Below are 72089 nucleotides of genomic sequence, written 5' to 3' on the forward strand. Positions count from 1 at the left end.
TACAATAACTTCTTATGTTCAATTTATGATCATTACATGAAAATGTGAAAGTGTAATTATATTTATCACATCCTCAATAGTTTGTTCATAAATATTAAAGACAGCTAAGTTTTTTTCTAAAATAATATTCAGTGGTTTGAAAAAGTGCATATAGCATGATTAGGATGTATCAGTCTTCTTCGAGATTTTAGATTTACAATACTAATTCTGCTTCTGATGCAGAATTTGCAAGCTGTATGAATGCTGTTTTATATGTAGAACAATCAGTTTTTTTGCTTTATCATTTTTTTGCAATAAAATCCGAGACATAATAAATTATGCAATCAAGTAAAAATTATGCAATTTATATCATTCTTTGTATGTCATTTTGCAGTGCACGACCAATACGACATCTGTAGTCACATGATTGAACTTCCTCATTCCGAGGACATTTTCTAGTGAAATATGGCCGAGTGGATACATTTTATATTCTTACACTGTGACATATAAAACTATGGACTACCGATGGCGATAGTAGGGATCAAAACACGAATAGAATGAGAGACAGATAAATGGATAAACGTTCTTTCTTTGTTTACAGTCTGATTGATTGTTGTTGATCCAGCAGTACTGATACAACCAATCAGATTTAGTAAACAGAGAAAGAACGTTCATTCATTTATCTGCCTCTCATTCTACTCGTGTTTCTACCTCTACTACCTCCATCGGTCCATTGCTGAATTCAGATTCTCACTCGAATGTCAACGAGGTATCACACCATCCTTGTTGTTTATCATACGTTACATTGGATGACATTGGACCCGAGGAGCACTCAGGTGGGAATATGAACACGCCTTTATGGATGCATTCGTTTACGCAGTGGCTAGCACATCCACTGCTTTCTCGCTGCTTTCTGGTAGTCATATATCTTAAATTTCGAACGATAGAAAACCGAAGCTGAGAACTGTTTATAAGTATTCGTGCTCTCTCTTCTATCCATTATGGTCCTATACTTATCATAGTATTCGCGCTCTCTCTTCTTCCGTTATATTATCTTCCACGTTCTTTTTTCTTCTTGCTCACAATTTTATTAAATAAATATAGTATTTGTTTTACGATTTTTTAATGATAAGACTTAGCAATGACTTTAATTTAACAACTAATTATAATAATATTTTTAGTAATGTAATACAAATAGCTGAGCGTTTCTAATTATCAGACCACTATAAACTATTATTGAGTAGCTACCCAGCAAACGAGAATGAATTGAAATGAATTAAAATGGATTCAGAAATATTGATATGGATTTTCAAAAATATTGATTCACGAATGTTAAAATGAATGCTTTTTAATTCTGAATGCATTTTTATTCATTTATAGAAATTGCATGCAGCATATCTCTATGCTTTTCAATCTAAAAATAATATTAGCTTTTTCTGTGCATTATGAATACTGTTCAATTCAAAATTTTGAATAGGAAATGCAGTTTTTCAATCCAATTGCATCCAATTGAATTTAATTGAATCCAATTGAATCCAAAAAAAGTATTCGCTATTTATATATAAAATACGCATTCGGGTAGAAAAAAATTTCAATTCATTCTCGTTTGCTGGGTATCGAACACTTACTGTACTACATCGTACTGAGTAGCTATTATATTAGGTGTTGGAATTAATTCGTAGCGTTTTACAAGTGATGGGAAGTACTTTCATTAATGTATTTTTTAATGCTCATGTGAAATAAATAACATTCTTTCATTAAAAAACGCTACGAATTAATTCCAACAACTAATATTATTAATTAATACTAATTATAGAGAAAGAAGATTTATTTTCACTCGCAGTAAGGAGAAACAGGAATGTGCAGGTTTCAAAGTTACGTAACAAGCAGATAATGTCATAGAAAGTCGAAAAAAATATTTTAAAATTGTGAAAGAAACTCAGAAAGAAATAGAGATTAGAATTATAATTTCTTATTATTCAATTTTTATTTTAATAATTTAATTAACTTATTTGAGGAAAAATTACGAGCCTTCTTATCATATATAAGTCTAAACTGCTGAATAGAGGCAGGAAAAAAGGAGACTGAAAATAATTTTAAAAATTCAGTAATATATTTCAGTATTATATTATACATTTTTAAAATAAAATATTGGGTCATCTAAAAAGTATCCGCGGTTTTTGTCACTAGATGGTGTTGATGGTCAACCTATCTAGTGACAAAAAATCGCGGATACTTTTTAGATGACCCAATATTAATTTATTTCATACTTTATATATTGGGTCATCTAAAAAGTATCCTTTATATATTGGGTCATCTAAAAAGTATACTTTGTCACTAGATATATGACCATCAACACACATTTAGTGACAAAAAACTGCGGATACTTTTTAGATGACCCAATATAATGCAGTGTATACAATCGTTTCATCTGAAACGCACATTACTAATTCACATTCCATGATTGAAGTTTCATTATAAACTTTACGCAGTCTTTTAATATATCACATTTATTATTAATACAATTTTGACATATAGTAGTCACAAATTATTGAAATATATTCTCTCATACGCGATTTATTAAAAAACATGATATTTATTTTACGACTTTTATGATACGATTTTACAATAGAATGATACGAGTACAATTTTAGTAATATTATTATTTTAATAATATAAGTCGAACAATGGAGAGCGCTTTCTTATTAAATAATTTAATATCACGAAGATATGAAGAAGGAATGATGAAGAGATTATGGAAAAGATAAATTTTCAATATATTTGTTAATATAAATTTATTTATATAATATTTAATACAAGCATGTACAATATAATTTAAACCATAGACTACTAGTTTACATTCTATAATAGAATTTTTATCATAAATTTTATGCAAAGTGTTTGCATCGCATTTATTAGTACGCATGTTCGACACATTGCTCGAGTTCAAATAAGAAGAGTATGTTGGTTTCATGTACAATATGTACACTGCCCGTCAATGATTCGCAGGGTCATGCAGTAGCTTTTATCGGCTTGATTTACTCACAGGGTAACGATTTAGCCATTATTTTTATCATTAATAAATGATTGATTAAATAGATTCAATAGATTAGATATTCTTTAAAAACATTTTGTATTTTATATCTTAGGCTGCATTTCGATAATCTCTGTCATATCGAAAATTTTAATTTTCAATATTAAAAGTAAATTTTGAAATATTGACTTTAAATAATGACATTAATGTTTAACAATTATATAAAACAATATTTTATCTAAATTTATATAAATGAGTACTAAAAAATAAAGATATTAGATAATATAAGGAATTAGAAAAATTATTAGATAAATTGAATATTGTTCTTACGTCTTTGCCATGCCGATAAGGTTGTAAACAATTGACGACAATAGAGAAAAATATTAGGGCGCTCCTCATCTCGATCCTAGGCCTGTTCTCTCCTCCGAATTGGTAGACTTTCGCTCTGCCACTGAGCTCTGACGCTGTTGGTATCTCTGTTGTGTGTATATCTAGTGAATTTCTTACACCGCCGCTCGCGAAGTACTGAAGGTCGTGCCGCGGTAACGAGCTGCTTTGTTATTTAACAAGATCGGCAAATTTGGATGTGAACCATCATTGTGCTCGGACGTGTCTCTCGATCCGCTGATTCTATCATCGTCCGTGTGCTTTGAGCTTATGTGTGACTGTATTCTATGTCTATTTCAAATAAACTTTTTTCCCTTTTTCTATTATATCAGTATCATTCAGCAACAGCTGCGAGAGGAGCAACGAAACGCGCGGGCCGAATATGCAGAATCTTCACAACAACGCTGAGATACGACAGAGGAAAATCAGCGCACACTGACCGACTACATGGAGTCCGGCCATTTTAGCAAGAGGTTGCGTCCAGGAAAAGGGCTGCAAAAGTATACTGGTCCTATTGGGATTTCTTAGAGATCAAAGATGGTGTACTCTACAAAATGTGGAAGGCTCTTTAAGAAGCACCGTGGCTCAATTAGTTGTCCCTAAGAAGCGAATTCAGGAAATATTAAAGAAAATTCATGATTCTTCATCGAGAGGACACTTCGGAGTTAATAAAACTCTTATAGGAAAAGGACATACTGTGTTTACGAATTCTTATTTAGTTCGTGCGTTTCCGATTTTGACGATATGTACTAGAGTACCAGCGCGCCTGCGCAAGGTAGAGGAAAGCGAGAACAAAAGGACAGCGAGGCACGTGCGAGGCACGACGAAGAGTTGAGGTGAAAAACAAAGAGTCTCTCTCTGCTAAATCGTCGGCCAGCGATACTGGCTCACCGAACATTCCATTCTCTGGATGTCTGATATCCTACACTCTAGAGAAAATTTTAAGAGATTTTATTGGGCTTCTTGTAAACAAGATATGGAAGATTGATACAGAACGTGCAAAATCTACGTTGCTCGAAAAGACCCGATGGGAAAAGGAAAATCTCCGCTTCAAATTTACAATGTTGGAACTCTGTTTGAGAAAGTTCAAATGGTCCACTTCTGATAACCCTTTCAGGGAATAAGTATTTATTAGTTGTTGTCAATTGCTTCACTAAGTGGATGGAAGCCTTTTGCTTAAAGAATATCAGAACAAAAACCATTGCAGAGATCTTGAGTCAGATTATCTCGAGACACGGAGTTCCGTTGGAAGTCCACACGGATCAAGGGAGAAATTTCGAATCTAAGATTTTTCGGGAATTATCGCAATTGCTCGGAATTAAGAAGACGAGAACATCCGCTCTGCACTCCTAGTCAGATGGTCAAGTGGAACATCAACATCAGACGATTCTAAACTATTTGGCGAAGTTCATTGATAAAAATCAAAAAGATTGGGATCATTGGATTCCGATGTATCTGTTGGCATATAGGTCTTTCAAATATGAGGCCTCTGGTGTAATTCCGGCGGAGTTGTATTTCGCTCAAAATCTTAAACTTCCTGTACCTACTTTGAGGAAACCCCCTAAGTATGAAGTAGGGAATTCAACGAACGATTATTTAAATAAAATAAAGAAAAAGTTAGAAAAAATTCACGATCAAATTAGAAAACGGGTCGGTATTAAGTCTTCTCGAACTAAGAAGGCCAGGCAGATTCATTTTGAAACGAATCAAAAAGTTTAGTTGTACAATCCTCGAAGGTGAGAGGGAAAGCACCTAAATTGCAGAGTAGCTGAGAAGGTCCTTATTGTGTGAAAAGGAAGTTTAATGTTTGTTTACTGCATTCGCAAGTCGAATAGGTATAAAAATAAAATTGTATATACAGACAGATTAGCACCGTCTTGAAAGGTCCGTGGAATAGATTAAATAAACGAGTATCAATTCAATAAAGCAGAGCCTCGTTATAATATCACTTAGTTTATTAATGTGGATTTATTTTGCAGCGCAAGCCGTGTGATAATATGGGAGATTCTTAATATCTCATTAGCGCAACGAGTGTAGAAAGCTTAAGGATTTTGTAGCGAGTTGCCTAGCAGCGTCTAAAAAAATGAAAATTAATAACAAAGATCGATTAAGGCGTTCATCCTGTACGGTCATATTAATTTGTGCTCGTGTAATAAAAATTATTAATTATCAGTTACAAGAGAAGTCTCGATCATTATTTCTTATATCACATCACACGACAAGCGTGGGCTTGTCTAGAGAATCTGACTTATCAATTGAGTCACATATTCCCACAATAACTCCTTTTAGTTACAGAAATGCCGAATATTTATTTGGACTTCCTTTGGCAATACTGTAATCTTCGTGAGCTCGTCACTCGACGTGAGAAAGAGTAGTACTACTTCTGGCGTGCTGTAACATCAACAGCGGCGAAGAGTCCAGCTGAAGAAGCGGTGTTTAGAGGAGTCCATCGGATGGAGCAACGGCGAGGAACTCGTTGGTGACAGGTTTTTTTTTTTTTTTTTTTTAAGAAGACCTCGCCGACGGTTTTTGAGCCGTGATTTTTCCGCGGGACGGAGGATAGATGCCGAGGCGAGGATTGGAGGCAGAGGTACGATACATCATTTTTTTTGTTCTCCTCCTCCTTTCCGAAAAGAGAAGAATCAAGAGCGCAAAGGTCTCAAGAAAAGAGGCAAGAAGATTCTGACGTTCCCTTCATGAAGACGGCGGGACATCCGAGCGGGTTTCGTCCTACGGGCGAGTAGCTACCCTCCGAGAAGAAACTGAAGAGGAGTCCTATCCGGAAGGGAAGAAGGCCTCAAGAATAAACCTCGAGAAGAAAATCGGATCTCCAAGAGACCAAGGCTCAAGAAAACTGTTGCAGCAGCACAATAGAGAGCAGGAAATTGGTCAGGAGGAAGCTTCAAATTCCTTTGAAAGGCCAATGTTCTTAGAGGAACCATAATTGTCGGGACGATAATTTAAGAGAAGGAGTTACGCAGTGTTACGCCCTTGCTATATCGATACCATGGATCGCCACTCGCGAAGTACCGAAGGTCGTGTCGCCCGGCAACGAGCCGCTTTGTTATTTAACAAGATTGGTAAATTTGAATGTGAGTCGTCGCTGCGCTCGGACGTGTCTCTTGATCCGCTGATTCTATCATCGTGTGCTTTGAGTTTACGTGTGACTGTGTTCTGTGTCTATTTAAAATAAACTCTTTTCCTTCTTTCTATTAGATGTACAAATAAGTTTCCGCCGTTTGACAAAAGACGGCGCCACTAGCAAGCTATGGTTAAAATTGTCTGATGTAAAACATTATATCGTAAGGTTGGACATTTGTCAACAACATAACCTTGAAATACTAGCGATTTTGTATCAGCATCATATATTTTTTTTTGTTTGAAAATGCCGAGTTTTGAGTCGAATAAGCATCATTTGCGGGAACTTTTGATTTACTTCTTTAATTTGAAGAAATCTGCAGCTGAGGCTCATCGATTGCTTATAGAAGCATATGGTGAGGCTGCCTTAAGTGAGAGAAGTTGTCGTGAATAGTTTCAAAAATTTAAGAACGGTGAATTTGACGTCGAAGACAAAGAACGTAGCGGAAGGCCGAAAGTGTACGAAGACGCGGAATTGGAAGCATTATTGAATGAAGATTCGTGCCAAACGCAAAAAGAACTTGCACTTACATTAGGAGCGACTCAACAAGCAATTTCACATCAATAAATGCTTAATTTTTGATAAAAAACGGCGGAAACTTATTTGTACACCTAATATTATATCAGTATTATTCATTTCTGCGAGCGGGAGTGCGTGAATGCGTTCGCGAGAACGTCTCCGCGAGCCGGACGCCTGGGCGTAATAATATAAATAAAATATGAAAAGAAAGAGCATAAAGAACCACAGCACAAGATGTAGTTAGTGATATTTAATTATTCTTGCATTACGAATTACAATAAAAACATTAAACGTTTCGGCCACAATCTGGCCATCTTCAGTAAAATTAATAATATTCTTAAGACGCAGAGTTACATCAAGTTGGAATAAAATTCAACCGTCGTGTGTTATAGTTGTAAAAATCGTGTTTGCATCAATGCGACGCTGCTTCATATAATAATGTTAGAACGTCAGAAGTCATATAGTGAAAAGTGTAGAACGAGAATTTCCAGATTCTAATTTACAATAATTTATTTTATTATTAATATCTTTTAAAACGGAATATAAAACAAAAGAAACATTACCTGTTTTACAGCAAAATAAATCGATGAATTACAAGTATAATCATTGCACAGATAGAAATTTGTCGTGACACTATGTGTTGTTATTGGTCGTATCACATATTTTTCCGCTATTTATATCCACGAGTCAAATAGTTTAGAAAGTTTTAGAATTATTTATTAAGTGCGAGAGAAATCTTTCTTTAGAAGAGGAAGATAAACATCAGGTAAACCTTCAGTATTACTTTGTTTATTGATCCCACTTATTTGATTTTTAATGTGTATCATTTCTGAAATTTTTCGTTTTGTCAATGATTGTTCTATATTTAAAATTTTAATGTTATTCCAATCAAACTCATGCATTTCATTCACACGGTGACGTGAAACAACTGATATCTCAGAAGTAGATTTCTTAATATCAGTCTTGTGTTCTTTAATACGAGTTTTTAATTTTCTCTTAGTTTGGCCAACATATGACGATTCGCAATTCAAACAATTAATTTTATAAACTAGCCCACAATGGTCATCCTTAAGCAAAGGATCTTTTCCTGTTTTTATAATTGTATTTAATTTATTCATCGGTTTATAAGCTATATTAAAACCATGAATATTTGCAAGTTTTTTGAATTTTTCAGAAACCTTGCTTAAATATGGTATCGCGAAAAATTTTTTCTTGTTGGAATCATATTCATTATTATTTACTTCGCGATTTTTTTCTGGATTAGTTCTATTTTCCAAAGTTTTTATTCTATTATTAATCGTCGAAAATACAAATTTGAGAGGATAGCCATTATTGAGAAGAGTGTGAATTAAATCCGAAATGTTCTTTTTATGAAATTTGAGATGGGACAACATTAAAATTCTATCAAGCTGCCCAATGATTACTCCCTTTTTATGTGCTAATGGATGATTCGAAAAATAATTTAAATATCTCCCCGAATTGGTAGGTTTTTTATACATATCAAAGATGATGCTTCCTTCTTGAATCATTATTTTAACGTCCAAAAAATTAATACCGTTTTCATCGCCAAAATCAACTGTAAATCTAAGTCGTGGTATGAATTAAATAAATCTAGAACCTCTTCAACCTTTTCCTCATGTACAGCTAACACAATGTCATCGACATATCAGCAAATAAAACGGAGAGGTGATATTATTTGTAATGAAAATTTTTTGTTTTAAGTCTTGTAAGACTATATTCGCTATATAGGCGATAGAGGAGAGCCATTGGCATGCCAAAAATCTGCTTAAATGTTTTTTTATCAAATCTGAAAAACGTGGAGTTAATTATGATCATAACTGCTTTAACAAACTCATGCAAAGGAATCGAAGTCTTATTTTCAATTTATTTTATTAGTAGGATCTTTATCTACACGTGAGTTCATTAAACACGTCGAACATAATTTGTTTAAAACTGACGAGGAAATTTGTAAATCGGTCAGAAATGAGACATTCCACATCCTCAAGTCAATTAATAATTGTGATACGGAATCGGCTGAAAACAAAATTATACAAGAAGGTGTAAGAGAGATTAAACAATTCATCTCAGAGAATCCTGAGATTTTAATCACGAAAGCAGACAAAGGAAACACGGTAATCATGAATCGTGAAAATTATTGGGAGAAAATATATGAAATTCTTAATTATGACCACACGACATATAAGGTAATACAATAAGGTAATACGACAAATAATAGATAAAGATCCTACTAATAAAATAAATTTAGAAATTAGGAACTTATTAAATAATTGGAAAAACAAAGGGTATATTGACCCAAGCATATACAAAAAATTATATATATCTGATAGCGAACTTCCGAGATCTTACGGACTGCCAAAAATTCATAAAGAAGGTCATCCATTAAGATTAATTGTTAGTTGCATTAACAGCGCCTTTTATCCACTGGCGACCTTCTTAAAAGAAATTATCAATAATAGTAATAATAATAATTTTAGTTATGTAAAAAATAGTTATGATTTGGTTGACAAACTGAATGGAAAGGTTATCGAAAGAAATTTTAATATCATATCATTTGACGTGGTTTCCATGTACACTAACACTCCTACGGATTTAGTATTAAAAAGCATTGAATGTAGATGGAACTGGATTGAAAATAAGACTTCGATTCCTTTGCATGAGTTTGTTAAAGCAGTTATGATCATAATTAACTCCACGTTTTCAGATTTCCTCGGGTTCCCACTGGTAGGCCGCTTTCCTACACATTGGTCGGCAGCGAGGCATCGATGCGTCGCACGCGCGCGACATGGCGTCCTCGAGCCAATCGACCTCCTCCTCCTCCGTGATGTCTGGGTTACATTCCGGCCAGGTGGAGGAAAGGAGACTTATCTCGAGGTCGCCGGGGTCCAACTTTTTGAGGGCCCATCGACGCTCTTCTTTTTCACGGTGGCGTCTCCGCTACACCTCCGCGGGCCAGCTCTATCTTGATGATCCGGTGATCAGACTGTTCACCGAGGGAGTCAGCGTCCATGTGCCATCCGGTGACTCTGAGAGCCGCTGCGAGAGTCGCCTACATCAGATGGACTCTCCCCGTGGCCCCATAAAGGTGCTGACCCGGCCTCTGTTTAAAAGGACGAAGCCAAGTCCCGCCGCCCACTGCAGGGTGCTGTCCCCCCTGGAGTCGGTGGTCGGGGAACTCCATTCTACCAAATGGGCGTTGAAGTTCCCTCTCAAAACCGGCTTGGGGGAGCGTCTGCAAATATGCTCCCCCAGAGACTCCAGGGCATCCTCAAACTCCTGCCTAGACAAAGAGGGAAGTAGCACCCTGCAACATCGATGGGCCCCCATTCCATTACAGTGAACTCCTCCCCCGTGATATGGGGGATCATTAACGGGGTGTCGCTCGCGTGCGGGCAGACCACCGCCACTTAATCCAGAGAATTCCCTGCCCAATTGGGGTGACTCTCCGGGATGTAGGGGTCAGCGGCGATGGTCAGCCCCCCCACTCGGCGAGGTATTACATGAGTATACCAGGTGTATGGATAAGTTTTTTCCGGTTTTTTGGTAAAAAAAAAACACGTAATTTTCAAGGGAAATTAATTTTTTTTTATTCAAAATATTGGCCATCGGCTTCTACACATTTCGCCCATCTATCAAGTAATTTATGAATACCATGCCAGAAAAACTGCTTGTCTTTTGCGGCAAACCATTCGTCGAGTCATTTTCCAACTTCCTCGAAATTGCTGAAGTGCTGCTCTGCGAGCGCGTGCTCCATTGATGCGAAGAGGTGATAGTCAGATGGCGCCAGGTCTGGGGAATATGGTGGGTGCGGAAGGATGTCCCATCCAAGCGATTTCAAAGTGTCTTTCACTGGTTTTGCTGTGTGAGACGGCGCATTGTCGTGTAACAAAATCACTTTGCCATGTCTTCTGGCCCATTCCGGTCGTCTTTCGATTAATGCGTGGTTTAAATTAATCATTTGTTGGCGATAGCGTTGTGTATTAACGGTTTCGCCGGGCTTCAAGAGTTCATAATACACAATACCGCTCTGGTCTCACCAGACACAGAGCATGATCTTCTTGCCGAAGCGATTTGGCCTTGGTGTTGATGGACCGGCTTCACCATGTGAAAGCCACGATTTTTTCCGCTTCGGGTTTTCAAAATAAATCCATTTTTCGTCACCCGTCACAATTCGATGCAAAAATGATTTCCTTTCGTAGCGTTGAAGCAGCATTTCACAAGTGCGATTTTCCATTTGACGTTCATTCAAATTATGAGGGACCCATTTACCAAGTTTATTGATCTTTCCTATTGCTCGTAAACGTCTGCTGATTGTTTCTTGTGATACACAAGTGTGTGTTTCTTGTAATGCTTCTGCTAATTGCCGTTGAGTTTGAATTGGGTCTTCATCCAATAACTCCTGCAATTGCTCGTCTTCGCATTTTTGTGGTCTACCAGAGCGCTCACTGTCTTTCACATTGAAATCACCATTTTTAAATTGTCGAAACCATGTCTCATATGTTCTAATCGATGGAGCGTGTTCACTATATGTTTCTACCAGCAAACGATGACTTTCAACAGTTTTTTTCTTTTGATTAAATAAAAAAAGCAATGCGTGCCGCAAATGTTCTTTTTCAGGCACAAAACTCGACATGATCACTGAACGATAAAACAAAGACGCTAGTTTTTGGCGGACTCAACTTGTGTGTGTTTGTAGTTAAATGTCAGACGAACAAAATGGAGTATGTGTCAAATTAATACGCTGCGTACTTTTCGCTGGCGCCATCTCTTAGTTAAACCGGAAAAAACTTATGCATACACCTGGTACTTTGTGGCCTGGCCGAGTGGTTGAGGTTGGTCTGGGCGAGGACGCAGGACATTATTCGGTCCCTTGTCCCTCACCCATCCCAACGTTCATACTTTCGGTATGATCATCAGCGGCCGCGATCGCGCCTTTACTCAGTACCGGAGACGAGAGTGTCCCCGGCACGGCGGCCATTTCGATATCGGCAATGGTGGGCGGCGCCGCCGCCGCGGGAGTCTGCCGCGCCCTGGGCCCCCCTTCTTCCTTTTGATCTTTGCGGCGGTACATCCGCCGCCGCCTCGATGTCCCGAGTGGCGACCGAGGCCCCAGCAATCGGTCTTTGCGCGACGATCTCGTGTCGCATGGCCGATGCCCTCGCACCGGTAGCAGCATCCCGATCGGTCAATGGTGCTGCACGTGTTCGGCTTCCAGGCATCTGTAGCACTGCAGGCCTCGGGCCGGCAGCAGGACCATCCAGCAATTGGATCACCCACCTTGACACGGGGGGCGGCCAGCAGCTTTTTGCCGTTTCCATTGGGCACCTCACTCAACATGACCCTAGCCTGTTGGGGGTCTCTCCTGATGTCCCCCACTTTAAATTCCAGTGGGAGACGTCCACAGGTCCCCGCGAGCTCCTCGACCATCTCCGTGGGGGGTGGCCGAGTCATCGATGCCAGAGATACGTATCTCGGCCGTCCTCGACGAACGGGACATCCTCACATCGTCCCACTCCGCAAAGATCACCGACAGCCTCTCAGCCAACTTGTCAGCCTTTGTCCGGCTCTCTCAACTCTCAGATGAGGGCTCCGGTGATGGCCCTCCTGGGACACAGATCCTCGATCCCCAGGTTTTTCAGTGAGATCGAGGATCTCGCCCTACCCATTACTTCTGAGTAGTTTGTCGGGTCGGCGCACGTCAGAGTGATTGCCACTGAGGAGGAGACGGTCTGAGTTTAGGAAGGGGGAGGGGCCTCTTGTTGTGGAGGTTTTGAGGCCTGATGAAGGAGGGATTGCACCCTCTTTCTTCATCTCCCTGCCCTTTTGCGCGCCGCTCCCGATCTTAGTGGGAACGGCCTCGGATTTTCTATGAACAGGCGGCCCGGGCGGCGCCGCTTAGGCTCGAAGGACCAAAACAGAAAATGTGCGGGAATGCACCGCGCGGAAAGATTCGAGTGAGAGAACGGCACACGGTTTATATGATACACGACAGTAAAGAGAACTCCGTTTCTTTGTAGTTTAATATAAGAATTTTCTTTAATATGCACAGTTACAAATTCAGAAAATATAATTAATTAAATATTAGATTAACAGAATATTAAATGCGGTCACCCTTTCCAAATTGTATTTGGAATCGCGGTGATAGAAAATCTCGGCGATTTTCTCGGCACTTCTCGAAAAGATCTTTCTTATAGCGGTTTTCACTAAGCGGTTATCACGGCGGTTTTTACGAAATAGAAGCAAGACAATGACTCTAAGAACTCCGAGAACCTTTTTGACTCTAAAAAAAAAAGACGGCGAGATCGAAGCATTTATTGCTTTCGGCCTGGGCTTTCTTCTTGGGAAAAATCCAATAAAATTTTGCCACAATCGTAATTATTACGTGGCATTAGTTGTACAAACTTTATTGGCGCTTTGGATTCTTTTCTAACGACGTTCAACGTAACAGTCATGCGCGACAGAAAATCTGTACGTGGGATTGGTGACAGCGCGTGACGTATTCGTCGGACCGCGGCGCTCGCGTGCGCGAATTGAATTGTTCTAGAACTTTCGATTGTCCGTTGCCGGAGCTTATTTGCGTGGACCGAATTGGTTTAAAAGGAACAAAGAATGCCAAATCGATGATTTTAACGAGGATTAAGATCATGCTCGAGATGAAATCATGAGCTCACTTTATGCGTGCGTTCAATGACAATTACTGTCGGTCGACTGAAAGAATTCTTGCTTTTCCCGAATTAACGATCTCAAACATTCCCGCCCGCCTCGTCATCTCCGTGACGATATATGTATAGAAGTTACCTCGGGCGATGCTTGTTCGATCGAAAGTGATTACTAGCTGCAAATTTTTTTTAAGAGGGCGAACATTTGATTTACGTGGTAAATAATTTCGTTGTACTTGCTGTTTCGGACTTTCAACCTGAGGACACGTGTATGACACAACACGTCGGAGCACACGTACTTGCGTAGGTACTTGCGATGCGATGAACGCATTGAGATTATAATAAAAAAACAGTAAACGCGTACATAAGACAAGCGATACAATACAATGATTCCGTGGAAGAGCTTGAACTGTAAACGAGAGTTATATGACAAATAACATTGAAGCAATGATTTACGAAAGTACACGCGATCAATTCAAGCTCTCCTTTACATTTGATGCATTAGCGTGCGAGATAAACGCGTTAGCATCCTCTGGCAATAAAACTAATTTGACCAAAGGACGAATTAATTCGGATGAGGCTGTTTTGACTGTGACCACTCGTACTACGCCGTCGTCTCCAGGATGTAGCTGCGTGATCCGCGCCAGAGGCCACTTATTTGGTGGTGAGAGCTCGGAGCGAATGATGCATAGCGATCCAAGGCGTGGTGGCAAAGCGTCCTTGGTCCATTTTGGTCTGGTAGCCAGAGTGTGTAAGTACTCGCGTGACCATCTCTGCCAGAAGTGGTCTCGCATTCGCTGAATAAGTTGCCACCTTTTTTTTTTTTTTTTTTTTGATAACGGAGGGGAAATGCCTGACGCATACCCCGAGCCTCGGGGGAGAGCCCGGGGTTATGTGGGGCTTGCACCCACTAAAACCCCTCCGAGTGTCCTTACCTGGCCTTGCATGAGGGACTCCCAGGAACGCGTGCAGCATACTTCTGGGAGTCCCTCAGGCCAGTCGGCTTATTGCCGACTTCTATTCCCGCCCGGGGATTTTTATGGCGTCGTCTGAGAGACGACGTGACCCTGGGCGGTGCTTGGCACCTTCGACTTTATTCGCGCGCTGGGGGGACACCACCCCCTGCGCCCGCCGCCCCGGTTGGTGTTGGGGGACGGGAGTTGGGGATCACGGCCCCCGCCGCGATCCCCAGCCCCCCGAGGGGCGCCAATCAGAAGTTTGGCGCCCCTCATGCTTCGGCGCCGCGAGAGGAAGTCTCGCGGCGCACCCCCCGCGCGCGGCGGCGCAGGGCTCCCCGCCCGGTCGCGCATTCGACGCGGCCGGAGGATGATGAGCCACTGCACCCCGCGCACGCGGAGGGTCATCCTGTTTCCGGTGACCCTAGGGTCGGCGATCCGCCGCCGCTTCACTGCGCCCCGCGTCCGAGACGCGGGGCCGTCACTGATGATAGTGGCGGCGGAGGTGAAGGGTTCACTGACCCCGACACTCCCGCACACCACCCCACCGTCCTCCTCTTCACTCCTCTCATCTATGGGGGAAGGAGGTCGCCGTCGTTCTCGCCCCGTGGAGCGGTCCCGGCGGCGGGTACGCGCGAGGGGTGACCCGGGGCGCGAGCGATCCGGTTGGAGCCGGCGCCCGCGTTGACTCCCAACGCCACCACCCCTCGCATCTCCTTCCCCCCGTCAGCCCCGCCACCCGGAGGCGGCGGGGGCGGGAGAAGGCCCCGACCTCCCGGTGCCCTCTCCCTCTGCCTCTCAGCCTCCTCCTTCTGCGACATCACCCGATCGCAGAAGGAGGAGGAGGCCCTCCAAGCACTCTCCCTGCCGACTATTTCCTTCACGACAGCCGGCAGGGAGAGATTCTCCCCTATCTCACGGACCAGGACACCGCGCTCGCCCGCCCAAGCCGGGCAGGTCTCCAGCGTATGCTGCGCGGTGTCCCGGTCCCCGTCGCAGTGGTGACAACAAGTGGTCGGCTCCTTACCTATGCGACACAGGTACTCCCCGAAACATCCGTGTCCGGTGAGCACCTGCGTCGCGTGGAACGATAGTCCGCCCCATCCCCTGCCTACCCATTCCTCGAGGCAGGGGAGGATGGCCTCCACGGTCCGAGCGCTCGTTGTCGGCGGGTCGTTTTCGAGAGTGGAGCGCCACTCTTCGAAGACCCGCCGACGGGCGTTCCTTCTCAGTCGGTCAGTGGTCCTCGGGGTAACGATCCCCCCCCGAAGCCGAATGGCCTTCACCCCGGCGAAGGTTTCCGCCAGGGCGTCGGCCACGTACTCGGCAGGGGGGATCCCCGCGAGGACCATGGCGGCGGCGTACGACACCGTCCTGTAGGCCTTACAGATGCGCAAGGCCAGCCGCCGTTGCACGCTGTGCAACTTCTGCTTTATTCGGCGGCTGGCCAGGGCCTTCCCACTCCATACCGGGGCCCCGTAAAGGGCCCCGGACAGGACGGCGTGCATGTAAGCCTGCCTGACCGACCCGTTCGGACCGTGGAGGTTGGGCATGAGGCCGAGCAGAGCGTCTGCTCGGCGGCCCAACCGCGGGGCTAGCTCGTCGAAGTGTTCGACGAAGCCCCAGCGACTATCCACGGTGAGGCCCAGATATTTGATCGTTGGCCTCACCGGGACGCGGACATCGTCCACCACCCCGCTCTTTCCATCGTGGAAGAAAAGAGCTTCCGATTTAGCGGGGGCCACCCTCAGGCCCAACTCCTTAATGGAGCCGACCACGCACGCCACTGCGACGTTTGCCGTACCGACGGCTCTCCCCCAGGTCGTGGCCCCGACTACCACCAACGTGTCGTCCGCGTAACAAACGACGTGGCAGCCGGGGGGTAGGGCCGCGCGGAGAACGTAGTCGTATGCGACGTTCCAGAGTAGGGATCCCAACACGGACCCCTGTGGAACGTGCCGCACGACACGTCCCTCCGCTGCTGAAGTCCCGTTTTGTTATGGAACTCCAGCTGCCTGTCCCGGAAATAGTCCTCTATAATAGCGACCAGGTAGGGGGGCAAGAGGTGATGTCCTCTCATCGCCCCCACCGGCCCCATGGGATGCTATTAAAGGCGTTGGCGATGTCAAGGGATACCGCCAACGCCACCTCCCCTCCCGCGGTCATCTGCTCCGTGAGGGCCCTGACTTGCCTGACGGCGTCGATAGTCGATAGACTCTCCCGGAAGCCATACTGACCGTGGGATAGATTGAGACCATCCCGGGACAGGTGCCGGACGATGCGGGCAGCGATGATTCGCTCCAGCAATTTCCCCGCATCGTCCAACAGGCATAACGGCCTATAAGCGGAGGGACTCTCCGCTGGCTTGCCCTCTTTACGGAGGAGGACAAGCCTGGCCCTTTTCCACGGCCTGGGAAATATGCCGTCTCTGAGGCAGCTCGTGAAGAGCCGCCTCAGACGGCTGCCCACTATGGGAGCCCGGCGAGCCAGATCCTTTCGTGTACACCAGAGGGTCCGGGCGCCCGCGGCCTCCCCTTGAGGCGAGCGAAGGCCATCACCATCTCCTCCCGGGTGACGCCCAGCTCCTCCGTCCATTCGGACGGGGGGCCGACCCTCTCCGGTATTTCCCTTTCCCTATTGGGAAAGAGGGCGGCCACCACATCCTCCAGGAACTGAGCGTCCAGGGTTTCCGTTATCGGGGGGGCCCACGGACGAAATTACTTCGTCACAATTTTATAGGGCCTCCCCCACGGATCCCTGTCAAGGGAGGAGACGAGGTCGCGCCAAGCGTCGGCCTTCGCCCTCCTAATGGCCGCTCTAAGGGCGCTCCGAGCTTCACGGAGCGCCTCGGCGGCCACTTCCACCTCCTCGTCGGTGCCCCGTCGTCTGCGGCGGGTGAACCTCCGTCGGGCAGCTACGGCGGCCCGTCGTAGTTCAGCTATCTCCTGGGACCACCAGTAGACTGCCCTCCTCGCCACAGGATGGCAGAGGGGCATCGACGCGTCGCACGCGCGCGACATGGCGTCCCCGAGCCATTCGGCCTCCTCCTCCACCGAGCGGGCCTGGTTGGGTTCCGGCCACGTGGAGGAGAGGAGGCTCACCTCGAGGGCGCCGGGGTCCAACTTGCGCAGGGCCCATCGACGTTCCTTCTCATGTAGGCGGCGTCTTATCGACACCTCCGTGGGGGTGGACACCAGCTCCATGCGGATCAGACGATGATCCGACAATTCTCCTAAGGAGCTGGCGTCCACGTGCCAACCACGTATCCTGGCGACAGCCGCGGGGGTCGCCCACGTCAGATCGACAATGGACTCCCCCCGGGCCCCCACGAAGGTACTGGCACGGCCTCTATTCAACAAGACTAGGCCGTGCCTCGCCGCCCACAGCAGGGTGCTGTCGCCCCTGGAGTCGGTGGATGGGGAACCCCACTCTAATGGGCGTTGAAGTCCCCACCCACCAGTACTGGCCTGGGGGAGCGTCGTCTGATGTGCTCCCCCAGAGACTCCAGGGCGTCCTCATATTCCCTCCTCGTTAGTCGAGGAGGGAAGTAGCACCCCGCTACATCGATGGGCCCCCACTCTACCAAAGCGAACCCCTCCGCCGCCGATATTAGAATTATCGGCGGGGTGTCGCGCGCGTGCCGGCTGACCACCGCCACCCGTCCCAGGGAGTCCCCCGCCCAGTTGGGGTGACTCTCCGGGATATGGTATGGGTCTGCGGTGATGGCCAGTCCACCCCCCCACTCGGCGAGGCACTGCATTAGCATGCTTTGCGCCCCGGCCGAGTGGTTGAGGTTAACCTGAGCGAGGACGAGGGACATTAATTGTTGTTACCTCGTTCCTCGCCCCACCGACGTTGGATTTGTCGGCCACGTCTGCGACCGCCGTGGGGGGTGACTCCTCCACGACGGCCATCTCAATGTCGGCCACTGTTACGGCCGACGTTGTCTCTGCGGTGGTCGCTGCCGCCGCGGGGGGCTGTCCCGCAACGGCAGTGAGGGGGCCACTGGGCTTCTGCCCCCCCTTCTTGCCCTTCGCTTTAGCGGCGGCGCATCCGACGCCGCCGATGCGGTGCCCCGAGGGGCGGCCGAGCTCGCGGCACGCGGGGCAATCGACCTTAGCGCGGCACTCTCTCGCCGCGTGGTCGATGCCCCCACACCGGTAGCAGCACCCGGAGCGATCCACGGTGCTTGTGCATTTGGCCTGGACATGGCCAGCTTCCAAGCACCGGAAGCATTGGAGGCTCCGGGCCGACAGCAGGGCCACCCTGCAGCTCGACCACCCCACCTTGACTCGTGAGGCGGCCACTAATTGTTTGGCCGCCTCTACGGGGCACCGCACCCAGCAGGTGCCCAGCCCGTTGGGGGCCCTGCTGACTTCTCCCACCTTAAATTCCGGTGGGAGTCGCTTGCAGGCCCTCGCCAGATCCTGTGCCACCTCGGTGGGAGTGGCCGAATCATCGAGTCTGGTGACCCGGATCTCGGCCGTCTTCGATGGGCGGGACACCCTCACGTCGTCCCTGTTTGCGAAGACGGCCGTCAGCCTCTCGGCCAGCGCGTTCGCCTTGACTCGACTCTCCGGGCCCCGGACCTCCCAAATAAGGGCCCCTGTGATGGCCCTCCTGGGACGGAGATCCTCGATCACTACGTCCTTGTGAGAGATCGAGGATCTTGCCTTCCCTATCACCTCTTGGTAGGAGGTAGGGTCGGCGCAGGTCACCACTATGGCCGCTGAACTTGGCGGCCTCAATTTCGGGAGGGGAGCCTTCTTGCCGGAGGCTGGAGGCCTCGCGGCAGTGCTCCCCTTCATCGCCGTCCCGCCCTTTTTCCCACCGCTCCCCTTTTTATTGGGAGCGGGGGCCACGGGCGCCCCGGCGCTCTTCGCGCTCTTGGGGAGGGGCCGGGGCGGCTCCGCTTTCGCCTTCTTCGCCTTGGCGGCCGCTCTCTTTGCCCGCCTCGAAACGACCTGCGCCCAGGTCGCCTCGTTCGCGTCCGTCTCCGTCCCCCCGTCCACAAATGTTTTGGGGACAGCCGGGGCGGTTAGATTCGCCTTAGCGCGGGGGGAGGCGCGTTGGCTGCGCTCTATCCCGTCTTAGGAGCGGCCTTGGCGGCCCTCTTCGCCGGTGTGGCAGCGGCGCTCCGCGGCTTTGTTGACGGCGGCCGTCATCGGGCGACCCCCATCTCCCGCAGGAGACGGGGCAGGAGCCGCACGATGAGCCGCTCGATGCGGCCCTCCTCATCATCGACCCTGTCGACATTCTCCCTCCTTTTATTTTTCGAAGGGGGTGTCTTGCCGACAGGGGCGGTCCTGTCCGCGACGGCCGCCAGGGGGTTCAGCTGCTTGCTAACCCCCTGCAGAGGAGGCCTGAAATATGGGGATCTCAGGTCCTCCTCCGTGACCGTCATGCGCGGCCTCTCCCCCTCCGCGGGAGCAGTCCTTCCTCTAGTCCTAATTGGACTGCGGTCTCCAGCCAGGCTATCGGGACCCGACCACTCTATGATCGAGTCCCATTCCATCCCCGGCACCCTATCCCTGTCGGACGTGCGGCGGGAGGTGGACCTCCCCCGGCCGTGTTCCAGTACCGCGACCCTGGAGCGGAGGAACACCAACTCTTCATTCAGCCGGCGTCTCTCCTTCGCCCAGGCGGGTCTGGAGCATTCCTCCCTCTGGTCTACGTTTGCGGCGAGGCTGCTATCACCCGCCCTCGTAAAGACTGACGTGAGGGCTGCGGACAGCTTGGTGTATGCTGTCCACATATCCCTCACTATGTCGCCCCTGATGTTCTTTGATCGTTCAACCGACTTGGCAATGGTCGCCAGTTCGCGTGTCGCGACCGCGGCGACTGCGCAAATCGGTTGTTCGTCGAACTCGAGGGCGAGTTCGACAGCCTTCTCTTTGGCCTTCCTGGCCGATGTGGAGGACGGCTCAACTTCCGGATCTAAAATCGTCCGGTGGTCCTTTCTTAGCTGCCGGGCTTTAGCCTTTTCGGCCTTCTTTGCCATTGCCTCGGCAGTATATTTCCCGACATGTTCGGGATTTAGAGCTGGCCTCCCCCTGGACCTTTTTGTTGACTCCCACTCGGAATCCGAGGAGGAGACAACACATTCGGCCGGCCGTTTTCGGCTCTCTCCTCCAAGGGAGCTCAGCGAGACCGTAGAACCGGCCCTCGACAGCGCTCCCTCGTAGGCGACCGCCTCGGCGCGCGCCCCGGCCTTGCTGCTCGCAGAGCCGGGACGTTGTTTGCGCGAACTGTCGCTCATAGTTGAGCGAGCGTCCGCCTCTACACTCTGAAGCGAGCGTTCTCCCTCCACATTATGTTGAGAATTTATATTGTCCATTAGATTGATGCCCACGGCCCGCAGCGGCTCCGCCAGCCAGGATGTACCCTCACCCCTCCCCTGACGAATCAGGAGAGGGGGCCCCGAGTTCCCCCGGAGGGCTAGCATATGGCTCGGGTCCCCGGAATGTATCATCGGAGACTCTGGCCTCCGGCCCCTTACTCCCCGTGAGCGGATGTGGTGCGAGCCCACTCACGAGTTTCAGGGATCCCTCGTCTCCGATGTCGAGGGCACCGCTGCGGGTAGCGCCACCTGAGGCGGCCCCACGGACGGTTCAGGTCACGGAAAGCGAGATGTGAATCGACGGAGAGCAGCCAGAAAGGCGTCGGTGGTGTATGCTAAAACAGCCTCAAGGTGAACGGCCTTGGAGCTAAAACAAATAAAGACTACGATGAACGCTTTGTGAGCGCTGTGCCCACGCCCTTTGCTCGTTCTGATGAAGATAGGCCCGGCGTAGTCGATGCCCACGTGGTCGTGCAGGAGTCACTCTTCCTGGAGGAAGATTTCCCATTTTCGGTATGGCAGCCCTCCACCGAGTGCATGTCACGCACTGATGCAGCCATCGCTTGACCACTGCTCGGCCTTGTGGAATCCAGAACCGGAGGCGAAGCATTCCCAGGGTCATCTGAACTCCTCCGTGAAGAGTACGGCGATGGTAGGCTTCCATCAGCAGGCGAGTGAGCCATGACCTTGGAGGCACGATGAGAGGATGTCGCTCGTCGAAAGACAGCGCTGCGTGCTTGAGGTGTCCTCCGACTCGCAGGACTCCGTGTTCGTCCATGTACGGGCTGAGGGTTCGCAGATGGCTGGATCTTGCAAGACAGCGTTTGTTTCCGATAGCAGTCATCTCCTCCTGATAATGCCGTGACTGCACTACGCGAATCCATTGAAGGAGTGCTACGTCGAGTTCGGCTGGGAGAAGCGCTGACCCGTGGAGCTGATTGTCCACAGATCTCACTGAGCGACTTCGGTGATGTCAACGCAAGCACCAGGAAGTCACTCTCAGCAATTGGTGTAATGACGAGAACCTGAGGAGTTCTTCCGGCTCGTGGTTGCTCCTGATGACTGCCGCGAGTGTGGTGGCCCGTTGCTCCGGTACGTCCTTGATGGACTCCAGATCGATGCTTGGCCATTGCGTCGGATTCCCGCATAACCATGCGGGACCCGTCCACCACAAGGGATGGCTGAGGAGCTCGCGTGGTGTCAGTCCCCGGGAGGCACAGTCGGCAGGGTTTTCCTTGCCCGGAACGTGACGCCATTGAGCCTCCGGAAGTTGCTGCTGGATTCGTGATACTCTGTTGGCCACGTAAGTTTTCCAGCGAGAGGCGTGACCTCGAATCCAGTGGAGCGTGACCTTGGAGTCTGACCACAAGATCACTGGCGTTGCAGCTAAGTTTAGCATAGAGCGTGTGTGCACGAGTACACTTGAAAGTAAGGCGGCGGCGCAGAGTTCGAGTCGCGGGAGAGAAACAAGTTTGATCGGCGCGACCTTGCTTTTGGCTGTCAATAATCGAGTCTTTGTTTGATTGTTTGCGGTGATGCGAAGGTACACCACAGCGGCGTAACCTCTTTCGGACGCGTCTGCGAAGCCGTGTAATTCAAGCTGAAAGCTCGTGTCGCCGGTGCCGAGCCAGCGGCCGACTCTGAGCTTCTCAAGCAGTGGAAGTTCTTCCCAGAGCCGCTTCCACTTTCCAGTGATGGTTGACGGCAATGGTGTGTCCCAATCTAGCTGTTGCAGGCCGACTGAATTAGAATTTTTGCTTGAATGGTTACTGGAGCCAGCCATCCGAGCGGGTCGAAGAGTCGAGCGGTCTCCGACAGCAGACTTCTCTTGGTAAACGCGACGACGGTGCGAGGAGAAACAGAGAAGGCGAATTCATCCCTGGTTGGATACCAGCGCAATCCCAGCGTTGAGTGGTTCTCTTGTTCTCACGACCGCGAGTCTCTGGTGAGGCAGTACTCGGGCGGAATGTCGCGAAGAAGCTCCTGGAAGTTGGCGGCCCACTTTCGGAGAGAGAACCCGCCCGCCATGCAGAGGTTGCGGAGCTCGACTTGGAGAGCGATAGCATCGGCTTTGTTATGCGCTCCGGTTACGACATCGTCGACGTAGCAGTCGTGTCGTAACGCATCTGCGCCTCGAGGGAAACGCGATCCGTCGTCATCGGCGAGTTGACGCAGAGTGCGAATGGCGAGAAATGGCGCGCAAGCGAGACCGTAAGTGATGGTTTTCAATGTAAACTCGCGTATAGGCTCATTAACGCTGTGTCGCCAAAGAATGCATTGATGCCTTTGATCGTCGGGATGAACAAGAATCTGCCGATACATCTTTTCGATATCAGCCACTAGCGCGTACCGATGCCACCGCCACCGCAGAAGTACGTTCGCGAGGGGTGGCAGCAAGTTAGCCCCAACTAGCAGATGAGTATTGAGTGACTCACCGGATCTTGTACGCTGCGATCCGTTGAAGACGACCCTGAGCTTCGTAGTGGTGCTGGATTCTCGAAGGACGCCGTGATGTGGAAGGTAGCATCGATCTTCGCCAGAATTCGGAGGTTCTTGCGCCAATTCCATGTGACCTTGGTCCTCGTATTCTTTCAGGAAGGCGCGGTAGAGATCGCCGAATCGTACGTCTCTTTCACAGCGTCCATGGCGATTAAGAGTCGTTCAGCAGATCTTCGCGTCTCAACCAGCGTCGTCGGCGGAGATGCAAAAGGCAGTCGCACTATGTATCATCCTTCGGCAGTGCGTTGGTGCTGCAGCGCGAAAATGTCTTCACATTGCTGCTCTTTTGGCGTGAGTGCGACGGGAGCGGGCACCTCTCGTTCCTGCTCCCAGAAGCGGTGCACAAGTTCGGCTAGCTCATGATCTGCGGTGCACTGAAGCGAGTGGCGCTGTGCTGAGTTGGTTACTTGGTCGCAACCTCCCGATAAGATCCAGCCGAGCAGTGTCTTTTGAGCGATAGGCGCTTGGGGGCCTCCTTTGCGAAGGCCATCCTGGAGAATGATTGAGCATACTTCCGCTCCAAAAAGTAGCTCAATAGAGTCGTTTGCTGCGTAGTCCGGATCAGGCAATTGGAGCCCCTTTAAGTGTGGCCACTCCATTCTGATTCTTGCGTGAGAGCCTTGGTAAAGCGAAAGACGTGGCAGAATAAAGGCTTCGACGGTGAAGTCGGTCCCTGTGGTTAACGAGGTCACGTTGAGCGTCACCTTTCCCTTGCTGGGCCCGGAGCTTTTGCCGCTGATGCCGATGACTTCGATTGCGGATCGAGAGCGTGGCAGGCGTAGGCGCTGGACCAGAGCCTCGGAAATCAAAGAAATTTCCGAACTTTGGTCGATGAGAACGCGTGTGGTATGTCGATTGCCGTGACGATCAGCGATGGAAACTCGCGCAGTTGCGAGCAAGATAGCCTTGTGGTCGTTGTCGCGGCGCACTGCCGACAGTGAGCTGACCTCTTGAGGTTTCGGTGAAGCGTACGCATCATGTAACATTGAGTGGTGACGAGACTTGCACGTGGCACACGTCCTCGTCGACTGGCACTTCGCGAATGTATGAGAGCCGAGGCAGTTGAAGCACAGCTTGTGAGTTTCGGCGACGGCCTTGCGGTCGACAGCGGATTTCTTCTTGAATTCTTCACACACTATCATGTGGTGCTTACCCTTGCAGAGGACGCATTGTGAAGATTCGGTGTATTTCTTGACGTGATGCGACTTGGCAGATCGCGACGGGTTGTCGGAGACCTTGAGCGATTTTGGTTTGGCGGCTTTGAGAGTACGTGCCCTTTTGTTTATGAAGTTCATCAGCTCTTTATGAGTGGGCATGTCGCTCGAGGCGCTTGAGAGTGACTCCCACTCCAGGCGAGTTCTTGGATTGAAGAGCTCGACGACAAGATGATTTAGTAGATCGAAGCCATGAGAGTCGATAGGCCTGTCAATGCTCTCCTGGCCGTTGACTACCCTGGTCACGGCGTTGAAGATGCGGTTGAGCTCCTCCTCAGTTTCGTTCTTCATCTTGGCCACGGCGGTAAACTTGGAGAAATTGGAGCGTGATAACTCTCTCTTATTTTCGTACTGCTCGCTCAGCAGCTCCCATGCGCGTGGATAGTTGTCTCCGGTCATTGCTAACGGTCGAATCAGTTCCTCAGCAGGACCCTCCAGACAAGTTTTCAGGTAATGAAATTTTTCGATTGCTGAGATTGATGAATTGTTTCCGACAATGGATTGGAAGAGGTCTCGGAATGTAGGCCAGTCTTCGAATGCGCCAGAGAAAGAACTAATTTTGAGGCGAGGCAGCGACGATTTTCCGGAAGATTCATCACCTTCTGTTTTGGAAGCTGAACTCGGTTCCTTCGCCATGAGTTTTGTCCGGTAATCGTCCAGCAGACTTTGCTGCTGCACGTACGTGATTTCGGCGGAATCGGCAAATTGAGACGTATTGTACTCACTCTGATCGAAGGCTTCCTTGTAATGTGCTCGAATAAGCTCGTGTTGCCTTTCAAATTTCGTCCACAGCTGGTCGAGAAGCGTCGAGCGGATTTCGACAGCGCGGAGGGTGATGTTGGCTATCCCCATTTTCTTTAAATTGGTCACTGACCTGGCCATGCGACCGTGGATGTCACTCTGGGTGGTCAGCAAGGCGGTTATTTCGTCACTCATGCTTTCCTTTCAGCACTAGCAAACTGAACGCGATGCACTCGACACTGCGGATGCCGGCGAGAATCCGGCTCGAAGGACCAGAAAATGTGCGGGAATGCACCGCGCGGAAAGATTCGAGAGAACGGCACACGGTTTATATGATACACGACAGTAAAGAGAACTCCGTTTCTTTGTAGTTTAATATAAGAATTTTCTTTAATGCACAGTTACAAATTCAGAAAATATAATTAATTAAATATTAGATTAATAGAATATTAAATGCGGTCACCCTTTCCAAATTGTATTTGGAATCGCGATGATAGAAAATCTCGGCGATTTTCTCGACACTTCTCGAAAAGATCTTTCTTATAGCGGTTTTCACTAAGCGGTTACGGCGGTTTTTACGAAACGATATAGTAGCAAGACAATGACTCTAAGAACTCCGAAAACCTTTTTGACTCTAAAAAAAAGGACGGCGAGATCGAAGCATTTATTGCTTTCGGCCTGGGCTTTCTTCTTGGAAAAAATCCAATAAAATTTTGCCACAATCGTAATTATTACGTGGCATTAGTTGTACAAACTTGATTGGCGCTTTGGATTCTTTTCTAACGACGTTCAACGTAACAGTCATGCGCGACAGAAAATCCGTACGTGGGATTGGTGACTTTCTGCCTTGGCGGCCGCCCTCTTGGCCGCCCTGGAGACGACCTGCAGTATAGGAGAAGACGCTCTGAAATTTAAATTTGTGATGAGCAGAACATGAAAGTTGGTATTACTGACAAGTATCAGGCAAAGCATCTAAATGAGAATCAACGTTAAAACGGATTAGCTCACAAAAATATCTAGGAGTATTGGTGCAAAGAACATCATAAATCAAGCAACATTAATAAACTGTGAAACGTTGGAAAAGCCAACCAGAACGCTAAAAGCAAGGAATAATATGATCGTATTTTCTAACACCATAAAAAAAACGAAGACAGGAATTTTGGATTAATTGTATTCTATGAAGATGATGTTGTTTGAGTCAAGGAATATATACAGTGTCGGCATAATTAAACAGAGATATTATTAGAGATTGTGTAACTTGTAGTTTCTGAGAGACCGATATAATGTGGCGAAAAAGATATAATAATTTAAGTCGAGAATATGCAAGCCTGCATTTAGTAACAACATGGTGTTCAAATGACCATAATGAGTCAATATACAAGCCTAGAATTTTAATAGTCGTGCTGGGGATCAATGGAACATTTTGAATAAAAATATTAAAAGCAGGAAGGTGAGAAAGTAAGATAGGAAGCAATTAAAAGTGAAGATTTGGCGGGATTTAAATGCAGTCCATTCAATGACGATCATTCAACGGTTTGTCATCGTTTAGTGATCGTGCAACAGAGAGAGCTTCAGAGGATTTGAAAGGTAGGAAGAGCAATATATTATCAGTATACATGTAAAGTCTAGAGGAGATAACTATGGAAGGTAAATCAGTAACGAACAGAAAAAGGATCAAGAATGGAACTTTAAGGTATATTAGAGGAGACCTTCGATATTAAGGAGAAACTAGGAGAAGGATTATAAACGAGAAACTTGCTGAGAACGATTAGAGAGAAAGGAACGTAAAAGTAATAAAGAAGAGTCACATAGGCCATAATAATACAACTTGGCAATCAGTAACTCATAATTAACTGTATCGAAAGCTTTAAAAAAATCTAAAGCTACAAGAACCGACAAAAAGTTATTATCGAAAAATAAAAAAACAGAATCTGACAGATGAAGAAGGGAGATAGTAGTACTGTGATTTTTACGGAAACCGGACTGACATTCAGGAATTGAAAGAAATAGCTCATTTGTATAAAAATGATATTATACGTTCCAGAATTTTTAAGAGAAAAGGAGGAAGAGTAATTGAATGAAAAGATGATGGAGAGGATGGATTGGATGTCTTTGGGAAAGAAATAACTATTGAATGCTTCCATGCAGTAGGAAAAATCTCTCAAATTAGGCATGAATTAAGAATAAATAGTAATGGCCCAAGACAGCTAGGAGAGGAGATAAGTAACATGCATCCGGAGAAATCATAAAGTCCAGAGGAAGTTTTATAATTTTAAATATATTATATAGATCAGTCACATTAATTGGAGAAAAATGAAATTCATTCGAAGTAATAGATTGAGTATGAAAAAAGTGATTAATGACAGAATTGGAACATGAGGAAGAGGGAAGAGATTGTAAGAAATATTTATTTAAACTATTAGGATTAAGGAGGGTTTAGGGATGGTATGAGAAATGGAACTATAACCACTCAGAGATGCCAAATTTCTCCAAAAATCGCGAGGAAGGAGGAGCTTAGAAAAGATTGATTTTCGCGCCTAATTACAGAAGATTGACTAGATTTCGTAATTTGGTATAACGTGGCCAATTATCATTAGAATTGTTCTTCATATACCTGCTTAACGCATGATTTCTAATTTTTATGAGCTTGCAAATCACTTCAGTGAACCATGGAGTGGAGCTCGAGAAAGAGCGTTTGTAAGCAGTGCAAGGCAATCGAAAATATTAGTGTGATTCAAGTAAAGTAGTGCGCTATATATAAGGCAACCCTCAAGACATATGGTTTGCCAGAGAGCAGTTGATAGTAATCTTTAATAGCATAGATAGTCGAATCATTCTTCTCATGAAGCCACGTCTCGGAAAGAGCTATATCAAGTCGGCAAAGAGAGATTAAGTCTTTTACATATGCAAAATGGGGCGCAAGAAATCTTATGTTTATATATGCAACTCGAAAATTCAGATCGCGACGTATTTAAAGGTAAATTCAGCGTGAAGTTATTGGGAGTACAAATTAGTTCGGTTAATTTTCCAAAAGCTGGCTCCGACTGTTGTGAATGGTTCATAGTGATAACTGATTTTGGCGTTTTCAGAGAGGTTAGACATCTGCTAATAATATTCAGTTTATATCGCTTTGAGTTTCATACAAAAATCTTGATTTTTACTATGTTTGAAATGTCGACTTTTGTGTTAACGAAGCAGTATTTACAGGAGGTTCTAATTTTTTGCTTTAATTGAAAGAAAAGTGTAGCTGAAACTCATCGAATGCTTGTCGAAGTTTATGGTGACACTGCTCCAACTAATAAATCATGTAGGGAATGGTTTCGACGTTTCAAGGATGGAGATTTCAGCGTTGAAGACAAGCCTCGCTCTGGACAGCCAAAAAAATTCGAAGACAAAGAATTAGAGGCATTACTCGAAGAAGATCAGAGTTAAACACAAGAGGAGCTTGCAGAATCATTGGGAGTAACTCAACAAGCCGTTTCTGCACGCTTGAGAGCCATGGGAATAATTGAAAAACAAGGAAATTGGGTGCCTTATGAACTGAAACCGAGAAACGTTGAAAGACGATTTTTCACTTGCGAACAGCTGATTCAAAGACAACAAAGAAAAGGTTTTTTGCATCGGATTGTGACTGGAGATGAGAAGTGGATATTCTATGACAACCCCAAAAAGAAAAAATACTACGCTAAATCCGGTCAATCATTGCCATCGACCTCAACATCAACACCAAAGCCGAACATTCATGGTTCGAAGATCATGTTCTATATCTGGTGGGACCAAAAGGGTGTTGTTTACTATGAGCTGCTGAAACCTTGCGATTCCATTACGGGCGATCGGTATCGGCTACAATTGATTCGTTTGAGCCGTGCATTGCGAGAAAAACGGCCGGAATACAAGCAAAGACATGATAAAGTTATTTTTCTTCATAACAACACTCGGCCTCATGTCGCTAAAGTAAAAAAATATTTGGAAACGCTCAAATGGGATGTTTTACCGCACCCGCCGTATTCTCCGGACATTGCTTCTTCTGATTACTGGTTGTTCCGAAGGATGCAGCACGATTTGGCAAGTCATCGATTCACTTCTTTCGCAGAAATCGAAAATTGGTTCTAAAATTGGATCGCCTCCAAAGACGAGTCATTTTTTCGAGATGGAATTCGAAAATTGCCTGAGCGATGGGGAAAAGTAGTAGCCAGCGATGGACAATACTTTAATTAATCTGTTCATTCATTTTGTTTTGAAATAAATGCATTTTTGAACAAAAAAATGAACCGAACTAATTTGTACTCCTAATATTTAAAGTAAGGTAAAGAATTTAAAGAAACGAGAGATAATCTATCAGAGGGAGAGGATGGAATAGAAATAGATAAAGATAACAGTGAGAAAATGTGGTTGGAGAAAAAGTGAGTGCAAAACATTAATAGAGGAATAATGGTTAAGTCAGAGTGTAGTTACATTGTCAGATGGAGCCGTAGAGGAACAAGATTGAATCGGCAGTGAGCACGGTAACGATAGAGGCGTAGCCTGGCGAGCCGCAGAAATCGTCTTAATGAAATACTTCGTAGAAGAGAATTTTCGAATTTGAGAGTTATCGGATTCTCTAAAATAGATTATGCTACGATGCATCCAGATACGTCTTACATTGTAAGAAAAAGCAAGAGCTCTGACTAGCTCAAGATAAGCCTTTTGGAACCGATAGAGAGAGGAGAGAGTTACAGAGAGATATATAGAGATTTTATCGGAAAGCCACGATTCTTTAATATCACGCACAATGATTCCGCGTTTATGACAAACTGCAGCAAGTCACTTATTTCTTTTAATTATTGACATGAATCTAATGATAAGCGGCCTAGACGAAATAGAGTTTCTATCCAGTTTCACTAAATTAGCAATATCACCCGGCAAAATCGATAGATTTAGATTAGTGGCAAGAGCTGACAGAAGACCCAGACAATTTTCACTTTGAGAGGCTGGAAGATAAAAAATGATGATCTTAGAGTCACGCTGTGAGAGTTCAAAATTTCGTATGCGAGACTCCAAGCCATCAACAGTCGATGATGAAGAATGCCGATTGATCGCTTTGGAATGTTCAAAAGCGACACAATGATCCTCAAGGCCAACGATCTTCTCCATCAATGAAGTCTACAGATCTCGTCCCCCACAGTGGTAAGTCCACCAATAGGCCAAGTTCACATCATCAGATGAGGTAACAGCATTCTCGGGACAACGTAACCTTGAAGAGAGAAAGCCACCAATCTATTGTCAAGATCCACCATCGAATTGAGTTGAGCCTCTATAGATTCAAGCCTAGTTTCCAACGAGCCAAGTCCAAATGCCAGGTCAGACACCCTGTCAGCAAGATCAGCGAGAGCACGCACAACATTGATAGTGCTTGTAGAACATCCATCAGCAGCATTCTTAACACTCATAGAACAGATTAGTGGAAGGAGGAGTAATATCCGCGCTGCAAAAAAAGCATAAACGGCTGCGTAATAAAAATCGTTTACACTTGGAACAAGCAGGTCGAGGCTCCAAGGTTGCTTTGTTTTGACAAGGACATCATAGAAAAATAAAGCGATAGGATTAGAGTGAAGAATAATAATATTTACACGCCGTTTAAAAATTGGGAAAAGAATAACAATACAAGCGTTAATTTGAAATGTATAGATAAGGACAAAGAAACAAAGCAATCTTATGTATCTTATGTAGTTAATTTGAATATAATTAACCAATAAATCGTAATGCAACCATCGCTAAGTGCAGCTCAAAATGCGGTGAGTGGTGCCACCAATGCTGCCCTTTAGAGAACAGATACAAATTTTAACAGTCGCGTGCGACAACAGCCACAGAGCAGTGGACTAAATGATTATCCAATGATAAGGAATGCAGCAAAGCACTCAAACAGCTCACAGATGCAGAAGCAGATTTGAAAAGCTGGATGCAGGCAGATTGATGAAATCGCCACCAGAGAAAGACGAAAGATATTCCAAAGAAATTTTCAAATATAATGTTGCTAGAAAATCTAGTTCTTCTCCTTATATTATATATATATATAGAAATTTCTAAATATTATATAATGTTGCCAGAAAATCAAATGGAAGAAGAGCCGAAGAGAACAAACGAAAATAGGACGATGACTTGCGGGCGAATATATATATATATATATATATATATATATATATATTCTATTCAGACGTTTATTGTTTGTTCTCTTCGGCTCTTCTTCCATTTGATTTTCTGGCAACATTATATAATATTTAGAAATTTCTATATATATATATAATATAAGGAGAAGAACTCACTCTTCCAACTCCAGACGTGATAGTTATTTTTATTAATTTTTTGTTATTTTTTATATCTTTTATTGTTTTTACTTTTTATTTTTTTACTTCTATTTTCTGAAATATTTTCATATTTTATCATTTATTTTTGGGAGAAAGCAATTTGAGTAGTGGCATTAGAATATTTCTTAATCGATAATTTCTTTTCTCCAGAAAGTGGAATAAAACAGTTTTAGTCGCGCCGCCATTTTGAAAATTTAAAAACGGACAGAAATCGTCAAAAACGATCTAATCGAAAAAAGAGTATTTTCACATAAAAGAACGTTCAATTTTCTATAAGAAAATGTCAATATTTCACTTTTAAATTTGCCTTTCATACTCACTAACGACAAGCAAAAAGAGTGCTGCGACGAGAAAGCATCCAAATTGGGAACTGCGGCTCCAAAATTGATGGCTCTACAGTACGGCAACCAATTAGCATATGATCTATTATTCGGCATACAGTCTTTATTCATCAATCTGTTCAAGCTCAAGCAATATGAACGAAATCCATGAAACTTCGCAAAATACAATAGATGGCTGGCTCGGCATAGAATGCCTCATATATAAGATCTCTGCAAAAAAAAATTTTATTAAATTAAAACATGAAGAAACCTAAATGATGTGTATTTTTGTAAGTAAAAGCATAATAGTAAAATGTTATCTTTCAAATTGACTTTTCCAAGCTAGCACAAAATTAGTGTAGTCAGTAATTGTTGCAATCATAAAAAACTATAACGTCGTTATCATCGTCGCTTTTATAAACGACTGTAACGATCAAATTTACGACCTTTTACTTCACATCCCTGCATTTTTCATACAAATATATTTGTATAAAATATTCATTTTTAATTTCATAAAATAAGAATCATAAAGAGATTTTTAACTGTAAAAATTAAACTTTGGGTAGCCTGATTATCAGTTTTAAATACACATATAAGTAAGAATTGACCAATCAAATAATTCGTAATGCATATGAAAATAAACTTAAAGGAATGTTAAAGGCCTAATTATGAGTACAGACATAAATTACAGTTAGTATTATTCTCTTCGGTAACTTTCACTTAATCTTATTTCTTTTTCTAAACTAATTTATACTTAACATAAACCTGCGGCATATGGTATTTGTTTTCCTGTTATATTTCTTGCAACTCTCGGAAGGTTTAGTAGTCACTCATCATATGTTAAAAAGTTATTAAAAATGAAATAGAGAATTCAACTCCGCTGATCATGATTCATACTGTCAAGGTCATGATCCTGAATGACCATCGGACAGTTTCAGCAGGCGACCGTTGCTTATTAAGAAAATAATAAAATTAAAATGAATAATTCACCTCCGACGACCTTGACCTTCCCACACATTATGATCATTACATCGAATAATTTTCGGAAGGTTGTAACAGTAACCCATCACGCGTTACAAAATTATAAAAGAAATTAAAATGACCTTGACTCATAATGTCAAGATCATGACTCTGAGTGACCATTAGACAGTTTCAGCTGGCGATCGTTGCTTATTAAACAGATATTAAAATTAAAATGAATAATTCACCTCCGATGACCTTGACCAACATATTATAAAGATCTCACACACACACACACACACACACACACACACACATACACGCACGCACGCAGAGAGAAGGAGTGGGGAGGGGGAGAGAGAGAGAGAGAGAGAGAGAGAGAGAGAGAGAGAGAGAGAGAGAGAGAGAGAGAGAGAGAGCGCAACTTTCGGAAGGTTGTAGCAGTAACTTATTACGCGGTCCAAAGTTATAAAAAAAGATTTAAATAACCTTGACTAATATTATCATGGTCATGACCCTAAGTGAGCATCGGACAGTTTTAACAGTCGATCGTTGTTCGTTAAAGAGTTATTAAGGAGTAAAATAAAAAGGTTGAGATTGCCATCTGTTGACTGAAATTTGAGACGTATGGGCCAGGCAGACGTTGATAATGACAATAATTTTTTAAAATTTCAACAGAATTTGGAACTTGTTGCGATACCTCCACTCATAGGACAAATAGAAAAGAAATAAATGCATTTTCATAATTCGGGTACAAGCTATCGATTGATCATGCATAGAATTTGATCGGCACAGGCATTATTAAGATATAATATCTCGAAAAATTCGCTCCGCTCGAAGGTACCCACCCGGCAGTGTCTCGCGCTAAAACGATACGAGTTTCCTTAGCGCCGAGCTACTACCGAGTCTCTAGATACGCAAACTATGCATATATATTTTCCGCCTAGATTAATAAGACGCAATGTTTTATCAATACATTATTCATGTTAACATTGAGCATGACAAACATTGCAATTAGTTGCTGTACGATCAAAATGAAACGAATTATTTAAAAATAAATAATTTCTTTATTTATACTTTGATTTTAATTGTTCAAGGTACATTTTTGTATATATTATTAAAAATATTTTATTTAATTCGGAAGTTTAACAAAGTCACTATAACTATTACTGTTATTATTATTATCATCATTATTGTTATTATTATAAGATTATTATTGTAAAAAGCTCTTATTATAATAGCTAGTGCAATATTGATACATACTGTATTTATTCAATGCTATCTTGAGCAGCCAACACCGGTATAGTACATAGAGACGGATGGAACGCGTATATATGGTGTTTGAAAATGAATGAAAAGTTTTTCGCACAGGGGCAGAATGGACTAAACTAAGAAGTTCTGTACCATTTTACAATTGTCACAATGATTAACAAGTTATCAACTTATGAAAATAGCCAAATTCGCCCAGACCACCGCCAAATGCAAGCGCGCGACAAGATAGAACCCAGCGCGGTGAAGCGCGCGTTTGCCATCGCTAGGCACGTAATGTTTAGCGATGACAATTGCCTCTTATGAATAACGTGTCTAGTGACGCCGGCTATTATCATAAGTTAATAACTCGTTAACCATTGCGACAATTGTAAAATGGTAGAGGACTTTTCTTCTCAATTTAGTCCATACTGTTCCTGTGCAAAAAATTTATCATTAATTTCCAAACATCCTTTATCCTAGGGCAAGTCAATAAGTTTTTAAGAAAACCATAGTATTGGATCATCTAAAAAGTATCCGCGGTACTTTGTCACTAGATATATGACCATTAACACACATCTAGTGACAAAAAACCGCGGATACTTTTTAGATGACTCAATAAAATATATTTTTTTTGATCGATTCATTTTTATTTCTCAACATAGTCTCCTTTCAGCTCGATATACTTTCAAACCATCCGAATAATATGATTTGTCCAACCCTTCAAAATAAGCCTCTGTTTCGGCGATGAGTTGCTCTCTGGTGGTGAATCTCTTTCCTCCAAACCATTTCTTCAGATTTGAAAATAGGAAATTGCAGGGGGCTAAATCTGGCGAATATGCTGGATGGAGAAGCAATTCGTAGCGGAATTTGTTGAATTTGGCCATCGGTGCCGGGCACGTATGAACCCGTTGTCTTGGTGGAGCACTTTCTTCTTCGCCAAATGGGGACATTTTTTCTTTAAAATGTTGTTGAAACGGTTCAATAAGGCTGCGCAGTAATTGTCATTGATCGTTTCGACGGAAGGTAATCGATATGAATTATACCGTGTGCATTCCAAAAAATTGTGGCCATCATCTTTCCGGCTGACTTCATGGTCTTCGCCTTCTTCGGAGCTGGTTCACTCGGTAAAGTCTATTGTTTTGACTGTTCCTTCGTTTCGTGAAATATGGATCCATGTTTCGTCTACAGTAATGAATCAACGCAGAAATTCATCTGGATTAGGTTGAAACATCTCCAAACGTTGTTTTGAAATCGTCACATGGTCGCGCTTATGGTCTACAGTGAGCAAACGCGGCACTCATCTTGCCGACAGCTTTTTCATACAATTGTTCGTACAAAATTGAAATCACTGTGTGTGACATATGTCTCAACAAGCTCGCGCACTTTCACTCGTCGATCAGTCAAAACAATATCATGAACTTTATCGATGATTTCTGGCGTAGCAGTCTCAATTGGACGTCCCGAACTAGATGCATCACATGTGGATGTACGATCACGTTTAAATTCATTCACTCAATTGTATACAGTCGCAAACGCTGGTGCAGATGTGCTATGAACATTATCCAACTCGGCTTTGATTTCTTTCGGCATTAAACCTTTCATATGTAGATGTTTGATCGAAACATCTGCACGAAACTCGTTTTTTTCCATTTTGCAAAAAATACAAAGGTTGTTCGTTTTAATCGTCTACAGAAATGAAATCACGCGAATTCCGCTCAAAATTTGATAGTAATCAGCTGAAAGATGCTACTCGTCAAAAAGTAATGACATGACATTACGATCCTTTGATTTTCTAAGAACTTATTGACTTGCCCTCGTATAATTTTAGAAAAGTTTGATCCATTATAGGATTACTGTTAAAATTTCAGACAGATGTGTTCATTAGTTTCTTTGTTTCGGTCGTGCAATCAGCTTTCAATTTTATGACAATGCATCTATTCATATTTCATCATTTGCAGACGCAAAATTCTACAAATTGGTTCCGCAATCGTATTTCACCAGATTTGATAATCGAAATGCCTCTGGCAGTAAATTAAAAATAGTCTGCCCACGATGAACGCCTTTGACATTTATTTATAACTAGCTAAAGCACGATTTACGGCTGTGGCATTTTGTTATAGCTTGCCAGTTCACGATTAACGCTTCTGACAGTAAATTAAAAATAATCAGTTCACGATGAACGCTTCTGACATTGGATCATAATTAGACAAAGCACAATTTACTGTTATAACATTTAATCACTTGTATGATAAATAAAAGTGATATTTTCACGAATGACATAAAGATACTAATCTTTCCCATTCTGGCTTTATAGTGTCTTCCAACAAGAGATACAATGTGATACGGTATGACATGGTACATCATTACAGTCGTGTTGTTCGCCTATACAAGGATGAGATAATCACTGTGTTGTACTTGCTGTGAGTGAGTTGCTTGTTAGAAAGCACCCATCATAACCTTCTCTTACTAAAGGCAAATTTTCTGCTACTATATTTTTTTCTATTTTATGGACACAAAACATTATATAAATATTTATTTATATATATATATATTTATTTATATAGTATTTTGTGTCCACAAAATAGAAAAAATATAGTGGCAGAATATATATATATTTGTGGACACAAAACATTATATAAATAAATAAATATATAGTGTGTTGTATATATATATATATATATATATATAAGTTGTGACGTGACGTTTTCCGTCCGTCACAAGGGCCGCACGGCCCGACCAAACAGTGCAGTCTCGCGTCCTGAAGCCTTCCATTTTAGGGGGCGGACGCATTAGCGCTTTTTCCGCGACATCATTTGCGTGTCTCGTGCGTTTTGAGTTACCGTTTTCGTTTCTTTTTTTTGTGACGGAGAGTTATAGAGGCCGGCGACTCCCGCGATCTGGACAGATTGACGCTGCCTCGCCAGATCGTGAAGAGAGAGGAAGAAGGACGGCCAGGAATGGAAGTCGAGTAACGACCGCTGCCGACGGATTCGCCGGGGCACACGACACCCTGTCCCCTGGGTCACGCAGGTGATATCATTTATTGTTACACCCTTTTGCTGTCGCAAGACCTTCTATCGCATCATCTTCCAGACCCCAGGCGGAACGAGGATTGGAATGGCAGGACGGGAGTGACAACTCTACTCCCCAAGGACGGCGAGAGCAGGCGCCTCGAGGCCACGAGGCAGAAAAGATCCTGCGACCTCTCGAATTTCGCGCGCCAGGACATGCGACACGGGCATGACGCGGTTCCCGCGATTAGCGGAGTCGCTGAGCTACGCGCCAATAAGACACGATAAGGCCCCTTCGCGGGAATAACAAGCCCTGCGTGCCTCCGGGAGGATCGGCGTCCGGTACTTGTGCTGTGGCCAGCGAAGTGAGCGCATGTGAAAGGACGCAGGACGAAAGGATAAGACTCGAGCGAGCAAGGAGACGACCAGGACGAGCATCAGCGAGGGTCACAGTGAGACGAATGTCACTGGTTTCTGAATCTGGGAGGCACGATCTTACTGGAATCTTATCGAGCCAATTGTCGGGAATGCACGTGGCATTGCCATGCATTAGATTTCCGTGGAAGTCTGGTACACGTGTCGCCTCCCGGGACGGCCAATCATAGTCGGGGAAATTCTATTGCGTCCGCCAAGGCCACAGCCTCGTTATTCATTGTAAGCTTTTGTCGCGGGTCATGTTTTGTATCGTAATGTGTCGAAGTTCCGTACTGTAATATTGTACTTGTAATACCGTATCTTGTCGTTACGCTTGTAGCGTAAGATCTGCGTATCTATTAGAGCGTCGGCACTCTGTGTCATTAAAGATAATTTATTATAACAATTAGTAATTGCGTGTATTCTGTCGTATCGAGAATATTGTCATATTGTGTAGTGTCGAGTTTGCGTATATTTTATCTTTCACTGAATCTCGGCTGAGCGGCGCGAGCGCGCACGAGGTCACACCGTGTCCACGCTACAATCGTTATCGAATTCCATCGTATTTTTGAGGCGAAATCTTGTTCGTATAATACGCGAGAGTATTTCTGTGTGACGTGAGTTCGTGCCGCGGGAATCTAACGAAATTGATACGTCTAGCGTAAAGCATCGGGGCCTGTGTGAAGCCGTTAGCGCGCTCGATTAGAGCTCATCGTCACGATTTTATCGGCAGATATAGATGCAAGTCGAAGACTTATTCAATATACTTATCTTTGCTATTGTTAATTCGAGGGTGCTTTATTGCCGTCCCTATTCGCTCCTCCAAACAATCCTCAACCACGAACCGTCTCCTCTGCCATTTCCGAGGCTGAGCTACCGGTTGAGAACACGTCGACATTCAGCTCATTAGAATATTGCATAAAGAAAATATCGTATTTTCGAGAAAGAGTGGTACGCTCGCTCGTGCCTGGCGCCCAACCATTGTTTTGCGATTGTGTGCCGCCCTTAAGAGCGGCCGCGCGAAGACGTATTTCTGTCGCGTTTCGTTTAACGTCATCCGTCATCCGATTGCATAAGGAAATCTTAGCTGTGCATGCACGACGAAGTTCCGCCACGCTCGTGAGTGCGGTTGCAATATATATATATATATATATATATATTAGGTGCGCAACTAAGTTCTTGCTGTTATTTTGATGAAAATGCAACTTTATTGTGAAAAAATGGTTACAAATGAATCATTGAAAGTATTGCCCATCGCTAGCTACTACTTTTTCCCATCTTTCTGGCAGAGCTCATATACCATCACGATAAAACTGTTCATCTTTTGAGGCTATCCACGAATCAAGCCATTTTTGGATGTCTTCATATGAGTCGAACTGCTGGTCAGCCAGACCATGTGCCATCGAACGGAACAAGTGATAATCGGACGGTGCAATATCTGGAGAATATGGCGGGTGGGGTAGGACTTCTCATTTCAGCGTTTGCAGGTAGGTTTTAACGGGTTTGGCAACGTGAGGCCGAGCGTTGTCATGCTGTAGAATCACTTTTTCGTGCCTCTCCGTGTATTGTGGCCGTTTTTCGCGCAGTGCTCGACTCAATCGAATCAATTGAAGTCGATACTGTTCCCCAATGATGGTTTCGTTTGGTTTCAACAGCTCATAATAAATAACACCGACCTGGTCCCACCAAATACACAGCATAACCTTCGCAGCGTGAATATTTGGCCGAGGCGTCGACGTAGAAGCATGACCGGGCAGCCCCCATGACTTTCTTCTCTTTGGGTTGCTGTAATGAATCCATTTTTCATCACCCGTCACGATGCAATGAAGAAAACCCTTCCTTTTTTGTCGCTGGAGCAGTTGTTCACAGACGAAAAAACGACGCTCAACGTCCCTTGGCTTCAACTCATAAGGAACCCAAGTTCCTTGCTTCTGAATCATTCCCAACGCATGCAATCGCTTGGAAATGGCTTGGCGGGTAACTCCTAATACTGAAGCAAGCTCTTCTTGCGTTTGGCACGGATCCTCATCGAGCAATGCCTCCAATTCAGCGTCTTCGAAGGTTTTTGGCCTTCCTTCACGCGGACGGTCGTCAACATCGAAATCACCGTCTTTGAAGCGACGGAACCAATCTTGGCACGTTGTTTCACTTAGAGCAGCATCTCCGTAAACTTTTTGGAGCTCTCTATGCGCTTCAGCCGCCGTTTTCTTCGAATGAAAGAAGAAAATCAATACTTCCCGCATATGACGATTATTTGGCACAAAATCAGACATTTTCACACAAAAGAATATGACGTAAAAACAAAATCACTAATGTTTCAAAGCGGTTTGTTTACCATATGTCTAAGCTTGGTTCATGACGTTTAGGTTATGTCAGAATCGACCGCACTTACTGCTGGAGCCATCTGTTGACAAACAGCGGGAACTTACTTAGTTGTGCATCTAATATATATATATATATATATATATATATATATATATAATATATATACACATATATATATGGGTGTGTAGAACATTACTACACTACACTGAATTGACAGTACTATTGCGCGCCAACGATACTGTGAACACGGGTCATATTGGTTACAGCTGATTGACACGTATAACGCTGTTGTTTTCTACGTATACAGCGTCACGCAAAACGATATACATATGCATATACACACAACATATAAAAAAATCTTCACTTTCCACGTTTTCATCCTAGGAAAAAAGATACATAATCGATAGCATTGTCACATTATCTTCTTTTTAGCGACTAATTAAGAAAAGGCGTTCACTGTACCTGAATCCACGTTATTGTAAAAACTCTCTATTATTTTTGAAGTTTTATTGATATGTCATTTAAGTGCATTCTCCAGGTTTATCCACTAAAAAAAATACAATCAAATGACCAGATATATGCGGTAAAGTAAAATTCTATTATATATTATATCTGTGGCACAAAAGCGTGATCAGTAGCTCTTTGAAAGAAACTAAATATACCATAAAAATAATAAAGTAATATTTTAAAAATACATTACATTCAGTAAAATGCATTTACTTATTAATATGATGTTCAATCACCATTATTAAGAAAATAGAAATTATGTAGGATGAAAAATATTTTTATGATAATTTGCTGGAAGATATGGTCGCAGCATGTTTTTTATACTGCGACGCTTTTGAGATACATGTCCAGCGGTTTAGCCGTCAAAGTTGAGTGGTTGTGAAGAAAAAGTCGGCAGCACTTCAGAAATCAGCCCGAAAAGCGCAACTAATTTCGAGCACATTGAAGTACACGTATATAATTTTTATAAAAAATATAATTTTATAAAAAATATATTTGGAGTAATATGTTTATTAATAACGCTATTTATTAACAAAAAAATTATAAAAAAAAAAGTAGGATCAAACATAAGATCTTCATTCTGATCTTGCACCTAATGAGACCACGCTGAGTTCTTGCGGATCACTTCTACGAACGCGATACAGCGCACGGAAAGTCATAAACTATATCTCATCAATTATTATGTTTTGAAATCATTTTTGCTATTATACGTTAATGAGAAAGATATATGATTAATATAATTTAAAAAAAGAAAATAAAAGAATCACAAACATGGTTGTCAGTTCTCCGTTTTTTTTGCCAGACTTTGATTTTTTTGGACTAATATTTTAATTTACAAAAATTGGAGATTTTCACGTCTGCTGGAATATCGAATATTAGTCTAAGAAATCGAAGTCTGTCAGAAAAAAACGGAGAACTGGCAACAGTGTTGGTGATTTAAAATTCTTTCATTTTCCGTTGTCTCGATAGAGCGAGACAGAAAAAAAACAAAAACGAATAGGAACTCCGATTATAATCGGTGAGTCTTCGCGCGGACACGCCGAGCTGGGCTCGTCTGCAAAACAACGAGTCTGTCTCTTAGAGTTTGTCCTTCTCTCTGTGGTCGTTTGTTTCTAGCGACCGAAAATACTTTCTCGGCAATCTCGGCCGCTTGGCGTGTATCATAAGGGAGAAAGAGACATTCTATTATAGATAATATATAACTTTTATTAAATTATATTAATTCTTTATCCTGTGATTTAAGTTATGATGGCGCATGCCATAATCAACAGCCTGGAACGTATTGTTTGCATTTGATACCACGGCTCTCATCTATGATACTCATGTTTAGCCCAATTTCTTTATCACGAGTCTCACACGATATTGTAAGCGAAATGGTTAATCATATAATCTTTATCATTAACGTATAACAACAAAAATGATTTGAAAACGTGATAGTTGATGAGATAGTTTAAGATTTTCCGTGTATTTTATGTGCATTCGTAGAGATGATTCGCAAAAACTCAACGTGGTCTCGAGCGTTAGCTACGAGATTAGAATGTTGTCTTACGTTCGATCCTGCTTTTTTCTTTTTCGTAATTTTTTTTTTAAATAAATAACGTTATTAATGAACATATTATTCCAAATATATTTTTATAAAATTATAGAAATTATATGTGTACTTCAGTGTGCTCGGAATTAATTGCACATTTCGAGTCAATTTCTACCTACTTTTCCCTTACAACCACTCAACGCTCGATGATCGAACCACTGGATCGCGCGCGGACGTGCATCTCAGGAGCGTCACAGTATAAGAAATATGCTGCGATCATACCTTCTAGCAAATTATCATGAAAATATTTTCCTTCCTACATAATTGTTATTTTCTTAATAATTGTGATTAAACATCATATTAATATCATTTTACTGAAATTTATATCATTTTACTGAAATTTATATCATTTTACTTTTGATTAAACATCATTTTACTGAATGTAATGTATTTTTAAAATATTACTTTTTTATTTTTATGATACATTCAGTTTTCTTTCAAAGAGCTATTGACCACGCTTATGTACCACAGAATGTAATATCTTTTAATATAGAATACTAATACTATCAATTTAAGGCTAATAAGAGTCGACACAGAAATGCGTAATTTTAAATTAGAATGATGCCTTAACTCCAATAACTCCGTGATGTCTTCTTTATTCAATATGTGAATAAAGAAGGCATGTTGAAGAAGACATCACAGATGACTAAGAAAAATAAAGGATTGATAATTTGCTAAAAGAAGATGGTTGCAGCATATTTCTTATAGTACAATGCTGAGATAGACGTCCGCACGCGATCCGGTGCGGCGCTGCGACGGTTCAGCCGCATTGAGCAGTGGAGATGGAGGAAAAGAAGGCGACACTTCAAAAGTCGACCCAAAATTTAACATGTACTTCAACAACTATAGGAAGAATACTGAATTACTTCAATAAATTAATTGTATTATATATTGCACATATACAGGTTTTTTGATTTGTGAATTATAAAATTATATTGACATCATCTTTATAATTATATTAATCATCGCACTTTTGCGATTTGATTCATTATTAGAATTTTTATACATTCGAATGATACTTATAAAGAAATATTTCAGAAAGTATAAATCGACATCAAACATAATATTATTACAAAAACATGATTTCTTTTCAGATTTTTTTTAAAGATAAACAGATTTTATTTATATATAAAAATACTGGTTTTCTATCTATTCGACGTATACGACGTCGAATTATTTTTGCTATAATTAGTAGTTTAAAACTTTTAGAAATATATAATTCAATAATTAAATAAAAATATATTTGGCTTGTAATGTGTTTATTAATAATGTCATTTATTTAAAAAAAAAAAATTACGAAAAAAGAAAAAAGAAATCGATCGTGGGATCTCTAACATTCAGATCTCGCAATCTATGCGCGAGACCACGCCGAGATTTTGCAAATCACTTCTATAATCGTCGTATATAACGCTCATGGAAAATCATGGAAATGTCTCGTAAATTATCGAGTGTTGAAATTATTTTTGCTATTATACATAAATTGGAGGAATATATGATTATATAATTTATCAAAACTTATACTGTTAGGGAGAGGACTTTGGTGTCCCCGTTGCACTATGTGGAGCGCTATTTTCTCCTTGTCTGAGATTTATGTCTCCTGCCTTGTGGTTTGTCCGTGTTGATATTGGCAGAGTGTGATAAAAATGAAATACACCCTGCCTTGATATAAGACCTCTTTTTATTATACTTGAATTACACTCGCGTCGTTTATGAATAAATATAAAGTCAAGTAATAAAACTTGTGCACCAGTCGTGTACGTGTTATTCGCGAGGAGGTCGCACACGGAATCTTCTAGAAAACCAAGTGAGAAGCGCGGCGGTTTACTCGCAGGCAGCATAGTCGCGCGCATGCCTTCTCCTTCGGTGGGCCCCATCAGCGACACGACACGTCGCTATCACGCCGCAAAGCCAATGGGCTGGTATCAGCCTGCTGAGCTACACTAACACTGATAAGCGCCAACATACCGCCGCCCTTGAAAGAATCGCCTTTCAATAAATACAAAATTAATATGCTTGATCAACAAAATAATCATGTTGTTAACGATGAAGATAATAATGCTAAGACATGAACATGAACACCAAGAGATACACAAAAACGTCAAATTTCCAATGTCATAACCAGACTTTAGTTTTCAATTGGAAGTAGACAGAGACGAATAATCGGTCGCTTGTAACTGCCGTTAGCAGTACGCACCGTTACAACGCGTGTTATGGTATCCTTGCCTGGATGTATGTCTTGAATTCTTCGCCAGAGGCCATGATAGTGGAGGAGCGTTATCTTCCTTGATGATAACCATTTGGCCGACATGTACGGATGGTTCGTTTATCTGCTACTTGTTACGTTTCTGGCATTGGTGAAGGTACTCGCGGGTCCATTCCAAAAATGTTGTCGCAATAGCTGTATGTGCTGCCATCGGGAGAGACAGTTTACAGGTATCTCGTCCAGGGATGGTTCTGGATACGCTGTGAGAGGTTTACCCACTAAAAAGTGCCCGGGAATTAGAAAGGTGAAGTCATTAGGGTCCTCGGAAAGAGGTGTGAGAGGACACCAATTCAATATCACTTTAATCTGGATGAGCAATGTTTCCAGCTCCTCGCGTTTCAAATTGGAATTTCTTGTAATGCGAATCAAATGTCGTTTGGTCGCCTTCACGGCGGCTTCTCATAAACCCTCATGGTAGGGAGCCCGTGGTGGGATAAAGTGCCATTTCACTCCTGGAATTCGGGTTTGATCTTGGATATGTTGAGTTGACTCATTACACAGCAGATCCCTTAACTCGCTCAATTCGCGTTCGGTGCCGACGAAGTTTAGTCCATTGTCAGAAAAGATGTCTGAAGGGAGACCTCTTCTTGCCACGAACCGCCTGAAGACATTTAGAAATGCTTCCGACAAGTTAGACGCCAACTCGATATGGATTGCCTTGGTGGCCAAACAAATAAAGATTGCAATATAACATTTTATTAGCTTAGTGGATCTCCTAGCACCTTCCTTGTAATAGAGGGGGCCGGCATAATCCACTCCACATTGATCAAATATCTTCGAAGACATTTTAACTCGCGGTTCCGGTAAGTTTCCCATAATAGCAGAAGCGAATTTTGATGAACTCTTGAAACAGACGATACATCTTCTGAGAATTTGTCGAATGACGTTACGCGCCGAAGTGAGCCAGTAACGCTCACGCACCGCGGCCAGAGGACTTGTGGTCCAGCATGAAAGTGTCTTTCGTGTATCACAATTAAGCGGGAAAATGGATGATTTCCAGGCAACAGCATGGGATGCTTGGAGGCATAAGGCAGGGAGGATTCTCTCAAACGACACGTAGGATGCCGGAATCGTCAAGAAATGGATTTAATTTTAAGATAGTACTGTTCGTAGGAACAGCCTTGTGGTTGCCAAGCGCCTTCACTTGGAAAATATCTTGAGCATTTCTTTGCTCCACATGAGCTTGTTTTTTGAGCTTTGGTCAAATTGTGTGGGATCCAACGATTTCAAAGTTTTCGTACGCTCAAGTGATCATGCAAAATCGTATGTATTGCTTTCATGTCAATGCTTAAGGATGCCTGAATCTCGCGGTATGTCATATGCCGGTCTCGCTCAATCATTTCACGCATAGCATCAACATTAGTGGCTACAACAGACGTGGATGGACGACCTTCACGGAATTCGTCACAAAGAAAGGTATGTCCACGCTGGAATTCGACAAACCAATTATAAACAGTCCTATTGGATGGTGCTTCATCCCCAAAAGCCAAATGAAATCGATTGATGCATTGTTTCGGAGTTAGATTACATTTGTAATCGTAAAAAATCATCATTGCCCGAAAATTTTCACGCGAAATTTCCATTTTCTCACAAAATAATGTCTTTTAAAATACTATGCAAACAAAACTAGTTGACTTGGATACAAACTGTCAACTGAATTATAGGTTAAAAATGTCTAATTTTACGGATATGATAGTAGCAGAACATTGGCGCCACTGGAAGTATTAGATTGCAGAAACTTTTCTAGCAGCCTACGTATATTATAATGTTTCTTTCTACTTTAGTGTTCTTACAGTAATTTGCGTATTTATGTAAGTGTAATATTAATTGTTTTGAATTTAATTTTTATAATTTACTTATTCTAATATACGGCTTCAAATCAGCTGCTCAGCTGTCGCCCAGCCTATTATAATATAACTGATACGTAAAACCAAATAATACTGTATTCTATCTATCATGTATTTTGTTAACAGTACACTCAATAAAGTTAATAATAAATAATAATAATAATAATATATATATATATATTCTTATTTATAAAAATAATTTTATTTCCTGTTGGAAGGATGTCGACGGAGTTGATGCGCGGGATGGAGCTTTGGCTCCAGTAGTGTGTTTTAGCGAGCAGGACCTTCCGTTAATTTCCGTGGCCCTTTCAGGACTCTGTCAGAAAGCAACAATATCGCTATGACAATGACATCGCTCTCACCGAAGTGAGGATACTCATCATACAGAGTCAATCGGAAAAATCTAGGAAGGTAATCAAATAAAAATAATACATGCAGGCGTGTTATTTTATAATTTTTATTTTTATGACACACGGCTTTATGAAGATCAAAACGCGGGGTCTAACCGATACTTTGATGGGCCTGGTAAGAATCCGCTTGGGCGGTTTGGAGACTTCCCGGGGGAAGTCGCGGGATGCACCTTGGAGGCTCCGAGGGAAGTAACGCCTTAGATAGTGGAGACTGCGAGGTTTCCAAGATATATTCTTGTGGGTTCGGGGGTCCGAAAATTCTGAAGAGTCGAAATCCTCGTGGCAGTAATATATCCTAGTAAGTCTTCTAAACTGCTCCCGTCAGCCTCCGCATTTTGATCTTCTCATCTACTAGTATATATACAATTTGTTTAATATCTTGTTAAGACTGACGGCTTTACTTCGAAGGAGGTACGGAAGTTAAGGTGACGGGAGAGTCGGGGCACGCCAAGGCGATGAGCAACAATCCTTAGAAGGGATCCGTCCAGAGCGTTTTAGTTTTAAAGTAAGGTAAGCGTGAGACGAGCGTAGACATGGCTCGGACACACTAAGAAAAAGGAAGCAAAGGAAATTAGACTGGAGCAGCTCCGTACGAAGCGCGTCAGTCTGGAAGAGAGGAGGCAGAGAGCGCTTAATTTAAAGCGTGCAACGTGTAGGTTGCATCAGGGCAGATACGTATCTGATCGCGATTTAATTAAAAATTTTCTGTCGCTATGGCGTCACGATAACCGTTTAGTTGGAAGTGATAGTTAATTCAATGATATTTAGTTTCTAGAATGAATTTATTGCAGTATCAAAATAAGCTCGATATAATAACAATTGTACCACGAGGATAGTTAACTTTGGAACAGTGTCTTGACAGTAAATGATAGTATCAGTACAGATTGAACTTGACAGTAAATTCCGCGAGAGAAGAATTATAATATTAATACAGAATTTGAAACTACATTGAATATAACGAGAAGCCTGAAGGGCAGAAATCTTATACTAACTTGAAAATGAGAAAATTTCGCAAGTACTAATCGAAAGCTAGACGATAAATTTTTTAAGTTCTGCTGTAGTCACTAGTCGGACTTAGCCGCGAGAATTTATGCTCAGGTGTGGAATTTAGTCGATATTCGGCTGTCGTTACCTGCAAGCGGCGAGAATAACTCTTATTAGGAGTAACTCTTATTGGATAAGTTCTTATTGGGACTTAAATTACTTAAATACGTCGAGAATAATAATGATATGCGAGCTACGATCTTAATGCTTAACTTAAATTACTTAAATACCTCGAGAATAATAATGATATGCGAGCTACGATCTTAATGCTTCCGAAATAATATAAAAAATAAGCAGCACGCGGGCTTTACTGGCACGCTTTATATATAACAAGATGGTAGCGTCTTGTGGTAAGGAGAGTGATCTTTGAGTATCATGCCATGATTTCGCACATTTTTTCTATGCTGTTTTTTGTTTGATTTTGGCGCTAGATTTTCATAGACGCATAGGGTGAATTTCTATGCGATTTTATGGGTAATTATGCATATTTATGCTTTATCTGCATCTGCAACTGCGCATTGCAAGCGCCAGTTTTTATATACGTGTTCCCGCGTATACGATTGTCACGTAAAAATTTACTCGTTAACGCTCGACTTATTTTGCGCTTTTCTTTTGCTGTTGAATGTTATGTTTGTTATCATATTTACTGCTAGTTCTTCCTTTAAGGATTCCGCCCTTGTGTAATTAAGCTTGAGAGTATTAGTGATATCGTTTAATGACAACTTTTTACTGTACTATAGTGATCTTGATTGGTTTTCGTGTCAGCAATCTATTGATCGTGCTTTATTATATAATCTGCTATATTATATAATCGGTGGTCAAATTAATTAATATACGCTGTTTAACCAGTGTTCGTTTGTGTAATAGCAAAATTCGGAAATCAATTGTTATCCACGCGTTGAACATGTGAATCGAAATTAAAGAATAAAAACTAAAAAATTAAAAAATTAAAAAAACAATTGTAATGCGGGCATTAAATTATTCCTTAAAGATAGTCTCAACCCTGTTAAACGCAGAGAGCAATTGTTTTTAAATTTATGTGCAGAAATGTTATCAGGGCCTAACAGTAACCGTGACGAGCGAGTTGGGTTGAGTGTCGCGCTGGCAGGATGATGGAGCAACATTGTCTCACTTTTTGATCTCTTACTCCTCAACAAATGCGTGTCCAATTATATCCTTTTAGAATAACAAAATGGAGATTTGGGACTACATTTTCAGCTATATTAAAAGAAAATCGAGATTAGCCTTTTAGTCATAACGCATTTTGAAAATTTCAAAACGGACAGAAATCGTCAAAAACGATCTGATAAAAAAAAAAGTATTTTCGAGTGAAAAAACGTTCAATTTTCTACAAGAAATATTCCATTTTTAAACTTGGTTTTCATGCTTACTAACGTCAAGCGAAAAGAATGCTGTGACGAGAAAGCGCAAAAATTGAAGGCTCTACAGTTTGGCAATCAGTTAGCCTACGGATCTATCATCAAACTCAAGCAATATGAACGAAATCCATGAAACTTCGGGTGGCTAGCTTGAAATACCCCATATATCTGATACGTAAAATAACATTAAAATTAAGAATAATTTTTATTTATGGGATTTTAACTTGGTGGCAAATATAAACCTATATAAATATAGGTTTTATTTTTTTAAATAAGTGCTCGGATAGAAAAAATTGTAATCGATTCCAACTAATCAAGTTCACTTTGAAGTTCTACGGATGCAAAATAGATGCGTGCACGAGCGAGATTTACAGCAGCGTACAGAAACTTAGGACTAACTTAGTTCGGGGCGCGTGGCGCGCTCGCCGCGCGAGTCGATAATGTCAGTAATTGAGTTTGCAACACGCGCTAACGGAGTCGCCAACGTTCTCTTTGGATTCTAACATTCCGCCCACCAAATTAGGCGATCTAATTTCCTCCTCGTTAGAAGGAGTAGGCAGTTTACATAATTTGGCGATCGCTCGCTTGAGAATACCGTTTGTAGCGGCCTGAGACAACGCGAACCGATCCATTTTAATCGGCATGAACCTCGACTACCCTATCTAACTTCCACTTCAGGGGCGGAAGATTTTCGTCGCGAAGTATCACTAGATCTCCGATTCTAAGATCAGCTTGCACTCTCTTCCATTTTACTCGACTCTAAAGATCGGACACGTACTTGGCCGCTCACCGTCTCCGGAGGTCTTGAAGTAGTTTTTGTGTAAGCTGTCAACGATCAAGGTGGTGCAGTCGCAAGTCAGTCAAGTCATACTCTGACTCGGGCCTCCGATTAAAAAATGAGCTGGGATAAATGGCTCTAGATCTGTTGGGTCGGAAGACAATAGTGACATCGGCCTTGAGTTGAGATAGACTTCTATTTGTGCGAGGACAGTTGAGAACTCCTCAAAGATTAGGAATGCATTTCCCATGACTCGTTTTAGGTGATGTTTGCAAGTCTTCATGCCAGCCTTCCAACACTTATTCCTCTCATATGAGGAGAGTGCAAAGGTATCGCCATTTAATTCTTTCGTTGGCGAGTACTTTCTCTGGCACCCCCTTCGACTTAATTCCTCGCGAACTGGTACATCTCCCTCAATTCTCGATTCGTTCCGATGAAATTCATCGCGTTGTCGCTGAAAATATTTGGATGTCTTCTTCTGCTAATGAAGCGTCTGAGAGTTACCAAGAATGCTGCGGCTGTAAGCTCACTCACGACCTCTAAATGAATAGCCTTGGTAGCGAAGCAAACGAAGAGCATCACATAGGACTTGTTGATCCGGCGATCTCGACCTTTGTTCACTAGAGTTACAATCGGGCCGACAAAGTCGATGCCGGTCTCGGCAAAGCCGGTTCGATTAGAACACCCTGTCGCGCGGGAAAGATCCCATCACTTGCGACAGCTCCCGCAGCCTGGCTCTAGCGCAGTAGGTGCATTCGCGACAGACGCATCTTGCCAAGTCTGGATCTCTAACAGACCAATATCATTCCCTGATAGAGATCAATAATTGGCCTCCATGTAGCAATTGTTGATGTTCTCTCTCAAACAATAATCTTGAAAACCTCCACTTGTCTGACAAGATGATAGGGTGCTTCCTCTCGAATGCCCATGATGAATGCTGCAATCGTCTGCCCATCCTGAGGGTCGTCCTTGTTGATCGTCCAGGAATGGACGCAGCTGCGATATATTGCTCACTGGATCTAGTTCGCTGTTCTTCTTGATAGCGACAATTTCTTCAGCGAACGCTCTCGCTTGCACGTGACGAACTAGATGGATATGTGTGATCTTTATTTCGGCCGCAGTCAAACGCAATGAAATCCGCTAACTTGGAATTCTTCGTAGATTATTAATGTAGCGTAGACAATACGCCATTACGCGTTCCAAATGTGTTAATGTCGAGAACTTGTCTATTAATTCTTGGATTACGTGGTGCCTGTCGCTGACGAGAGCACAGATTTGTGTACTTCTCTTCTCTTCTAGACTTGTTCAGCAACTTTGTTCGATGACTTGTTGTCTTGCTCTTATGTACTGATCGATCAAGGTTCTTGCCGTAATCACATCGGATCCTTCCACCAGCTCTCAGAATCCTTAAGCTGTTGCAAAGTTGTGTCTCGTGATATTATGTCAGTAAGGTTGTCTGCTCCTTTTACGTGCCGCCAATGTTTAGCCGGTAATAGCTCGTTTATTTCTATCATACTACAAAGAGTTTCCATCGCAAAACGTCACCTTGAATCCAATGCTATCTTCGAATCTGACCATGCCAGTACGTCGTCGATGGATATTCTAGGGTGCGTTGAACGTTGATGATCAAGTGCGCGAGCAGGACCGCACTGCACAACTTCAATCGTGATATAGAAGTGGACTTGATCGGTGCCACTCGCGATTTGGAACACAACAGATTTGCTGAAAAGCGGCCTTGGCTGCCAATAGTCTGGACGTATAAACACGCCCTGTACGCGCTTTCGGAGGCATCACAGAATCCGTGTAGATATATTCTTGATGGCGTCTCGTTGGGAACTACTTGTTTCGGGACGCAGATCGTTTTTGCCTCTTTTAAATCTTTACAAAAATTCGCCCATTTTGTTGCGAGCGATGGAGATAATGGCTCGTCCCAATTATATTCTGTGAGCCAGATCTGTCGCATGATTCAACTTGGCTGCAGTCAGTATTAGGCCAAGTGGGTCAAAAATCTTACCTGCTGAAAAAATGCCACGCTTGGTAGCCGTCTCCACTTCTAGTACTGAAAATTGGAATTGATCGTCCTTGGGGTTCCATTCGAGGCTCAGCGTTTTGACGGTGCCCTTAATATCGATACGAAGGCTAGACGTGATTTCTCTCAACATTGGCTTCTCTCTGCATTGCTCTCCATTACTTCGCGATTGGAGCACTATTTATGCGCCATAAATTTTCCACGTTGTAATACCATCTCGAGCTGCTCTCTCAATATTACAGTGCTTATCTGTATCTATAAGATATTGTCAACATATATTTGTTCAAGCAATACTTGCGACGCTACGGGGAAATCCGGATGAGCCTCCTCAGCCAATTTCATTATGCATTTAATCGCCAAATAAGCTGAATTTGTTTGGCTGTCGTGTTTAGGCGGAATTCTTTAACTGGTTCGTCTAGTGAGAATCTCCAGAGTATTTGTTGGTAATCTCTGTCAGCTGGATGCACGAGCACCTGTCTATACATCCTAATATCTCCCGTCAATACAACGCTACAAAATCTAAAACAAATTACAATACAATCTCGAATAAGCTATTCTGCTTATAATCCTAACGCGAAGCATGTCGTTGAGAGAGCTCCCAGAGTTAGTCTTGCTTGATGCGTCGAACACTATGCGAAACTTAGTAATGAAGTTTGTTTCCTTGATTATATCGTGGTGTGGCAAATAAATTACTGAATGTTCAGACCCTTGCTCCAGATTTATTCACCAACGACATGTGTGTCCTCGCGTCCAGGTAATCGCGCGGTAATGACTTAGTAATTTTTGGCACTATGAGACTGTGAACGTTACAACGAACGTCTGAGTATCTGAATTGTATGATTATTTCGCAAACTTGATTTATTACACTTTCTGTCTCGCTTAATCCTGTCACGATTTCCGACGTTTGATCGCGCTTCATTTCTAGTCGGTTACACGCCGCATGCGTGATGAAATGTGCCTGTCGCTAGTGCTGTCCAACAGAATGTGTAACGGAATAATAGATCTGTTTGAATGCGTTGCATTGGCCACGAATACGTGTCTCTTTATCGATTCCTTGGCAGCATGGTATACGACGCTCTTATTCTTCTTGCCATTTTCGTCCTGGTTTGTCTGCTCGGTAGGTGGATCGTTGCCTCGAGCACCTTCATTCCTTGCCGGGCGATGGCACAACGTGTTGTACTTACTGGAATATTCCCGGCACAGTCCCATCTTGTACGTCTCCATGAAATAGTCGTTGCGAAGACAATTTAAGCAAAGCATTAAATTGACGGACTTCCTTGAGTCGCTCGTCGATTATTAGGGTAAGGAATTTTCCGCAATGATATATAAGATGATCGCCTTGGCATAGGTAACATTTTCCAGTGGACGTCACGTTATCAAAGCAGTCTTCTTCTCTTGTGCTCTTGATTTGTGTTTGTTAGGCTCGTTTTTTAAGGTGATATTCTCTTCCTTACCTCTTGCTTCGACCCTCTCGAGCGTTTGACATTTCCTTTCTAAGAAGTCAGTTAACACCGTTAATGTTGTATCTGCAACGCTTCTACCTTGCTCCTAAGCGCGGAGCATTGCTTTATCTAATTTCGTTTCAATCATGTGTACGATCAACTCGTCCCACGAGTCAGTCGGCAGATTCATGGATTTTAGAACTCGTAAGTACCTCAGCACGTAATCTAAGTTTCGAATTGCGTTGGCCTTCTTGTCTACCTTCGGCATCGTAAAAAGACACTCGATGTGCTTCTTCTTGATGGTCTAGAGATCATATCATTTCTTCAGCAATTCCCATGCTACTTCATAGTTCTCGGTGGTCAATTCGATGAACTCGATGATCTTGGTTGTATTACCGCTCAGCGAAGTGACCAAATATTGAAATTTTTGTATGCTTGGAATACCTTCATTGGTATGAATCATCGATAGGAATGTTTCCGAAAAGGAGCGTTTCCATTCCTCCATTCGCCCATCGAACGTAGGAAGCTTTATCATTGGTAACTTGATTCTAGATTCTGAATTGCTGACGCCACTCGCATCCGCAATGCTGCGCATCAGTTGCGCTTGTTGTTTGAACAACCTCGTGAGTGTGTCACTATTGCTGCTTGACGATTGCGATTCGTTTTGTTGCAGTTTCAATTTTTGCATGAGCTCGCCCTGTTGTTGCAATATTCGCGCTAATGCCTCGTCGCCTACCGACGAGCGCGACTTGGTTTGTTGAATTGGTGCATTCGCCCGTCATTTTAATCTCGAAGTACTTATCTTCGAATGCCGCGCCCTCATCGACGTTTGCGACGTTGGCTCGCCTTCCGTGCTGTTTATTCTCATGTTGTACGCTTTTAAACTCTCTCTGAATTTTTTCGAGTCTTGCGATGTATACTTCCGTTTCTTCTCGGTTCACTTAATGTTCTTCGGCCTGATCGGCCTGATTTTCGTCTTGAGCCTAGTCATCTGTGCCTTGACTAGGCTTCGCTGCTTGTGAAGTTTCGCGATCTCAGCCATGTTCTTCGATTTTCGACTCGAAGGACCAATGTTCGGATAGAAAAAATTGCAATTGATTCCAACTAATTAACTTTAATGAAGTTCTATGGATACAAAATAGATGCGTGCACGAGCGAGGTTTACAGCAGCGTACAAAAACTTAAGACTAACTTAATTCGGGCGCGTGGCGCGCTCGCCGCATGAGTCGGTAATGTCGATAATTGAGACCGCGACATGCGCGCTATCGGAGTCGTCAACGCTGTTCTCTTTGGACTTTAACAATGAAATATGCTATCATTTATAAGTTTTAATTTTTAATCAATTCATATATGTGATTTGGATTCAGTGAGGTAACAATTTTAAAAAATTATAATTTGCCCATTATTGATATCAAAAATGAATTCTTTTATATGCCTTATACGTGTCATTCAAATTAAGTAGAATTTTTATTTATGGGATTTTAACTCTCAGTACATACTCTTCATAAAAGTCCCTATCAACCCACATCCAAGTAATCTCACGTTTTCTTTTGCTTATATCTCAGATTGTATCGATTGCATCGAATTTAATTAATTTTTTTTAAATCTATTGTTTGAAGATTAAAAAAAAAAGAATTTTTTAGTTAGAAAGTCTAAAATGTTGTAGCACAAAAGATATCTGCAATAAGTGAAAAGGAATCGAAAAAAATGTGAAAAAAACGAATTTTTTTCAAAACTTTATCTTTTTGTCACAAATAAATGAAAAAAGACATTATTATTGATGAATCAACAGCTAATGAGTTGAACTTTAAAGAAGAAATTATAAGCGTTTTTGCGATTTGTTCTAAAAACGATTTTTTTTGGCAAAGTGCAAATGAGTGATTTTTCAGTTTGATGAAAACTAATCCGAAAATCTTTGAATTTTGATAGAAATTGATAAAAAAAAGTGACTATCGTTCTTCTATGGTAAATATTAACAATTTAATATTATATTTAATATTAATATTACAATGATTATTAATAAAATTATTAATAAAAATGGTTTATTAAAAAATGGCAACTTTAAAGGGAAAAGTATTACATTAAAAAAAAGCTTATAGAGAAAAAGATTGTAATTTTGTGACAATGTATAAGATATTATAGCATCATGAATATGCACACTTGTTCTTAAAACATTTGTATAAGAAAAAGTCAACAATTTAATAATATCAAATTTCAATCGGATATATTCCCGGATACCAATGATATCTGACGATATTGTCCGGATATTTGGTGCATCTCTACTCTTTACTACATTGGACACTGTAGTAGGCGCATTTGCCGCGAGAGCTATTAATGAGGAAGAAGAAGAAGAAGTCTTTCTCTGATATTAAGAACACAATCAAATTGACTTAAATCATTTTTTTATGTGCACTCATGATTAAAATCATAAATAATCCAATTAATCATTTCTATTTACATTTCAACTTTGCAGTAAGCCCGAATTTTCTGATGTTACCCACAAAGTATTAGGGTAATCCTAACGCACTGTATATCGTATAGTTACGTAGCTAATGGCGTATTAGAAAGTCGCCAAGCAAAGGAATTGTAGAAGTAGCCCATAAGTCCCCCCTCCCCCCCCCCCCGCTTCAGCACCACTGCTCAAGGCGTGTTCGAATGCCTAAATTATGAAAATCGGATGGGGTTAGGCTAACCCCATGTATGTATTGAAGTTAATAGATACAAAATACATATCACTTAGGTTTTATCATATTTTAAGTTAACAAATTTTTTTGCAGAGCACGTACTTACAGCGCATTTTTACCTTTTATCTTTTTTTAAAAAGATAAATGTATACTGACATCTTATGCATTTTGTAGTGTTTAACGTCTTTTTATAAACAGTATATGAATTAATCAGTTTAATACATATTTTTTCCGAAGAATACGCACTCTTAGCGCCTTTTTCTATCTTTTTTTAGAAGAGTTAGTTTTGTATTGTATTGTTGATATCAACATAAATATAAAAAGCGTAGATCGTCACAGCAAATTCATAGTTTGGTATTTGATTTCGATTAATAAATACTACCAGTTGTGAATAATACGGAGCTCTATTAATAAGTGTTTGCTGTTAAAGTTTTTGTTTTTTGTGTTTTTTATTTATTAGGTGTTGGAATTAATTCGTAGCGTTTTACAAGTGATGGGAAGTACTTTCATTAATGTATTTTTTAATGCTCATGTGAAATAAATAACATTCTTTCATTAAAAAACGCTACGAATTAATTCCAACACCTAATAAATTTAAACATATATGTCATCTAGAGATTCGGTGTCTTTTTTTAAATTTATATAAATTTATATTTAACTATTCTTTTATATGTAGTGTTTACGAAATGAATCTTTTGTTGTACCGCTCAGGGTGCAAGGGTGCCGTTCTGGGCATTGTTTATAGAATTTTACGGGTTAGCCGTTAATCATCAAGATACGATGTGCCGTTCAAGGCGTGACGGAATCATAGATTGGACGTGGCGGTGTCATTTAGTAAGGGCTCGAGTTAATCCTCCAATTAATAGAGACCAACGTTCGTGATGTAAGAAGTTTTCTTGTCACTTACTCGATGTATTACAATCTTACGACGTCTCACAGTAGCGCTCGCAGTAATGGATTCTCACAGTAATCGTATGTCTTCTTGACTTTTCGGAACGGCCTCGGAAATGCTCGAGGCTTATGTTTTTATATATACAAATTAGGTCGAATTAATGCGTGGTTGCATTTTAAAGTAAAGTATATCGTCGTTTGAAATCAAAAGTGACTTAATTTGTGATACTTTAATTGTTGGTCTGCATCCTTCCCCCATTGAAAAAAGAAAATGGAGGGCTAACGTTTTTTTTTCTTACGCGGGATTTGTTACATTCGCTCCGCGATTCTTTCGTTTGTTAATAGTATATACAATTATTACAATAATTGCAATAATTAATATAACTACTACTTACTTATTAATATAATTACTACTCAAAATTGTATATATAATATAGACAGAAGTGATGAATCTCTGCGTTTTTAAATTCTGCTGTTAAATCTTGTAGTTTGACGCTTAGATCCATTAATTCCGTCAAATTAGATTCATTGGACAGGACTATACGAAATTATCGAGAAACTATCAGCTGTCAATTACAAGATAAAAATAGGATGAAAAATTAAATATATTTTAATTTTATTACTTCCAGTTGGCTTAAGTCCTTATGCTCTAGCTGCTTTCGCAAACGGATAAATTGTATTCTGGTAAGCGAATTTGAATGGTTGTAACTTTGATGGTTCCTATTGTTTTTACATGTCCGCAGTTGTTGATTTACATTCTCCGTATAGCACAATTTGTCCCGCTCTTACAATTTTCGTTCTATATTCTTCGCGAATTTTATAGTCCGTAGTAATTGTTTGTTCTTCTTGTAAGGAGTGGAATATAGCCATGTTCGTTGATTTTCGAGGGTTATTCATATGGAATGATTAAATTTAATATATCGCGTGTTACATAATATCTTAGAATTAGAATTTTGCACATACATTTGAATTTCACATAATTTGTGTTTTCGTGGTATATATAGGATTGTGTTCGCAGATATAAGTATAGTTAATTTGTTTATCTTATGCTTAAATCTTCGCGTGTTAACGTCATATAATGCTGATTTTCGCTATCTACTGCTATAATGGTCTGATTTATTTCAGTCAGAGTAAATACATTATTGTGGTCGGGTGTGAATAATGGTATGAGTATAGCATATTTCGGATAAGGAATTAGCGGGAATTTCAAAATGGTATGTATATTTGGTCCGTCATAATATACTGACAGTGATGCATTTTTCTATTTCAAGCCAATTTGATAAGGATCCTGAAAGAGAAATGGAATCCTAATGGCAAATGTACTTGAGCTTCTTTCAGGCTGGTTACGATTTTATTTATTTGTGTAATCCCAGGATGTAGTCTTCCTTGTTTAACAAAAGTGAAGTCGATAGTACAATTTATATCTTGCAAGATGTCCGTAATAATGGCCTTTAGTATAAGAAAATATTCCATCTTCTCTCTTAAGTGAGAGTCCTGTTTGCAATTTATTCTGGTGGTAATGTTAAAAAGTAATTGAGCATTGTAGCTAGTTACTTCTTCTAATTTATCGACATATGCGATTGCGGTGTTTAGAATTTTTAATTGATTTGCCATGACATGATGAAGTGTTTGCTGTTTATTATTCAGAATATTCAGTTCATGATGTTGTAAATCAAGACGAGGTTGTGGACGATGTTGAATTTACTGACTGGGAGGTTCAAAATTTGTTGAACTTCATTGAATCTCTCAGCGAATCCTCAGAGGAGGAGGTACGAGAATAAGGTGAGATAGATACGTATGCTTAAACATAACTTATATATATATTTTCATCTTCCTTCCATTCTTCTGTATTCTATTAATGTTCGATAAATACTTTCAGGCGATTGATATATATACATTTAATTTTTCATCCTATTTTTATCTTGTAATTGACAGCTGATAGTTTCTCGAATTACGTATAGTTCTGTCCATAATGAATCTAATTTTTTCGATCGACCTCTTAGAGTTTCGTCGTGGAGCAATACCTTGTCTCCTAGTTTGAATGAGATAGCTTTAGTATCTTTATCGTATTGTTGTTTGGCGATTAGTTTAACTTTAATTATATGTTCTCTAGCGATTCGATTGGTTGCCCCTAGTCACTCTTTTAACTCCTTGGCTTAATCGTCATAATAGTACGTAGGATTTGGAGATTTTGTCAGTGCAGAGGGTAACGTTCCTTGATATCAAAAAATTAGTTCGAATGGAGTATACCTCTGTTGCTGCATGTGGAGTAGCTATGTGAACGTAGCGTATGGAATTCATTTCCAGTCCGTTTGATCCGTGTTAATGTAATGTCGCAAGTACTCTGTTAGGATGAAAGCGTTCTAACGCACCATTGCTTTCAGGATGATATGAAGTGGTTTGTACTTTACTGATTTTTAATAGTTTACAGATATTTTTCAACATTTCACTTATGAAGTTTATGCCCTGATCGGTCAATATTTCGTCAGGTATTTCATATTTAAAAATAATTTTGAGTGTAAATTGTTTTGCTATTTCGGCGACTTCTTGATTTGATATGGGTATAGCTTTACTGAATTTAGTGAGATTATCTTGGAAGATTAATATATATTTATTTTTAATATATATATATATTTATTTATAGTTGCTCAGCGTTAATGGGCCGACGATGTCTAAAGCACATTTCTCGAAGGGTCATTGAGCCGTATCTTTCCAGCGGCGCCTTTGTTTTCCTTTTTAATTTGTTTTTCTGGCATGTCTCGCATCTCGCGATATAATTTTCTACGCATTTAGTTAATCCTGATCAATTGTGTTTTAATCGAATCCGTTTAATAGTTCTTTCCGTTCCTTGATGTCTTCCTAAAGGTGGTATTCATAAAGTATTCATTGTTTATCTACATCGTTATATTCGTTCATTTTATCGCTATTTCTCTCGTGTGTGTCTTCTTTTGACGTGTCTTCTGATGAGTAATGGTATTTATGCATCGGCTTAATGCGTTCACGTTCATATGCATCTTGCCTGCACAGTGAATAATCTCGTAATCGTATTCCTCTAATTTGAGTCTCCATCGGATTAATCTTGATTCAGGGTTAATTACATTAAATAACTAAAGGCTTATGGTCAGTTACTATTTTAAATTTTGTGCCATACGGTCGGTAATGCTTAATTGCTCAAACGATGGCTAATAATTCTTTTTTGGTAGTGTTGTAATTATTCTCCGCTCTTGACATTATGCGACTAGCGTATGTTATTGGTTTGTCTTGACCTAAAGTCCCTTGAGAGAGTATAGTCTCTTGAGAGAGTATAGTCCCGATCGCGTAATCAGATGCGTCGGTAGTCACAAGAAATTCTCGTATGAAATCTGGATATTGGAGCTTAGTTTATGCTGTCTCAGCTTATTGAATATTTCGACGAGCCGCGCATTGTGCTCTTGTAAATCGACTCCGTACACGACTATGTCATCTAGATATACTAAACATTTAACCTTGTAATCCACCAATTTTGGGTCGACTTTTGAAGCATCGCCTTCTTTCCCCCCACCGCCGCCGCTCAATGCTCGACGGCTGAGCTGCACCGGATCGCGTGCGGATGTGTATCTCAGGAGCGTTGCACTAAGAAATACCGTACCTTATAGCAAATTATTAATCCTTTACTTTCCTTAGTCTTCTGTGATGTCTTCTTTATTCAACATGCCTTCTTTATTCACATGTTGAATAAAGAAGACATCACGGAGTTACTGAAGTTGAGTCATTCCAGTTTAAAATTACGCATCTCGTTCTGTATCGACTCTTATTAGTCTTAAATTGATATTATCAGTATTCTATATTAAAAGATATTACATTTTGCACATAAGCGTGGTCAGTAGCTCTTTGAAAGAAAACCGAATGTATCAATGTAATGTATAAAAATAATAAAGTAAATATTTTAAAAGTACATAATATTTAGTAAAATGTACTTATACTTATTAATGTTCAATCACTATTATTAAGAAAATAACAATTATGTACGAAGGAAAATATTTTTATGATAATTTTCATGCTAAAATGTTGTCATGATAATTTTCATGTTGAGATGCACGTCCGCGCGCGATCCAACGGTTCAGCCGTCAACTGTTGAGCGGTTGTAAAGGAAAAATAGGCAGCACTTGAGAAATTGGCTCGAAATGTGTAACTAGTTCTGAGCACACTGAAGTACACATATAATTTCTATAATTTGATAAAAATATATTTGGAGTAATATGTTCATTAATAACGTTATTTGTTTAAAAAAAAAATTAAGAAAAAAAAGGAAAAAGCAGGATTGAAAAGATGGAGTGCCGCAAAAATTTCGGAATACCCAAATTTTCCATTCTGCGGCAACGCTTCTCAGGTATGCTCCGAGCGCCTTTTGTGATTCCGGCGCGCGCTGTAATTTATGAGTACGGGAGCAGGTATAATGGCAGTCGATGGAGAAGAAACTTCCCTCCGAAAAGTCTATAGTACTTAAGAATGCCTATAGGTATCACGTAATTTGAAGAAAAGGCTTGGGAGGAAAAGGCAAACTGATCGACGAACTGTCAATATATTTCGGGTTAGCTATTCGTAGAAATTGCGAATCAATCGAAAAAATGAAGACAGCTATATGGGCCACATTACTTCACAAAATATCTACGGATAACCATCCCCAACACGACGATTGCCCGACTGGAGAAAATGCTCGTGGCAAAGGGCGAAATCTTTTAACACTTTGGCTACCTATACGCACAAATCACTAATATCTGATATAGTTCATGAAGCAATTAAGCCAGTTTACGAACAACTCACTACGGATGATCTTCTCACTCGCTGCATCGGGGGTTTCACTCAAAACAGCAATGAGAGCTTCAATTCGACAGTGTGGGCGATGGCTCCGAAAACTATGAATTCCGGCAAAATAATCATTGACATTGCTACGAACATCGCTTCGTGTGTTTTTAATGACGGATTAATATCAATTTTACATATAATCCAGGTCATGGACATGAAAATTGGCCCAAAAAGTCACGAACTATGCATGGACTTGGATGAGAAACGCATACAGAAAGCGGAACGATCTTTGAGTGAGGGCGCAAAACAGGCCCGCATCGATCTGAAAACAATTCGAAAGGCCAAACAAGAGCAGGAGATAGATGAAGAAGGCCAATTGTATGGCGCAGGCATCGCAGATTAGAGGTATATAAAAATATTATATGATTTTACAGTACTTAAAACTTTAAACGCGTTTTTCTCGAAACCATTTTTTTTTAACTGAGCGGACACATAACTCGAATAAATCTTTACCGATCGGTTTCAAATTTTGACAGTATATTCAGAATACCTTTCTCTATGGAAGTGCGTAGGATTTTTTTTTATATTACATGGTTTTTTTTATCAACAATTTTATGGCGTTTTTTTTTATTAAATTTGCAAGTTTTCTTTAAAACGTGCACCATTTTGCGAAAAATTAATATATCGAAAAAATCCTACGTACTTCCATAACTATTGATATATAGAACCTAAAAAACTGTCATTTTTTGTTCCAGGTCAAAAATTAAGGACTTTAGATGTCCGCCCATGGTCCCTCCTTCAAAAATAGGCGCCATCGGACAAGTGCGGCACAGCCGCCATTTTGTACCAAAAATGTATGAAAAAATTCTTATTTGTACTTCATTCATAATATTATAATGCTTATTTTACAAATTTTTGATTGATCATTTCATTGAGCCAAAAAAAATTCCCGAAAATATACTTACTTTTTCGTGCTCTACTGTGGTTTCCCCTCTTAACGCCTCTGGCAGTAAATTAAAAATAGTCAGCCCACGATGAACGCCTCTGACATTGGATCTAATCTTAAACAAAGCGCAAATTATTGTTATAACTATATCATTTGTATGATAAATAAAGGTGATATTTTCATGAATGATATAAAGATGCTAACCTTTTCCATGCTGGCTTTATAGAGTACCTTCCAATAAGAAACACACATCACAATAAGCAATTTTGATCTTTTAAAGTGCCTTCCAGCAAGAGACATAGTGTGACACGGTGTATCATTACAATCTTGTTGCCAATACAAGAATGAGATACTGTATTGTACTGAGTCGCTTGTTAGAAAGCACCCATAACCTTCTCTTACCAAAGGCAGACAATATTCTGCTACTACATTTTTTTCTATTTTGTGGACTATATAAATACACACACACACACACACACACACACACACATACATATATATGGTTGTGTGTAAAACAACCTACTACACTACACTGAATTGACAGTTCTGTTGCGCGGCAATGATACAGTGAACACGGGTCATACCGGTTACAACTGATTGACTTGTATAACGCCGTTGTTTTCTGACACATACAGCGCACGCAAAACGATATATGTATGCATATATATATATATATATATACACACATACATATAAAAAATTTTTATTTTTCACTCTAAGAAAAAAGATACATAATCGATATCATGGTCACATTATCTTTTCCTTAGCGACTAATTAAGAAAAGGCGTTCACCGTATCTAAATCTACGTTATTGTAAAAACTCTCTATTATCTTTGAAGTTCTATTATTGATACATTATTTAAGTGCATTCTCCAGGTTTATTCCACTAAAAAAAAAATACAAATAGATGACCAGATATATGACGCGCAGATATAAACTGAAATTCTATATTACATTCTGTGGCACAAAAATGTGATCAGTAGCCCTTTGAAACTGTATAAATGTATCATAAAAATAATAAAGTAATATTTTAAAAATACATTACATTCACTAAAATGCATTAAGTTATTATGATGTTCAATCACCATTATTAAGAAAATACAATATTAAATACAATATTATGTAGAAAGGAAAATATTTTATTTTATTTTATTTTATTTTCATGACAATTTGCTGGAAGGTATGGTCGTAGTATATTGTTCCTTATACTGTGACGTTCTTGAGACTCTTATACTGCACGTCCGCGCGTGACCGGTTCGGCCGTCAAGAGTCAAGCGGTTGTGAAGGAAAAATAGACAGTATTTCAGAAATCGGCCCGAAATGCGCAACTAATTTCGAGCACATTGAAATACACGTATATAATTTCTGTAATTTTATAAAAAGTATATTTGGAATAATAGGTTTATTAATAACGTTATTAATTAAAAAAAAATTATGAAAAAAAGAAAAAAGCAGGATCGAACATAAGATCTTCAATATTCTGATCTTGCACCCAACGCCCGAGACCACATTGAATTCTTGCGGATCACCTCGACGAACACGGTACATATAGCGCACGGAAAGTCTTAAACTATTGTATATCTCATCAATGTTTATGTTTTGAAATCATTTTTGCATTTGCATTTTTGCTACGTTAATGAGAAAGATATATGATTAATATAATTTAATAAAAAGAAAATGAAAGAATTTTAATTCACAAACACGGTTCCCAGCTCTCCGTTTTTTTTTTGCCAGACTTCGGTTGCTTGGACTAATATTTAGTATTCCAGCAGACGACAAAGATTGGAGATTTTCACATCTGCTGGAATATTGAATATTAGAATATTAGTCCAAGAAACCGAAAAAAAAAACGGAGAACTGGCAACCGTATTCGTGATTTAAAATTCTTTCAATTTCTGTTATTTCGATAGAGAGAGACAGAGAAAAAATAAAAACGGATAGAAGCTTCGATTGTAATCGGTGAGTCTCCACGCAGACACGCCGAACTGGGCTCGTCTAGCAAAACAATGAGTCTGTCTCTCTGTGATCGCTTGTTTCTAGCGAAAATATTTTCTCGATGATCTCGGCCGCTTGGCGTGTATCATAAGGAGGAAAGAGACATTCTAGATAATACATAATTTTTATTAAATTATATTAATCCTTTGCCCTACGATTTAAGTTACGATGGTGCGTGCCATAATTAACAGCCTGGAACATGTTGTTTATGTTTGGCTCGATAGACGTACCACGGCTCTCATCAATGATACTTATGTTTGGCCCGATTTCTTTATCACGAGTCTCACACGATGTTATAACTGAAAGAGTTAATCATATACCTTTCTCATTAATATATAATAGCAAAAATGATTTCAAAACGTGATAGTTAACGAGATATAGTTTACGATTTTCCATGTATTTTATGTACCATGTTCATAGAGGCGGTCTGCAAAAACTCGGCGTGGTCTCGGGCGTTAGGTGCGAGATCAGAATGTTGAGGATCCTATGGTATGTTATTCTTAAGACCCTAAAGCACCTTATAAGCGAAAAAAAATTTTTTCGATTTTTTCAAACTTTTACTGTGGTTTCCCCCCTTAATTGTACTTTGGCTAGTTATAAACAAATGTCAGAGGCATTCATCGTGGCTGACTATTTTTAATTTACTTTCAGAGGCGTTAATCGTGAGCTGGCTAGCTATAACAAAATGCCACAGCTGTAAATCGTGCTTTGACTAGTTATAGATAAATGTCAGAGGCTTTCATCATGGACTGACTATTTTTAATTTACTGGCAGAGGCATTCGATTATCAAATTTGGTAAAATACAATTACGGAATCAACTTGTAGAATTTTGCGTCTGCAATTAAAGAAATGTGAATAGCACTGTCATGATCGAATCAAAAGCTGATTGCTTGACATAATGAAAACAAAGAAACTAATGAAGAAAAAAAAAGACTGAATATCAATAAACAGCTTCTTTGAAACCTTATAACTTTTGTCTGAAACGTTTTTTCTAAAAACGTTATGTAATGACCTTATAGCACAAGAATGGCCGTAATTCAATCATAGAAAAGTTATACATATATATAACATACATTATACCATCAATAGTCACATGCATAATTTTCGTACGATGCTGTATGTTTATGAAATGTATATAAGTATATCATATTCAAAGCAAAATGTTTTAGCAAATGTATACACTTATAGATCAATGTGTACGTTGACTAACAGCAAGTTACAATGAGTATATTTTTACTATAATACATTCTGACTGTGACTTAGATATATCTTCGGATGTAACCATGTATTTGAAATACATGTATATACGTTTAATGTAATAGCACTTTTTCCTTTATTCTCAATACCATTTTAACTTAGGATGTAACATGTATTGTCAGTACGTAAATATATTGCACATACATATGTAGCTATTCCATCTCTTTTTATTATGTTTATGGGCCTTTTACAATTATAAGCCATAAATCAGCCATAAATAAGAAGTCAGAAAAATTGACTATGATTGATCAATTTTTAGCTTCTGACTTCTGATTTGTAACTAATGGCTTATTGTAGAAGGCCCATAAAAGAGAGATAGAAGTTATATCATATTTAGCTCATACTTAGCTTTTCATGCAGATATAATATAGACACATTAGTGAATAATAGAATTATATTTTATGTGCATTATGATGTACTCACATTACAAAACATAAAATATATTTCTAATTCATATTCACGTACGTGTGTAGCTACTTCATCTCTTTTTGTTACGTGTAACAAAAAGGTGTACTGATCTTCTTTTTTCTACGTTGAAAAAATAAAAAGAGATATGTTTTTTTATGGTCAAATATACAGATATTAGTGATATATGCTTTTATATTTTCAATATCAGAGTACACATACAACTAATATAAATTAAAGCTAACGAGAATCAAACGCAGATGATCAGATGTAACATCTTAAAAAGATAATCAAATTACGAATTCTCTGATAAATTCTCATTTTATGTGTACAGATATACTCATTATATATATATATATATATATATATATATATATATAATATATACTGGGTGTCTCAGAGCACCCGTACCACCCTTTTAAAAGGTAGGGATGTGTTTGTACAAAAAAATGGTTCAGACAAAATTTGTAGGATTTCGGGAGATCTATCTGATGGTGACCTTGAATTTGACCTTGAGGTCGACCTTGGGCATAACTCAAGGTCAAAGTACCGTTTTACAAATGTAAACCTTTATTCATGACATCACAAATGAAAATAGCGGAAAATTTTACGTCCGAATACATTATCAAGCCTAGGTCAAAATTACCCTTAGAGGTCATGTGGAGATCAAGTTACTTTTAGAGCACCCGTACCAACCTTCTAAAAGATATGGATGTGTTTGTACAAAAAATAGTTCAAACAATACTAGGTATTTACATAGCTATGATGCATCCATCTGCTGGTGAATTTGAATTCTACCTTTAGATTCATTTGTAGTCATGTACATCGATTTTTAAAGATTCCTAATTATCAAGATCTTGAACAGTCGATGCCGCCTGTGTCAGCGTTACCCAAGATGCACGTGGAGGTCACAAGGTCGGACATACACCTCGTCGGGGTGCTTTTTTAAGGTGGTTCCCCTTGCCGTCACCTTTGTTCGTACGCATGTGTTCAATCTAGATTTTCGAAGTGTCCTCCACGTGCATGTATGCAGGCTGTTATTCTTCGTTGAAAATCATCCGTCACCCGACGAATTTCGACAGGATCTAGAGACTGAATGGCTTCTCGAATTCTGTTCTTCATGTCTTCTGAAGTCGTAGGTCGTTCGCGGTATACGAGGTCTTTTATTCTTCCCCACAAATAAAAATCCAAAATTGTAAGATCCGGTGATCGTGGTGGCCAGTTATGTGGACCATATTTACCTATCCATTGGCCGCGAAATATGCGGTTCAGTTGTTGACGAGCAATGACAGACGTGTGGGCTGGACATCCATTCTGTTGAAACCACATATTTAGACGTAGTTGAAGTGGAATATCTTCAAGTAAACGTGGGAGTTCGTTTTCGAGTAAATTTTTCTTTGAAGAAAATCTAAACCGTTTTCTGTATGTCGATTTACTCGAAAACGAACTCCCACGTTTACTTGAAGATATTCCACTTCAACTACGTCTAAATATGTGGTTTCAACAGGATGGATGTCCAGCCCACACGTCTGTCATTGCTCGTCAACAACTGAACCGCATATTTCGCGGCCAATGGATAGGTAAATATGGTCCACATAACTGGCCACCACGATCATCGGATCTTACAATTTTGGATTTTTATGGGGAAGAATAAAAGAGCTCGTATACCGCGAACGACCTACGACTTCAGAAGACATGAAGAACAGAATTCGAAAAGCCATTCAGTCTCTAGATCTTGTCGAAATTCGTCTGGTGATGGATGATTTTCAACGAAGAATAACAGCCTGCATACATGTACGTGGAGGACACTTCGAAAATTTAGACTGAACACATGCGTACGAACAAAGGTGACGGCAAGGGGAACCACCTTAAAAAAGCACCCCGACGAGGTGTAAGTCCGACCTTGTGACCTCCACGTGGTACATCTTGGGTAACGCTGACACAGGCGGCATCGACTGTTCAAGATCTTGATAATTAGGAATCTTTAAAAATCGATGTACATGACTACAAATGAATCTAAAGGTAGAATTCAAATTCACCAGCAGATGGATGCATCATAGCTATGTAAATACCTAGTATTGTGAAGTTTGAACTATTTTTTGTACAAACACATCCATATCTTTTAGAAGGTTGGTACGGGTGCTCTAAAAGTAACTTGACCTCCACATGACCTCTAAGGGTAATTTTGACCTAGACTTGATAACGTATTCGGACGTAAAATTTTCCGCTATTTTCATTTGTGATGTCATGAATAAGGGTTTACATTTGTAAAACGGTACTTTGACCTTGAGTTATGCCCAAGGTCGACCTCAAGGTCAAATTCAAGGTTACCATCAGATAGATCTCCCGAAATCCTGCAAATTTTGTCTGAACCATTTTTTTGTACAAACACATCCCTACCTTTTAAAAGGGTGGTACGGGTGCTCTGAGACACCCGGTATATGGATATTCATGAAAAAGAATTACATTATGTATGTGCAATGTAGTATTCATTTATTGATATTATATTATTATTACCTAAAATGACATTAGACGTAAGGAAAAAGTGCTACTACGGCTTCGCGTATCGGTATAGCTATTAAAGTTAAAAATCTGTACTTTATGTATATTATAGATTTTTAATACTGGTGATATATATTGGAACACGGCCTATACTGCATGTGTACATAATACAATTGTATTTCTAAGGTCCAATTCTACAAATATAAGATTAACTTCAATTACGGTTTATTTTTTTCTCAATTCTAAAATTGGAAAATTTTCCAAAATAAATTTTATATTTGTGGAATCGACCCTAATACACGTTCCTACTAAGATGATAATATAGGAAACGGAATAAAAATATCGATAATTAATCGATCGAATTTCCTGCATGATCATATTAACTCAGAGGGCATAAGCATCTTATACATTGGAAATAAAAACCTATAATATCGACCTTGATTAACTTCAGCCTTCGCTCCAGCATCCCCTTAACTTGGTGCACAATATAGTAGTATCTAGTAACGTTCGTTCATCTATTGGATTTATGGTTTTCATAGTATATGAACACTTCTAAGTGCGCTGAACATGCGCTTAGAAATTTTTTTAGTTTAGCCTATGAATTTCCATTGAATTCGAGTATCATTTCTCGTGCTTCTTTAAGTTTCATATATTCGTTTACATGTGGATATTGGTAGCGTACGTCCTCGGTCATATGTCCGTAAATGCTGCCTAAGCGGTAATCGTTCCGCGCGTGTGTTGCGTGCTGAGTATTTCGATGATCTTCTAGTTTATCGATTCTTATGCATGGCTTTCATTTCTTCCCGGAGTTCTCTAATTTCCAACATTATGTTGCGTAAGGAATCTGTTTGCAAATCATTATGGTCGTTTCCAGCTGGTAACTGTAGTTCCATTACAGCTTGCCCTAATTCTCCGGACGGGGCTGTTGGTGCTTGTCGCTTTGCACTAGGCGGAGTGCGGTGCATTTCTATGGCTGTGTTATCTCCATAATTTTCTTCAGGATTAAAAATGCTACTGTCGTATGACGTAAGGAAGAATTTCCGTCTGAGAGTGACTCTACTAAGAGTTCTGCGATTTATTTTATCTCGCCTATCGTCTATGCTATCGTCACTAAACGTAGGGATAAGCAGTGTTTGGATCTGTTTAAGCGCAGTCCGAACGAGTTTTTGCGTCGTAACCGTTGATGAAACATGGATTCATTATTACACACCGGAGACCAAGCAACAGTCAAAACAGTGGATCTTACCCGGCGAACGTGCTCCGAAGAAGGCCAAGACGGTCCCATCGGCCGGAAAAGTGATGGCCACTGTTTTTTGGAATGCGCAAGACGTGATCTTCATTGATTACATAGGGAAAGGAAAAACTATCACAGTACTATGCTGACTTATTGGGCCGATTCGATGTTGAATTGAAGAAAAAACGTCCCCATTTGACGAAAAAAAAGTTATTCCATCAAAATCGGCTCACTCCTCCGTAGTCGCCACAGCCAAATTGGTCGAATTGCGCTACAAATTGCTGCCGCACCGTACTCTCCGGATTTAGCCCCCTGTGACTTTTTCTTGTTTCCAAACTTGAAAAAATGGCTCGGTGGAAAGAAATTCTCGTCGAATAAGGAGGTCATCGCCGAAACAGAGGCCTATTTTGCAGAGTTCGACAATTTTTCTGAGGGATTAAAAAAATGGCAGAAGCGTTGGGAAAAGTATATCCTCCTAAAAGGGGATTACGTTGAAAAATAAAAAAAAATTTTTGTGAAAACCTTGTGTCTTCATTACTAACACGGGTACTTATTGATTTGTTCTCGTATGTATAATATGTATATGTATTTAGATTTTCTAAATATAATATTTTTAAGATAAACAATGCAAAAAGATAAATATAATAGGCTAATGAGAGTCAACAACAATAAACGGCGCAATTATTAAGTGAACGATCAATATTCAGATATTGGATTGATGTCTTTTTTGTTTTGAACGTTTCGACTCTCTTTGGAATCCTCCTCAGCAAGAATGACACAAATATAATTAGCTCACATGTTCTAAGTCACTCGCAAAGTGATAAAGATGCAGCGTTGTTAATCATGAAAAGCAAACTGAAACATTGCACTGAAGCTTTGTTGAACATACTAAAACTTAAAAAATAGAATTGTTAAAATTAAATATAAAGATCACATATTTTCAGAACACATGTACGGCAACATGTCACTCAAATATTTTTAAGATACATATTTTTAAGATATATATATTAATTCTGTTTTTGAACATTTATGTTTAAATTCTAAACAAAATTGTAAGGTTCGTAACATATCTCATAAGATTTATAAGAATTTTGAAGTGTTTATACCTTTATACTATATTTTTACAGACAGTTTTTTATTAGTTATAAGACTTTACAAGAAATCATAAATATTTACGAATAATCTTACATCTTACGATACGTATAAAATTAGAATACTGGTTATAAATTCTTACTGATTATAAGTTTTACGAGAACAAATTACGAGTCTTACGATTCTGCTTAGAATTGACCTATTAATTTCTTCTATGAATAAAAATTAAAAGTAATTTTATTTCAAATCCATTCTTTTATAATAAAATTATTGTATAAGATTGAATCTTTAAAAAATAAATTTTTAAAAAATTGTTTATAATAATTATTTAAAAATAGATTGAATTATTAAAAAAAATAATATAGTTATTAAATATATTAAATATTAGGTGTATGACTTTGCTCATTCGGTTTTCGTATAGATGGCTTTAGCGGTAAGTGGTGATCGAAATAAATAGATCATAGACGTCACACAATAAACTTGGGTATCTGTCAACATAATCCCATTAGAAACATCAGTCGATTTGTGTCTGCATCATAAAGTTATTCTCGATTGAAAATGTCAGTTTACGAACCAAATTCTTGTCATTTGCGGGAGGTTTTAATGTTCTGCTTCAATATGAAGAAATCTGCGGCTGAGGCTCATCGAATGCTCTCAAATCCTTATGGTGAGGCCGCTATTAGTGAAAGAACGTGTCGTGAGTGATTTCAACGCTTCAAGAACGGTGATTTTCACGTCGAAGACCAGCATAGCGGTGGAAGAGAGAAGGTTTCCGAAGATGCAGAATTGGAGGCATTACTTGATCAAGACTTTTGTCAAAATCAAGAAGAATTGGCACGATCATTAGGAGTGACTCAATCAGCCATTTCAAAACGTCTCAAAGCCATGGGAATGATT

At 41.0% G+C, this 72089-nt stretch overlaps 4 protein-coding genes across 4 annotated transcripts; 1 reads left to right on the forward strand and 3 right to left on the reverse strand.

Annotated features, from left to right (window-relative positions):
• Positions 1-17408: 17408 nt before the first annotated feature.
• LOC147908052 (uncharacterized) lies at positions 17409-19499 on the reverse strand. The gene is made up of 2 exons (XM_087411186.1): positions 18525-19499; positions 17409-18158 (listed from the first exon to the last, which is right to left on the reverse strand). The coding sequence occupies exons 1-2, from the start codon at positions 19497-19499 to the stop codon at positions 17409-17411; spliced, it is 1725 nt and encodes a 574-aa protein (XP_087267312.1).
• Positions 19500-22957: 3458 nt separating this feature from the next.
• Positions 22958-23599, reverse strand: LOC147908053 (uncharacterized). The gene has a single exon (XM_087411187.1). The coding sequence runs from the start codon at positions 23597-23599 to the stop codon at positions 22958-22960; it is 642 nt and encodes a 213-aa protein (XP_087267313.1).
• Positions 23600-23757: 158 nt separating this feature from the next.
• LOC147908054 (uncharacterized) lies at positions 23758-25680 on the reverse strand. Its single transcript, XM_087411188.1, has one exon. The coding sequence runs from the start codon at positions 25678-25680 to the stop codon at positions 23758-23760; it is 1923 nt and encodes a 640-aa protein (XP_087267314.1).
• A 35955-nt stretch (positions 25681-61635) lies between these two features.
• On the forward strand, positions 61636-64392 carry LOC147908055 (uncharacterized; the record flags this gene model as incomplete). Its single annotated transcript, XM_087411318.1, has 1 exon — positions 61636-64392. A coding segment is annotated over one exon (528 nt), but the record flags the coding sequence as incomplete, so codon positions are not given.
• Between the last annotated feature and the right edge of the window lie 7697 nt (positions 64393-72089).

This window comes from Acromyrmex echinatior, chromosome 11 (assembly GCF_024713525.1).
Source record: "Acromyrmex echinatior isolate Ae372 chromosome 11, ASM2471352v2, whole genome shotgun sequence".
Taxonomy (NCBI): Eukaryota; Metazoa; Arthropoda; class Insecta; order Hymenoptera; family Formicidae; genus Acromyrmex; species Acromyrmex echinatior.

Excerpts from the sequence above, each read along its gene's own strand:
- LOC147908053 (XM_087411187.1), bottom strand. The coding sequence starts at position 23,599 with ATGGAATTGGCGCAAGAACCTCCGAATTCTGGCGAAGATCGATGCTAC.
- LOC147908054 (XM_087411188.1), bottom strand. The coding sequence starts at position 25,680 with ATGAGTGACGAAATAACCGCCTTGCTGACCACCCAGAGTGACATCCAC.
- LOC147908052 (XM_087411186.1), bottom strand. The coding sequence starts at position 19,499 with ATGAAGGGGAGCACTGCCGCGAGGCCTCCAGCCTCCGGCAAGAAGGCT. Across the intron at positions 18,159-18,524 it reads TCGGTGGGGCGAGGAACGAG|GCCAGTACTGGTGGGTGGGG; the intron begins GTAACAACAATT and ends ACGCTCCCCCAG.